The sequence below is a fragment of the Triticum aestivum genome, chromosome 5D (assembly GCF_018294505.1).
Source record: "Triticum aestivum cultivar Chinese Spring chromosome 5D, IWGSC CS RefSeq v2.1, whole genome shotgun sequence".
NCBI lineage: Eukaryota > Viridiplantae > Streptophyta > Magnoliopsida > Poales > Poaceae > Triticum > Triticum aestivum.
Genome location: NC_057808.1, coordinates 515,221,257 through 515,293,345, shown reverse-complemented (window position 1 = coordinate 515,293,345; position 72,089 = coordinate 515,221,257). Strand labels below are relative to the sequence as shown.

The 72,089-nt window shown below is 45.9% G+C and overlaps 3 protein-coding genes and 1 pseudogene across 3 annotated transcripts; 1 reads left to right on the top strand and 3 right to left on the bottom strand.

Moving 5' to 3' along the window:
• Positions 1-32,474: 32,474 nt before the first annotated feature.
• On the bottom strand, positions 32,475-34,513 carry LOC123121074 (GDSL esterase/lipase At5g55050-like; annotated as a pseudogene).
• Positions 34,514-37,056: 2,543 nt separating this feature from the next.
• Positions 37,057-40,367, top strand: LOC123126151 (uncharacterized; the record flags this gene model as incomplete). The annotated part of the gene is made up of 4 exons (XM_044546543.1): positions 37,057-38,134; positions 38,237-38,760; positions 38,875-39,647; positions 39,773-40,367. Coding segments are annotated over exons 1-4 (2,970 nt in total), but the record flags the coding sequence as incomplete, so codon positions are not given.
• Positions 40,368-47,492: 7,125 nt separating this feature from the next.
• Positions 47,493-49,162, bottom strand: LOC123125874 (GDSL esterase/lipase At5g55050-like). Its single transcript, XM_044546319.1, has 2 exons — positions 48,925-49,162; positions 47,493-48,322 (listed from the first exon to the last, which is right to left on the bottom strand). Exons 1-2 carry the CDS (start codon positions 49,160-49,162, stop codon positions 47,493-47,495), a joined length of 1,068 nt encoding a protein of 355 aa, XP_044402254.1.
• Positions 49,163-62,645: 13,483 nt separating this feature from the next.
• Positions 62,646-64,515, bottom strand: LOC123125873 (desmethyl-deoxy-podophyllotoxin synthase). The gene is made up of 2 exons (XM_044546318.1): positions 63,534-64,515; positions 62,646-63,315 (listed from the first exon to the last, which is right to left on the bottom strand). Exons 1-2 carry the CDS (start codon positions 64,413-64,415, stop codon positions 63,055-63,057), a joined length of 1,143 nt encoding a protein of 380 aa, XP_044402253.1. The 5' UTR covers positions 64,416-64,515; the 3' UTR covers positions 62,646-63,054.
• Positions 64,516-72,089: the final 7,574 nt, after the last annotated feature.

Genomic DNA, 72,089 nt, shown 5'->3' with positions numbered 1-72,089 from the left:
GGTACGGTGGTTGAAAGGGTTCTATCCATGAAAAGCAGATTGAATGAAGCCTTCGTGAGCCTGCTAAAAGGCTTCGAGGTTTGTAATGTAATATTTTTGATTGTGCTTGACTCACACACTGCACCTGTGTATAGGTAGTAGCCCCAGAGACTCGGATTGGCTTCCCGAGGGAGGCGATCAGAGGATCAAAAAAGATATGTCCAGGAAATAATATGATAACTGAAACGCAGGCTGTTGCTTCCCTGGTGTCCGCCCGGACTACAGAATTTGCCGATCTAGAGCGGAAGCTTCATATGGTAGGAGATGACTTTATGCTTATCAACAAGCGTCTTGACGAGTCGCAAGGTATGTTTTTGGGGCAGTCTTGACAAGCGCGTGCTTTGTAATGTAAGCATCACGCGAGATATTGTATACTAAGATATGCATTAATGCAGATGGTGCCGCCGCGGTCGAGATCCTTCGGACCGTGCTGGCCCGGGCCAAAGAACAGGCCCGGAGTAGCAATGCGGCTGCCGAGAAGGCATCTGTAGAGTTAAAGGCCGAACAGGCTGCTCGGCGCCAATGCGAGGAGAAAATATCCACAATGACGCGTGAGCTAAAGGATGCCACTAGCTGCTGTGCAATCCTTGAGAAGGATAATAAAGCCAAAACGGCTGATCTTAACAAGGCCTTACGAGAGGCGAAAGAAGCACGGTCCGAATCTAAAGCGGCCCGGGAGGAGATCCGACAAGCTGGGGAGATCGCGACTGGTAAGCCCTTTTTATTGCAAACTAAGTTCGGCGATCGAAATTATGCTCTGCTTAATCAAGTGTGGAGTTCTCCAGACGCGTTATTGGACCTGCCGAAGAGTGCTTCTGATGCGGCGCAGCTTTACCAAGCGCAAGAAGGGTGTGCAACGGAGAAGCTTTTCTGGTCGCAGTTCGGTGTGTCAAAACGCCCACTGTTGCTGAACGAACAGATGACCCAATGGGCCAAGCTCCATAGACTATCCGGTGCTGCCATGAAGGACGCTGAGGCCGGGCTGTGGCCGAACGAGCCAATTCCGGATAGTTATTTTGGTTTGGTGCGGCGACTTGCTGATGCGGTGTCGCGTATCGACGTCGTGAAGCGGTCAGCATGCATTGAATGTGCACGGATGGCCTTTGCCCGTGTCAAGACATACTGGGCGAAGATGAAGGCCACAGATGTTGCCGCGAAGGGTCCACCCAAAGGCAAGGACCATTACGCACCAGAGCATTATTTTGAGGATGTCCTGGAGGGTGCCCGCTTGATAGAGGGTCAATGCTCGAAAAACATGATATTCGAGTGAAATGTATGGGTAGTTATAAAAGACAATATTATGATAAGGCTATATATGTTAGTTTCGCCTAAAATTTTTGTTCCTCCCGTGTGGCCGTTTTTGTATTAATCTGAAAGTTTTCCAGTCGTCGGCTTCAGCCCCCACGTATAAAATACGGGGGTGTTCGGTAAAGCATGTGATCACTCTTAACCCAACGTCCTGGTCCATTAAGGAGGTGTCAATGCGGTGAACTAGGCAATCGGACTATAAGGCGTTAACACTTTCACTTAGCCATAGGAGTTTTATAGGGGGGGACTACGATATAGCCCCTGGTATGTGTACGACTTATTCCAATATGGTGCGTTACATATATGACCTGAAGAAAAAGGTCCTTCATATAATACGGAGGGAATCACGAAAGATTCCGATAAGTCATCGAGTGGTTGACCAGCTCTCGCTGCATCATGACAGTTAGTTTTCGGCTTTCTCTACTGAGGTGCTTGACCAGATGAACTGGAAGCACAATCACAGTAGTTCTCCCTTTACTACCCTAGCCGATAGAGCGGAACGTAAGGTAGCAAGCACAGGAGCCGGGCAACCCAACTATTGACCCAAGACATGATTCGGAGCTGATGCATATAAGGCCAAACTCGCGACGCCGAAGTACACTATAACGCTGTTCGGACTTGTCGGCAACTCATTTGTTCCCATACCGAGCCCCTAGCAAGTTATGCCGAGGTATGCGTGTGAAACAACCATAGGAGCCAAATTCATTTTTTTGGAAAAAAGCGAATGCTGAATGCGGATTATGTTTACTCGGACCTGAGTGATATGCCAATGGTTATTTTATAGATAAAAAAGGCCACAACCCCGGCTATTTGACATGCCCGGGGTTGAAGGCGGAGGAAAAAGGCATATTACAGGCTCGAAATAAAGAGCGCGGTCTACAAAAAGTTATTTTGGACCTCCTATCGCACGTCTGCGCCGCCTGTCCTCGGCGAGGGGATTCCTTGACGGAAATAGCCCCCTAGGTGAGTGTACGGATCCGAACTCCGCTAGAGTCCGTTAGATGTTTAGCCTTTGCGTCACCTGTAGTAAAGGATAACGAAGAAAGAAAGAGTAATTAGAAAAAAAAGTTACGGGAGTGCTTGCAGGTTCATCCATATTGTGCTTCCGCCGATGCCCAGGGTATCTTAAGTGCATAGTTATGTATGCGCGATACAAATTTCGCAGGTATATGAGGTGGGCGGCGGAAGCCGAACTGCTATTTCCGCTCCGGAATTGGTCGATCCTGTTGAATGGAGACCGGTGGCTTAATGGACGACAAGGTATGCGGTTTAATAAGACCGTTTTGTACTGAAGTTGTCATAGTACAATCTTCAGTCCGGAGGGAGTGCTTCTCCTGCTCCCTTGTAGAGTTGTGTGTCGCGTATACCATGTTCACTGTTTTTACTTCGGGGGGAAATTGCTTCTGACCCCCAGTATTTGTTTGGTGAGTCTCTTCGTCATCGCTATCACCGAGCGGCCTCCTCCCCTTGTGTTCGGCGTTGAGCTTGCAGGCCTGCCTGAAGACCCAACAGCTTCTGTTGGTATGATTAGCTGGTTTGTTGGGGTGGCTGTGAATCTGGCAGGGTCGATCCAATATCCTGTCTAAATTGGATGGTCCGTCTCTGTTTGCCTTGAATGGCTTTTTCTGTTGACCGGGTTTGGGACCGCTGAATCCGGCATTGACCGTTGTGTTGCGCGTTCTTTCATTATCATTGCGACGTTTGTATTCGCTGCGTCGTTGCTTGCCATTGCCGTCTCGGACCTCGGAAGTGTTGGGGAACGTAGTAATTTCAAAAAAATTCCTACGCACACGCAAGATCATGGTGATGCATAGCAATGAGAGGGGAGAGTGCCGTCCACGTACCCTCATAGACCGAAAGCAGAAGCGTTATGACAACGCGGTTGATGTAGTCGTACTTCTTCATGATCGACCGATCATCAGTACCAAACGTACGGCACCTCCGTGTTCCGCACACGTTCAGCTCGGTGACATCCCGCGAACTCACGATCCAGTAGAGCTCGAGGGAGATTTTCGTCAGCACGACGGCGTGATGACGATGTCGATGAAGTTACCGACGCAGGGCTTCGCCTAAGCACCGCTATGATATGACCGAGGTGGAATATGGTGGAGGGGCACCGCACACGGCTAAAAGATCAATGATCAATTGTTGTGTCTCCAAGGGGTGCACCCTCCCCCGTATATAAAGGAGTAGAGGAGGGGGATGCGGCCGGCCAGGAGGAAGGCGTGCCAAGGGCAGTCATAATCCCACCGGGAGTAGGATTCCCCCCTTCCAAGTTGGAGTAGGAGAGGGAAAGGAAGAGAAGGATGGAGGAAGGAAAGGGGGGCCGGACCCCTTCCCAATTCGGATTGGGCTTGGGGGGCGTGCCCCCTCCTTTGCTCCTCTCGTCTCTTTTCCACCAAGGCCCAATAAGGCCCATATACCTCCCGGGGGGTTCCGATAACCTCCCGGTGCTCCGGTATATTCCCGATCTCACTCGGAACCATTCCGATGTCCAAATATAGTCGTCCAATATATCGATCTTTATGTCTCAACCATTTCGAGACTCCTTGTCATGTCCGTGATCATATCCGGGACTCCGAACTACCTTCGGTACATCAAAACACATAAACTCATAATAGCGATCGTCAGAAAACTTTAAGCGTGCGGACCCTACGGGTTCGAGAACTATGTAGACATGACCGAGACACGTCTCTGGTCAATAACCAATAGCGGAACCTGGATGCTCATATTGGTTCCTACATATTCTACGAAGATCTTTATCGGTCAAACCGCATAACAACATACGTTGTTCCCTTTGTCATCGGTATGTTACTTGCCCGAGATCCGATCGTCGGTATCTCAATACCTAGCTCAATTTCGTTATCGGCAAGTCTCTTTACTCGTTCCGTAATGCATCATCCCGCAACTAACTCATTAGTCACATTGCTTGCAAGTCTTATAGTGATGTGCATTACCGAGAGGGCCCAGAGATACCTCTCCGACAATCGGAGTGACAAATCCTATTCTTGATCTATGCCAACTCCGGGAACACCATCGGAGACACCTGTAGAGAACCTTTATAATCACCCAGTTATGTTGTGATGTTTGGTAGCACACAAAGTGTTCCTCTGGTATTCGGGAGTTGCATAATCTCATAGTCGTAGGAACATGTATAAGTCATGGAGAAAGCAATAGCAGTAAACTAAACGATCAAGTGCTAAGCTAACAAAATGGGTCAAGTCAATCACATCATTCTCCTAATGATGTGACCCCATTAATCAAATGACAACTCATGTCCATGGCTAGGAAACTCAACCATCTTTGATCAATGAGCTAGTCAAGTAGAGGCATACTAGTGACACTATGTTTGTCTATGTATTCACACATGTATTATGTTTCCGGTTAACACAATTCTAGCATGAATAATAAACATTTATCGTGATATGAGGAAATAAATAATAACTTTATTATTGCCTCTAGGGCATATTTCCTTCAGTCTCCCACTTGCACTAGAGTCAATAATCTTGATTACACAATAATGATTCTAACACCCATGGAGTCTTGGTCTTGGTGTTGATCATGTTTTGCTCGTGGAAGAGGCTTAGTCAACGGATCTGCAACATTCAGATCCGTATGTATCTTGCAAATCTCTATGTCTCCCACCTAGACTTGATCCCGGATGGAATTGAAGCATCTCTTGATGTGCATGGTTCTCTTGTGAAATCTGGATTCCTTTGCCATGGCAATTGCACCAATATTGTCACAAAAGATTTTCATTGGACCCGATGCACTTGGTATGACACCTAGATCGGATATGAACTCCTTCATCCAGACTCCTTCATTTGCTGCTTCCGAAGCAGCTATGTACTCCGCTTCACACGTAGATCCCGCCACGATGCTTTGTTTAGAACTGCACCAACTGACAGCTCCACCGTTCAATATAAACACGTATCCGGTTTGTGATTTAGAATCGTCCGGATCAGTGTCAAAGCTTGCATCGATGTATCCATTTACGACGAGCTCTTTGTCACCTCCATAAACGAGAAACATATCCTTAGTCCTTTTCAGGTATTTCAGGATGTTTTTGACTGCTGTCCAGTGATCCACTCCTGGATTACTTTGGTACCTCCCTGCTAAGCTAATAGCAAGGCACACATCATGTCTGGTACACAGCATTGCATACATGATAGAGCCTATGGCTCAAGCATAGGGAACACTTTTCATTTTCTCTCTATCTTCTGAAGTGGTCGAGCATTGAGTCTGACTCAACTTCACACCTTGTAACACAGGCAAGAACCCTTTCTTTGCTTGATCCATTTTGAACATTTTCAAAACTTTGTCAAGGTATGTGCTTTGTGAAAGTCCAATTAAGCGTCTTGATCTATCTCTATAGATCTTGATGCCCAATATGTAGGCAGCTTCACCGAGGTCTTGCATTGAAAAACTCTTATTCAAGTATCCTTTTATGCTATCCAGAAATTCTATATCATTTACAATCAACAATATGTCATCCACATATAATATTAGAAATGCTATAGAGCTCCCACTCACTTTCTTGTAAATACAGGCTTCTCCGAAAGTCTGTATAAAACCATATGCTTTGATCACACTATCAAAACGTTTATTCCAACTCCGAGAGGCTTGCACCAGTCCATAAATGGATCGCTGGATCTTGCACACTTTGTTAGTTCCCTTTGGATCGGTAAAACCTTCTGGTTGCATCATATACAACTCTTCTTCCAAAAATCCATTCAGGAATGCAGTTTTTACATCCATTTGCCAAATTTCATAATCATAAAATGTGGCAATTGCTAACATGATTCGGACAGACTTAAGCATCGCTACGGGTGAAAAAGTCTCATCGTAGTCAACCCCTTGAACTTGTCGAAAACCTTTCGCAACAAGTCGAGCTTTGTAGACAGTAACATTACCGTCAGCGTCAGTCTTCTTCTTGAAGATCCATTTATTCTCTATGGCTTGCCGATCATCGGGCAAGTCAACCAAAGTCCACACTCTGTTCTCATACATGGATCCCATCTCAGATTTCATGGCCTCAAACCATTTTGCGGAATCTGGGCTCACCATCGCTTCTTCATAGTTCGTAGGTTCGCCTTGGTCAAGTAACATGACCTCCAGAATAGGATTACCATACCACTCTGGTGCGGATCTTACTCTGGTTGACCTACGAGGTTCAGTAGTAACTTGATCTGAAGTTCCATGATCAACATCATTAGCTTCCTCACTGATTGGTGTAGGTGTCACAGGAACCGGTTTCTGTGATGAACTACTTTCCAATAAGGGAGCAGGTACAGTTACATCATCAAGTTCTACTTTCCTCCCACTCACTTCTTTCGAGAGAAACTCCTTCTCTAGAAAGGATCCATTCTTAGCAACAAATGTCTTGCCTTCAGATCTGTGATAGAAGGTGTACCCAACAGTTTCCTTTGAGTATCCTATGAAGACACATTTCTTTGATTTGGGTTCGAGCTTATCAGGTTGAAGCTTTTTCACATAAGCATCGCAACCCCAAACTTTAAGAAACGACAACTTTGGTTTCTTGCCAAACCACAGTTCATAAGGCGCCGTCTCAATGGATTTCGATGGTGCCCTATTTAACGTGTATGCGGCCGTCTCTAAAGCATAACCCCAAAACGATAGCGGTAAATCAGTAAGAGACATCATAGATTGCACTATATCTAGTAAAGTACGATACGACTTTCGGACACACCATTTCGCTGTGGTGTTCCGGGTGGCGTGAGTTGCGAAACTATTCCGCATTCTTTTAAATGAAGACCAAACTCATAACTCAAATATTCTCCTCCATGATCAGATCGTAGAAACTTTATTTTCTTGTTACGATGATTTTCCACTTCACTGTGAAATTCTTTGAACTTTTCAAATGTTTCAGACTTATGTTTCATTAAGTAGATATACCCATATCTGCTTAAATCATCTGTGAAGGTGAGAAAATAACGATACCCGCCGCGAGTCTCAACATTCATCGGACCACATACATCACTATGTATGATCTCCAACAAATCTGTTGCTCGCTCCATTGTTCCGGAGAACGGCGTTTTAGTCATCTTACCCATGAGGCATGGTTCGCAAGTACCAAGTGATTCATAATCAAGTGATTCCAAAAGTCCATCAGTATGGAGTTTCTTCATGCGCTTTACACCAATATGACCTAAACGGCAGTGCCACAAATAAGTTGCACTATCATTATCAACTCTACATCTTTTGGCTTCAATATTATGAATATGTGTATCACTACTATCAAGATTTAATATAAATAGACCACTCTTCAAGGGTGCATGACCATAAAATATATTACTCATATAAATAGAACAACCATTATTCTCTGATTTAAATGAATATCTCGCATCAAACAAGATCCAGATATAATGTTCATGCTTAACACTGGCTCCAAATAACAATTACTTAGGTCTAAAACTAATCCCGAAGGTAGATGTAGAGGTAACGTGCCAATCACGATCACATCGACTTTGGAACCATTTCCCAGGCGCATCGTCACCTCGTCCTTAGCCAATCTTCGCTTAATCCGTAGTCCCTGTTTCGAGTTGCAAATATTAGCAACAGAACCAGTATCGAATACCCAGGTGCTACTGCGAGCATTAGTAAGGTACACATCAGTAACATGTATATCACATATACCGTTGTTCACCTTGCCATCCTTCTTATCCGCCAAATACTTGGGGCAGTTCCGCTTCCAGTGACCAGTCTGTTTGTAGTAGAAGCACTCAGTCTCAGGCTTAGGTCCAGACTTGGGTTTCTTCTCCTGAGCAGCAACTTGTTTGCTGTTCTTCTTGAAGTTCCCCTTCTTCTTCCCTTTACCCTTTTTCTTGAAACTCGTGGTCTTGTTGACCATCAACACTTGATGCTCCTTCTTGATTTCTACCTCCGCAGCCTTTAGCATTGCGAAGAGCTCGGGAATTGTCTTATCCATCCCTTGCATATTATAGTTCATCACAAAGCTCTTGTAGCTTGGTGGCAGTGATTGAAGAATTCTGTCAATGACACTATCATCCGGAAGATTAACTCCCAGTTGAATCAAGTGATTATTATACCCAGACATTTTGAGTATATGTTCATTAACAGAACTATTCTCCTCCATTTTGCAGCTATAGAACTTATTGGAGACTTCATATCTCTCAATACGGGCATTTGCTTGAAATATTAACTTCAACTCCTGGAACATCTCATATGCTCCATGACATTCAAAACATCGTTGAAGTCCCGGTTCTAAGCCATAAAGCATGGCACACTGAACTATCGAGTAGTCATCAGCTTTGCTCTGCCAGACGTTCTTAACGTCATCAGTTGCATCTGCAGCAGGCCTGGCACCCAGCGGTGCTTCCAGGACGTAATTCTTCTGTGCAGCAATGAGCATAATCCTCAAGTTACGGACCCAGTCCGTGTAATTGCTACCATCATCTTTCAACTTTGCTTTCTCAAGGAACGCATTAAAATTCAACGGAACAACCGCACAGGCCATCTATCTACAACAACATAGACAAGCAAAATACTATCAGGTACTAAGTTCATGATAAATTAAAGTTCAATTAATCATATTACTTAAGAACTCCCACTTAGATAGATATCCCTCTAATCATCTAAGTGATCACGTGATCCATATCAACTAAACCATGTCTGATCATCACGTGAGATGGAGTAGTTTTCAATGGTGAACATCACTATGTTGATCATATCTACTATATGATTCACGTTCGACCTTTCGGTCTCAGTGTTCCGAGGCCATATCTGCATATGCTAGGCTCGTCAAGTTTAACCCGAGTATTCTGCGTGTGCAAAACTGGATTACACCCGTTGTATTTGAACGTATAGCTTATCACACCCGATCATCACGTGGTGTCTCGGCATGACGAACTTTCGCAACGGTGCATACTCAGGGAGAACACTTATACCTTGAAATTTAGTGAGAGACGATCTTATAATGCTACCGTCAATCAAAGCAGAATAAGATGCATAAAGGATAAACATCACATGCAATCAATATAAGTGATATGATATGGCCATCATCATCTTGTGCCTTTGATCTCCATCTCCAAAGCACCGTCATTATCACCATCGTCACTGGCGCGACACCTTGATCTCCATCGTAGCTTCGTTGTCGTCTCGCCAACTATTGTTTCTATGACTATCGCTACCGCTTAGTGATAAAGTAAAAACAATTACACGGCGATTGCATTGCATACAATAAAGCGACAACCATATGGCTCCTGCCAGTTGCCGATAACTCCGTTACAAAACATGATCATCTCATACAATAAAATATAGCATCATGCCTTGACCATATCACATCACAACATGCCCTGCAAAAACAAGTTAGACGTTCTCTACTTTGTTGTTGCATGTTTTACGTGGCTGCTACGGGCTGAGCAAGAACCGTTCTTACCTACGCATCAAAACCACAACGATATTTCGTCAAGTTAGTGTTGTTTTAACCTTCACAAGGACCGGGCGTAGCCACACTCGGTTCAACTAAAGTTGGAGAAACCGACACCCGCCAGCCACCTGTGTGCAAAGCACGTCGGTAGAACCAGTCTCGCGTAAGCGTACGCGTAATGTCGGTCTGGGCCGCTTCATCCAACAATACTTGTATCGCCCACAACTCACTTGTGTTCTACTCGTGCATATAACATCTACGCATAAACCTGGCTCGGATGCCACTGTTGGGGAACGTAGTAATTTCAAAAATTTCCTATGCACACGCAAGATCATGGTGATGCATAGCAACGAGAGGGGAGAGTGTCATCCACGTACCCTCGTAGACAGAAAGCGGAAGCGTTATGACAACGCGGTTGATGTAGTCGTACGTCTTCACGATCGACCGATCCTCAGTACCGAACGTACGGCACCTCCGTGTTCAGCACACATTCAGCTCGGTGACGTCCCGCAAACTCACGATCCAGTAGAGCTCGAGGGAGAGTTTCGTCAGCACGACGGCGTGATGATGATGTTGATGAAGTTACCGACGCAGGGCTTCGCCTAAGCACCACTACGATATGACCGAGGGGGAATATGGTGGAGGGGGGCACCGCACACGGCTAAAAGATCAATGATCAATTGTTGTGTCTCCAAGGGGTGCCCCCTCCCCCGTATATAAAGGAGTAGAGGGGGGGGAGGCGGCCGGCCAGGAGGAGGGCGCGCCAAGGGGAGTCCTACTCCCGCCGGGAGTAGGATTCCCCCCTTCCAAGTTGGAGTAGGAGAGGCAATGGAAGGGAAGGAGGGAGGAAGGAAAGGAGGGCCGGCCCCCTTCCCGATTGGGCTTGGGGGGCGCCCCCTCCTTTGCTCCTCTCCTCTCTTTTCCACTAAGGCCCAATAAGGCCCATATACCTCCCAGGGGGTTCCGGTAACCTCCCGGTGCTCCGGTATATTCCCGATCTCACTCGGAACCATTCCGATGTCCAAATATAGTCGTCCAATATATCGATCTTTATGTCTCGACCATTTTGAGACTCCTCGTCATGTCCTTGATCACACCCGGGACTCCGAACTACCTTCGGTACATCAAAACACATAAACTCATAATACCGATCGTCACAGAACTTTAAGCGTGCGGACCCTACGGGTTCGAGAACTATGTAGACATGACCGAGACACGTCTCCGGTCAATAACCAATAGCGGAACCTGGATGATCGTATTGGTTCCTACATATTCTACGAAGATCTTTATCGGCCAAACCGCATAACGACATACGTTGTTCCCTTTGTCATCGGTATGTTACTTGCCCGAGATTCGATCGTCAGTATCTCGATACCTAGCTCAATCTCATTACCGGCAAGTCTCTTTACTCATTCCGTAATGAATCATCCCGCAAATAACTCATTAGTCACATTGCTTGCAAGGCTTATACTGATGTGCATTACCGAGAGGGCCCAGAGATACCTCTCCGACAATCGGAGTGACAAATCCTATTCTTGATCTATCCCAACTCCACGAACACCATCGGAGACACCTGTCGAGCACCTTTATAATCACCCAGTTACGTTGTGACGTTTGGTAGCACACAAAGTGTTCCTCCGGTATTCGGGAGTTGCATAATCTCATAGTCATAGGAACATGTATAAGTCATGGAGAAAGCAATAGCAGTAAACTAAACGATCAAGTGCTAAGCTAACGAAATGGGTCAAGTAAATCACATCATTCTCCTAATGATGTGACCCCGTTAATCAAATGACAACTCATGTCCATGGCTAGGAAACTCAACCATCTTTGATCAACGAGCTAGTCAAGTAGAGGCATACTAGTGACACTATGTTTGTCTATGTATTCACACATGTATTCCGGTTAATACAATTCTAGCATGAATAATAAACATTTATCATGATATGAGGAAATAAATAATAACTTTATTATTGCCTCTAGGGCATATTTCCTTCAGGAAGTGCCCGGATCGCTGGTGTTGTTGCTTCTACGAGCGAGCCAGCTGTCTTCTCCCGCGCAAAAGCGGGTCATCAGAGCGGTAAGGGATTACATGGATTTTGGTTTTTCTTGACCGAGGTGGCGGGCAAGCCACTCGTCCCGGACGCTGTGTTTGAAGGCCGCTACGGCTTCCGTGTCCGGACAGTCGACGATTTGGTTCTTTTTAACTAAGAACCTAGTCCAGAGCTTCCTGGCTGACTCTCCGGGCTGCTGGACAATGTGACTTAAGTCATCGGCATCTGGTGGCCGGACATATGTTCCTTGGAAGTTGTTGCGGAAGGCGTCTTCCAAGTCCTGCCAGCTGCCAATAGAGTTTTCCGGCAGACTGTTTAACCAGTATCGAGCTGGTCCTTTGAGTTTTAGTGGCAGGTATTTGATGGCATGGAGGTCGTCGCCGCGGGCCATGTGGATATGGAGGAGGAAGTCCTCGATCCATACTGCGGGATCAGTTGTTCCGTCGTATGATTCGATATTCATGGGCTTAAACCCATCTGGGAATTCATGCTCAATTACTTCGTCTGTGAAGCAAAGAGGGTGTGCGGCGCCTCTGTATTGGGCCACACTGCGACGTAGCTCTGATGGAGTCCGTCTGCGGTTTTTGGTCTGGGCGTGACTAGGCTTGTCACGTCCGAGTAGATAGTTGTCGCCGTGCGTCGGGGCACGTCCTCGTGATCCGTAGATCGATCTAGTATGTCTTGCTCTGCTGTCCAGGCCCTGCTGAAGGTCATATGTGTAACGCTGAGCTGCTTTATCTCTGCTTTTACGGTGACATGGGGCGGGCTGGTGTTCGGCTTGAGTTGTCGCTCTGTCCTGACCACGTTGTGGTCGATTAGCCGCATTATGGGATGATGGCATGGGCTCCGGCGCCTCATCACCGAACTGAGGTAGCAATTTGCGCTTCGGGTAATTTTTGGCTGGGCCACTAAGGCCGTATTCCTCGGCGGCCAGGACTTTGGTCCATCTATCATTGAGCAGATCTTGGTCAGCTTGAAGCTGCTTCTGCTTCTTTTTCAGGCTCCTTGCAGTGGCTATTAGCCGGCGTTTAAAGCACTCCTGCTCGAGAGGTTCCTCAGGCACGATGAAATCCTTGTTGCCGAGGCTTTCCTCATCCTCGGAGAGCGGAAGATAATTACTATCCTCCGAGTCTTCGTGTATGGCATGTTCATCAGGGCTAGCGTGCCCGTCTTCCCGTTCATCCTGTTCGAAGATTGCCCCAACAGGGTCTTCATTGTCTTCGGCATCGTCTGAAGTATTGTTTTCACCGGTGCCGGTATTGCTGTCTTTTGCACGATGTGACTTAGAGCGGCGCCGTTAATGCCGGCGTCTGAGCTGTGTCTCGGGAGGTTTATCCTCAACTGGATCCTCTTTGTCATCGTTGTTAGTTTCTTTAGGTGTATCCACCATGTATACGTCATACGAAGAAGTGGCCGTCCAGCGTCCGGTAAACGGCGGGTTTTGGCCCTACTCCTCATCGGCATCGTCGTCCATACCGTCGATGTCTTCGGAGCCGTAATCGATCATGTCGGTCAAGTCCTCGACAGTGGCTATGTAGTGGGTGGCGGGTGGGAAGCGAAATTCCCCGTCATCAACCTCCAATTCGAACCGGACATAGTTCGGCTATGAACCCTCCGCTAAGGATAGATTTTTTAATGAGTTTAACACGTCGCCTAAAGGCGAGTGTCGGAAGATGTCCGCGGAACTGAATTCGACGATCGACGACCGGTCTAGCTCGATATGCGCGGACGCACATGGTTCGGAACTTATGGCCGGAAACGAGTCCGGGGTTCCGGAGACACAGGTATAACCCGAGGTTGGGTCTGTGTGCGGCTCCAACACCGTGGAATCTGCGGCCTCCGTGGCGGGGTTGAGCTTCCCGTCCTCGGATGGCGTGATTTGCTCTGGATCTAAGGCCGGAGTAGTTACAGGTGCAATTTCCTGAGCATGGTCCGATGACAGATTTAGGTCATGTTCATCGTAGGGACAGGGAGCGGCTGCCGTGGTCTCAAAGCCGTCGAAGATCAAGTCTCCACGGATATCCGCGATGTAGTTTAAGCTCCCGAATCTGACCTGATGGCCAGGGGCAAAGCTGTCGATCTGCTCCAGATGACCAAGCGAGTTGGCCCGCAGTGCGAAGCCGCTGAACGCGAAGATCTGTCTGGGGAGGAGGGTTTCCCCTTGGACAACATCGTCGTTGATGATTAACGGAGCCATCAATCCTTTTGAGGACGGCACAATGGAACTCTCAATGAAAGCACCAATGTCGGTGTCAAAACCGGCGGATCTCGGGTAGGGGGTCCCGAACTGTGCGTCTAAGGTCGATGGTAACAGGAGACAGGGGACACAATGTTTACCCAGGTTCGGGCCCTCTCTATGGAGGTAATACCCTACTTCCTGCTTGATTGATCTTGATGAATATGAGTATTACAAGAGTTGATCTACCACGAGATCGTAATGACTAAACCCTAAAAGTCTAGCCTGTATGACTATGGCTATGAGTCTTTTTCTCTACGAACCTAGCCCTCCGATTTATATAGACACCGGAGGGGAATAGGGTTGTACCAAGTTGGTTACAGAGAAGGGAATCTTCATATTTGATCGCCAAGCTTACCTTCCACGCCAAGGAGAGTCCTATCCGGACACGGGTGAGAGTCTTCGGTCTTCATATCTTCACAGCCCATCAGTCCGGCCCATGGCTAACAGGCCGAACGCCCAAGGACCCCTTAGTCCAGGACTCCCTCTCCCACACTGCCGATCGACCCTCTGCTCATCCCGCAACGGGGACTACTCACGCTGGCACGGCGCTTGTGCTCGGGTCTGTCCCTGCAACGCTGATAAACCTGAGCGGTCGAGCTCTGGCTCGCGGCACGCCCCGCGCACGTCCCCTCACCAGACCCTCAGTGCCTTCATCTTCTTGCGGAACGACCAGTGGCCGACCGGCAAGCGCGGTTGCAATCTGCATTCCTCCCCCGTGCTAACCTGCAAGAATCTCCGGAGGCTGGCAACGGGCGGCACCGCGGGCTCCTTCTTTTTCACGCAATTCGCTTGCACGTTAAAGGGGGGCTCCTGAGCATCGCAACTCAGGAGCTCCTACTGGCTCTCCAACCCTCACCCCTGGCCTTGACTATGGCATCGCGACCTGGCATACCAGCGGCGGCTGTGCTCGCTCGAGGGCCAGGACCCGAGGACGTAGAGCACATAGAAGGACGTGAAAGGAGGGGGAAGCTCGCGCGAGCCTGACCCAGCTGACGCACGAATCTGGCGCTGCACAAGAGATCGACTCTGGGCCGCTAAGATAAGTCCCGCACTCAAATCAGCCTAGCGCTATGACACAGGATTCCCATCTCTTGCGGCCTTGCTATGGCGATGCCGCCTTCCTTTCCTACCTTCAGGTAGTTGCTTGCACGCTAAAGGGGACCTCTTGAGCATCGCGCCTCGTGAGCTCTCACCGGACCTCGGGCCGCTCACCTCCTGGCCTTGACCACGAAATCGTGACCTGGCATACCAGCGACGGTTGCAGCCTGCCTGGGGACTGAGACCTGTCGGTGTAGAGCATTAAGCTACCGCGAGGTTGGAAAGGGGGGACCGAGCTGAAGCAAGACACGCGATCATAAATCTTCATAATAAGGACGATATTGACACAAAAGGCATTACAGACCCTTTACATGCCCCCATGGGGTTCACCTCGATTCCTCGCCGGGAACAAAAGAAGAAGGTTTCTAGGAGCCGTATCTACAAGCGCCGCCGCCGACGCCGTCATCAATAGTTGGCCGTGGGAGGCCGACGCCAACCCCATCCAGATCAACGGTAGCGACGGGCGAACGCTGCTGCCGCGCTTCGGGCACGGCGAGAGCTCGGGGGCACGTAGCTGTCGTCGCTCGTCTCCGGAGTCTCGTAGGGCTCGGGAGAGTCGTTGGACTCCCAAGCGCCATCGCTGCTACTGGAGGGACTATCGGCAAGGCCAATGGCGGGGCCGGCACCGGGCGTCGCGCCGTCCTGGCGCCCCCCCCCCCCCGGGGGGGCAGCACTCCAAGCGATAGCCTTCCTCATCGAAGACCTTGAAGAACAGCGTGGAGGCGCCGTCGTACTCGAAGTGGATGGCGAGGGCCCCCTCCGCGCGGCAGATGCGGGCGACCTCGCCCCATCCGTGGGTCATGAAGATCTTGTCCGGGGAGACGACCTCGACCTCTGCTCCCGTCGCTGGGGTGTCGCACTCGGCATGCTTCAGCCACAGCTCGAGTGGCCCCCTCGATGGCATCTCTTCAGCGAAGAATTGCGGGAATCGGATCCACTAGCGCGATGGCTTCGCCGCCCAAACAACAAGTTTTCACGAGGAACCCTCGGCGTGAGTTCACGAGGCGGCGGCGCGCATCACCACGGCATGGCCACCGTGGCCACGGCGCGGTCGGCGCCAGTCACTGCGTCCTCCTCCGGAGCCCCCTGCCTGGGCGTACAAGGGCAGCGGATAGCTGGGGGGAGGTCGTTCATGCCAAGGCCTCGTCACCTCCGGCCTCACGATGATGTCGCGAGAGCGAGCCAGCCTTTTCTTCGGCGGCAACGTCCCTGGCTCTTTGATACGTCTCCGTCGTATCTATAATTTTTGATTGTTCCATGCCAGTATTATTCAACTTCCATATACTTTTTGGCAACCTTTTATACTATTTTCTGGACTAACATATTGATCCAGTGCCCAGTGCCAATTCCTGTTTGTTGCATGTTTTATATTTCACAAAATACCCATATCAAACGGAATCCAAACGGGATAAAAACGGACGGAGCTTATTTTTGGAATATTTGGAAAATCTGGGAGAAAGATCAACGCGAAACGGTGTCCGAGGTGGGCACGAGGCAGGAGGCACGCCCCACCCCCCGGGCACGCCCCTGACCCTCGTGGTCCACCCATAAGGCGGTTGATGCCCTTCTTTGGCCGCAAGAAAGCTATTTTTTGGTCAAAAATCATGGCGAAGGTTTCAGTCCAATCGGAGTTACGGATTTCCATTTATATATGAAACGGTGAAAGGGCAGCAGGAGAGAACGCAGAAACAGAGAGAGACAGAGAGACAGATCCAATCTCGGGGGGGGGGATCTCGCCCCTCCCACCCCATGGAGGCCAAGGACCAGAGGGGAAACCCTTCTCCCATCTAGGGAGGAGGTCAAGGAAGAAGAAGACGAAGGGGCCCCCTCTCCCCTTCTCTTCCGATGGCGCCGGAACGCCGCCGTGGCCATCATCATCACCGCAATGTTCACCAAGAACTTCACCGCCATCATCACCAACTCTTCCCCCCTCTATGCAATGGTGTAACCTCTCTCTTACCCGCTGTAATCTCTACTTAAACATGGTGCTGAACGCTATATATTATTTCCCAATGATGTATGGCTATCCTATGATGTTTGAGTAGATCTGTTTTGTCCTATGGGCTATTTGATGACCAAGATTGGTTTGAGTTGCATGTTTTATTATTGGTGTTGTCCTATGGTGCTCTCTGTGTCGCGCAAGCGTGAGGGATCCCCGGTTAGGGTTTGCAATATGTTCATGATTTGCTTATGGTGGGTGGCGTGAGTGACAGAAGCACCGACCCGAGTAAGTAGGTTGTTTGCATATGGGATAAAGAGGACTTGATACTTTAATGCTATGGTTGGGTTTTACCTTAATGATATTTAGTAGTTGCGGATGCTTGCTAGAGTTCCAATCATAAGTGCATATGATCCAAGTAGAGAAAGTATGTTAGCTTATGCCTCTCCATCAAATAAAATTGCAATAATGATTACCCGTCTAGTTATCGATTGCCTAAGGACAAATAACTTTCTCGTGACAACAAGCTCTTTAATAAAACTAACTTAGTTGTGTATTCATCTAAACAGCCCCTAGCTTTTATTTACTCGCTCTTTACTTTCTTGCAAACCTATCCAACAACACCTACAAAGTACTTCTAGTTTCATACTTGTTTCAGGTAAAGCGAACGTCGAGTGTGCGTAGAGTTGTATCGGTGGTCGATAGAACTTGAGGGAATATTTGTTCTACCTTTAGATCCTCGTTGGGTTCGACACTCTTACTTATCGAAAGAGGCTACAATTGATCCCCTATACTTGTGGGTTATCAAGACCATTTTATGGCGCCGTTGCGGGGAGCAATAGCGTGGGGTGAATATTCTCGTGTGTGCTTGTTTGCTTTATCACTAAGTAATTTTGATTTGTTGTTCTTAGTTGTTCTTTATCTTTAGTTATGGATATGGAACACTAAAAACCAAAAAAATTAGGTGTACTTGCTGCTCTGGAGATGCGGAACCTCCTAAAACCCTTGATGCTCAATATGTGAAAAATATTATGTACCACTTTGATAATCCTGAGAAAACGTCATTCAATTTGGTAATGGGAGTAACGTTGGATCAATGTGAATACTTTAGGGATTATCGCTTGACACAAAAAGGGAAACTATTATGGGATCAAATTCATATATTGAAGTGGTATGCTAGGCAACTATGCTTGAGTTATGATTATACTTGTTGCTCTAGGATGAAGGCTCCACACCTTCCCTTTTCATGCAAATTTAACGATAATAAAACCTTAGCTTCTTATGCTAATGGTATATATGATTACTATGATGTGGAGAAAATAGAAGAATTTGTTGCTTTTATGGGTGCTTATGAAATTGAATCTATGTTTAAAGAGTTTGAAGATTTTTATGTTGCTGCTTATAGACCTGAAAATTTAGCTATCCTCAACTATTGCTATGAGAATTATGAACACAATTCCGATATTAATGCCCTCATTGAGAAAGTCTCCGCTGTCCAAGAGAGACTAATATTTTGCAGGAATCTATGGAAGAAGAAATTGATTAAACTGTGAGCTCATTGGATGAAAAAGATGAGGAGGAGAGCGAAGAACAAAAGGAGGAAGAGCAGATTAGCTACCCGTGCCCACCTTCTAATGCGAGTAACTCTTCAACTCATACATTGTTTAATTTCCCTTCGTGCTTACCGAAGGATGATTGCTATGATCCGGTTGACTCTTTTGAAATATCCCTTTTTGATGATGCTTGCTATGCTTGTGGCCAAGATGCCAATATGAATTATGCTTATGGAGATGAACTTGCTATAGTTCCTTATGTTAAACATGAAATTGTTGCTATTGCACCCACACATGATAGTCCTATTATCTTTTTGAATTCTCCAAACTACACTATATCGGAGAAGTTTGCACTTATTAAGCATTACATTGATGGGTTGCCTTTTACCGTTGCACATGATGATTTTGATAGATATAATATGCATGTGCTTGCTGCTCCTACTTGCAATTATTATGAGAGAGGAACTATATCTCCACCTCTCTATGTCTCCCACACGATAAAATTGCAAGAAACTGTTTATACTATGCATTGGCCTTTACTATGTGTGCATGAATTGTTCTTTTATGACATGCCGATGCATAGGAAGAGAGTTAGACTTCGTCATTACATGATATATGTTACTTTGTGCTCACTACTAAATTACAAATCATTTCTAATTAAGATTGGCTTTGATATACCTTGGGATCCGGGTGGATTCACTACTTGAGCACTATATGCCTAGCTTAATGGATTTAAAGAAAGCGCTGCCAGAGAGACAACCCGGAAGTTTTAGAGAGTCATTTATTTATGTTGAGTGCTTTCATATAGTTTAAAAACAACAAAAATAAAGAGGGGAACCCAAAACTTTTCAAAAAGGAAAGTGAAAGTGAGAAAGACAAGCATTGTTGAAGTGGGAGAGCTCCTTGAACTTTGTTCATGCTCACAGAAACTTTGTGAATCTTGATTACAGAAACTTTTCAACAAAAATAATTATCCCCTTGTACAATTCCATTGTATTATAAAAATAATGTGCCAAGGTTTGCCTTTAGGATGTTTACAATACTTGTTGGTTTGTACGGTGCAGGACAAAAACTTTGGCTGTAGTGCGCGATTTCTAATTTTTTTTACTGGAACGTCAAATGGTTCTGATTCTTTTTGCACTGTCTTTCTATACAAATTTTTTATTTTTCCTAATTTTGGCAGAATTTTTCAAGTATCAGAAGTATGGTGAATGTTCAGATTATTACAGACTGTTCTGTTTTAGGCAGATTCTGTTTTTGATGCATAGTTTGCTTGTTTTGATGAAACTATCAATTTATATATGTGGATTAAGCCATGAAAAAGTTATATTACAGTAGACACAATGCAAAAACAAAATATGAATTGGTTTGCAACAGTACTTAGAGTAGTGATTTACTTTATTATACTAACGGATCTTACCGAGTTTTCTGTTGAAGTTTTGTGTGGATGAAGTGTTCGATGATCGAGAAGGTTTCGATGTGAGAAGAAGGAAGAGAGGCAAGAGCTCAAGCTTGGGGATTCCCGAGGCACCCCAAGTAAATATTCAAGGAGACTCAAGCGTCTAAGCTTGGGGATGCCCCGGAAGGCATCCCCTCCTCCTTCAACAAATATCGGTATGTTTTCGGATTCGTTTCATTCATGTGGCATGTGCAAATCTTGGAGCGTCTTTTGCATTTAGTTTTCATTTTTCTTTTATGCACCATGCTGGTATGAGATAGTCCTTGGTTGATTTATAGAATGCTCATTGCACTTCACTTATATCTTTTGAGTATGGCTTTATAGAATGCTTCATGTGCTTCACTTATATCATTTGAAGTTTGGACTGCCTGTTTCTCTTCACTTAGACAACCGCCATTTGTAGAATGCTCTTTTGCTTCGCTTATATTTGTTAGAGCGTGGGCATATCTTTTGTAGAAAGAATTAAACTCTCTTGCTTCACTTATATCTATTTAGAGAGTTGCAAGGAACTGGTCATTCACATGGTTAGTCATAAAATCCTACATAAAACTTGTAGATCACTGAATATGATATGTTTGATTCCTTGCAATAGTTTTGCGATATAAAGATGGTGATATTAGAGTCATGCTAGTGGGTGGTTGTGGATTGTAGAAATACTTGTGTTGAGGTTTGTGATTCCCGTAGCATGCACGTATGGTGAACCGTTATGTAACGAAGTTGGAGCATGAGGTATTTATTGATTGTCTTCCTTATGAGTGGCGGTCGGGGACGAGCGATGGTCTTTTCCTACCAATCTATCCCCCTAGGAGCATGCGCGTAGTACTTTGTTTTGATGACTAATAGATTTTTGCGATAAGTATGTGAGTTCTTTATGACTAATGTTGAGTCCATGGATTATACGCACTCTCACCCTTCCATCATTGCTAGCCTCTTCGGTACCGTGCATTGCCCTTTCTCACCTCGAGAGTTGGTGCAAACTTCGCCGGTGCATCCAAACCCCGTGATACGATACGCTCTATCACACATAAACCTCCTTATATCTTCCTCAAAACAGCCACCATACCTACCTATTATGGCATTTCCATAGCCATGCCGAGTATATTGCCATGCAACTTCCATCATCATCATATACATGACTTGAGCATTTATCGTCATATTGCTTTGCATGATCGTAAGATAGCTACCATGATGTTTTCATGGCTTGTCCATTTTTTGATGTCATTGCTACGCTAGATCGTTGCACATCCCGGTACACCGCCGGAGGCATTCATATAGAGTCATATCTTTGTTCTAGATCGAGTTGTAATATTGAGTTGTAAGTAAATAAAAGTGTGATGATCATCATTATTAGAACATTGTCCCATGTGAGGTTATCAAAATAAAACTGGCCAAAGAAGCCCCCAAAAAAAGAGAGAGAGGCCAAAGAAGCCTACAAAAAAAAGAAAAAAATGAGAGAAAAAGAGAGAAGGGGCAATGTTACTATCCTTTTTCCACACTTGTGCTTCAGAGTAGCACCATGTTCTTCATATAGAGAGTCTCTTGAGTTATCACTTTCATATACTAGTGGGAATTTTCATTATAGAACTTGGCTTGTATATTCCAACGACGGGCTTCCTCAAATGCCCTAGGTCTTCATGAGCAACCAAGTTGGATGCACACCCACTTAGTTTCATTTTGAGCTTTCATATACTTATAGCTCTAGTGCATCCATTGCATGGCAATCCCTACTCCTCACATTGACATCAATCGATGGGCATCTCCATAGCCCGTTGATTAGCCGCGTCGATGTGAGACTTTCTCCTTTTTTTGTCTTCTCCACATAACCCCCATCATCATATTCTATTCCACCTATAGTGCTATGTCCATGGCTCACGCTCATGTATTGCGTGAAAGTTGAAAAGGTTTGAGAAACGTCAAAAGTATGAAACAATTGCTTGGCTTGTCACCGGGGTTGTGCATGATGTGAATATTTTGTGTGGTGAAGATGGAGCATAGCCAGACTATATGATTTTGTAGGGATGAGCTTTCTTTGGCTATGTTATTTCAGTAAGACATAATTGCTTGGTTGGCATGCTTGAAGTATTATTGTTTTTATGTCAAAGGATAGACTATTGCTTTGAATCACTCGTGTCTTAATATTCATGCCATGATTAGACATATGATCAAGGTTATGCTAGGTAGCATTCCACATCAAAAATTATCTTTTTTATCATTTACCTACTCGAGGACGAGCAGGAATTAAGCTTGGGGATGCTGATACGTCTCCGTCGTATCTATAATTTTTTATTGTTCCATGCCAATATTATTCAACTTTCATATACTTTTTGGCAACTTTTTATACTATTTTTGGGACTAACATATTGATCCAGTGCCCAGTGCCAGTTCTTGTTTGTTGTCTGTTTTATGTTTCGCAGAATATCCATATCAAACGGAATCCAAACGGGATAAAAACGGATGGAGCTTATTTTTTGAATATTTGGAAAATCTGGGAGAAAGATCAACGCGAAATGGTGTCCGAGGTGGGCACGAGGCAGGGGGCGCGCCCCACCCCCTGGGCGCGCCCCTGACCCTCGTGGTCCACCCGTAAGGCGGTTGATGCCCTTCTTTGGCTGCAAGAAAGCTATTTTTTGGTAAAAAATCACGGCGAAGGTTTCAGTCCAATCGGAGTTACGGATCTCCAAATATATACGAAACGGTGAAAGGGCAGCAGGAGAGAACGCAGAAACAGAGAGAGACAGAGAGAGAGATCCAATCTCGGAGGGGGGGCTCTCGCCCCTCCCACGCCATGGAGGCCAAGGACCAGAGGGGAAAACCTTCTCCCATCTAGGGAGGAGGTCAAGGAAGAAGAAGACGAAGGGGCCCCCTCTCCCCTTCTCTTCCGGTGGCGCCGGAACGCCGCCGTGGCCATCATCATCACCGCAATCTTCACCAACAACTTCACCGCCATCATCACCAACTCTTCCCCCCTCTATGCAGCGGTGTAACCTCTCTCTTACCCGCTGTAATATCTACTTAAACATGGTGATCAACGCTATATATTATTTCCCAATGATGTATGGCTATCCTATGATGTTTGAGTAGATCTGTTTTGTCCTATGGGCTATTTGATGATCAAGATTGGTTTGAGTTGCATGTTTTATTATTGGTGATGTCCTATGGTGCTCTCTGTGTCGCGCAAGCGTGAGGGATCCCCACTGTAGGGTTTGCAATATGTTCATGATTTGCTTATGGTGGGTGGCGTGAGTGACAGAAGCACGGACCCGAGTAAGTAGGTTGTTTGCGTATGGGATAAAGAGGACTTGATACTTTAATGCTATGGTTGGGTTTTACCTTAATGATCTTTAGTAGTTGCGGATGCTTGCTAGAGTTCCAATCATAAGTGCATATGATCCAAGTAGAGAAAGTATGTTAGCTTATGCCTCTCCATCAAATAAAATTGCAATAATGATTACCCGTCTAGTTATCGATTGCCTAAGGACAAATAACTTTCTCGTGACAACGAGCTCTTTACTAAAACTAACTTAGTTGTGTCTTCATCTAAACAGCCCCTAGCTTTTATTTACTCGCTCTTTACTTTCTTGCAAACCTATCCAACAACACCTACAAAGTACTTCTAGTTTCATACTTGTTTCAGGTAAAACGAACGTCGATTGTGCGTAGAGTTGTATCGGTGGTCGATAGAACTTGAGGGAATATTTGTTCTACCTTTAGCTCCTCGTTGGGTTCGACACTCTTACTTATCGAAAGAGGCTACAATTGATCCCCTATACTTGTGGGTTATCACTCTTCGAGGGGGGCTTTCCCTTCTCAGCAGCAGAGAACCTCCGTCTCGACGCCATGAGTGTCGCTGCAAGGAGGAAGAAGAAGAAACGGGCGGAATGGAGGAAGAGATGAGCGACGGGGGCTCCGCTCACCCCTCATTTATAGCCAGAAGGAGGTCAACCAACAACCTCCACGATCGCAGGTAATGATGGTTTTTCTGCATGCACCAGGGACTTGTCAAGTCGGGCAGTTGCCGAGGCAGCATGGGCAAGCGGCGACGCCCACGTTCCATCAATCGCCACGCGTCAATCAAGGCCGCAGGCGGTTGGGGCCCGCGGTGCTCCACACTTGCCCCTTGGCTTCGCCTCGAAACCAACTGCGAGCGTGCCTTAGGCCCGGGGGCTACTGTCAGCATCCTGGGAACGGGGGTACCCAGACTTGCCTGCCTGCGGCCCAGGGCGTGGCTCAGCCAGCGGCCTGGTACGGCCCGTCTTTGACAGCAACCACTCAACACTCTTGCGATGGGCCAAGCCTCGCAAGGCGGACGATGCCAAGACCTCCTCAGGGGCAGCCTCACTAGGCTGGCTCCCGAGGAGCGGAGATATCTATGCAAGGGGCACCTCGCGAGGAGCGCATGACGTGAGCCATGACGATCAAGGCCAGGCGGGCGCCAGCGGGCGCAGGGTACCAGTTGCCTCTTTGGTGCTAAAGGGGCAAGCGAAGGCGAGGAGTCCTGAGGCATCAGGCAAAGGTTTCCATATTGGTGCAACGAGACCAAGACCAGCAGGACGGCGGGACGGAGGTCACCATGGAGCCCACAGCAGCGTCACCACCAGATCCCATGGCAGGCGAGGACCACCTTTTGTCAGGATAGCTTGTACTAGCTGTCCCCCTTCAAACTTGGCCGTTGTGGGATCCCTTCCGCCTAACATTTGGGAAGAGGACTAGGGCCTCTATAAATAGGACTAGCCAATACCATAGGAGGCAACTCATCTTGGATCGGACTCACTCCACCAAGGCCAACTCACCAGCTCACTGAGCTCAAGAACACCTCTCCTCAGGAGGCTGTTCATCCCTTGTACTTGTTCATCCTCAGCCTGCAAGGCAATCCACCACACCACACTGGAGTAGGGTATTACACCACAACAGTGGCCCGAACCAGTATAAACCCTCGTGTCTCTTGTTCTTTGGGTTCGTCGAGCTAGGCCTTGAGATCGTTGCGGGAGCGAGCTAGGGAGAGAGAGAGATCTTCATGCGCACCCCAGTGTTCGAACCTCAAGGGTTTTCCGGAACCCAGAATCCGACAACAAGCACTTCCACCTCCACGGCGGGGCTGGAGGAACCGTTGAGGCGGCGTGGACGGAGCCAAAGAAAAAGGTCCAACAAGATCTCCACCACCGCCTTGGCGACCGCTCCTAGACACACATCCACAATTCCTTAACACTAAAACCATTATTTGCGGTGGTGACGGCGACATCGACAGGGCGTTGACACCCAACAAACTAACTGAAAGATTGTGGATGTCGCCTAGAGGAGGTGAATAGGCGCTTTAAAATAATTACGGTTTAGACTTGAACAAATGCGGACTAAAATTAGTGTTTAATTTGTGAAGCACAAAACTCAAAACAACTAGACTCACCTATGTACACCAACAACTTATACTAAGCAAGATAAACAACTAAGTGATAGCAAAGATATATAACATGAAACACTATGGCTATCACAAAGTAAAGTGCATAAGTAAAGGGCTCGAGTAAGAGATAACCGAGGCACGCGGAGACGATGATGTATCCCGAAGTTCACACCCTTGCAGATGCTAATCTCCGTCTGAAGCAACATGGAGGCACAATGCTTCCCAAAAAGACAATAGGGCCACCGTAATCTCCTCACGCCCTCGCACAATCTAAGATGCCGTGATTCCACTAAAGAGCCCTTGAGGGCGGTCACCGAACCCGTACAAATGGCAACCCTTGGGGCGGTAACCAACACGTACACTTCGGCAACCCTTGAGGGCAGTCACCGGAACCCGTACAAATTGCTCGGGGCAATCTCCACAACTTAATTGGAGACCCCGATGTTTGTCCCGGAGCTTTCCACCACAATGATTGAGCTCCGCGACACCAACTGTCTGGGGCACCAAAGCACCTAAGAGGAATAAGCTCTAGGGAGTCCAAACACCCAAGAGTAATAAGCTTCTCACCTTCACTATCATGTATCACCGTGGAGAACTCAAACATACGCACCAAATGCAATGGTAAGGGCACACGGAGTGCCCAAGTCCTTCTCTCTCAAATCCCACCAAACCAACTAATGTTAGGGAGGAATATGAGAGGAAGAACGAAGAAGAGAACACAAAGAAGTCCAAGATCTAGATCCAAGGGGTTCCCTTCACATAGAGGAGAATGTAATTGGTGGAAACGTAGATCTAGATCTCCTCTAAAAACTAGCAAGAATCATTGGAGGGAATGAGAGATAGCAAGCTCTAAGAAGGTCAACAATGGGGGAGAACACGAGCTCAAAGGATAAGGTCCATTGGGGAAGAAGACCCCCCCCCTTTTATAGGTGGGGACAAATCCAACCATTATGTGCTCAGACCGCACTCAAGTGGTACTACCGCTTAGGCGGTTGTTCCATATTCAAAACACAACAGATCACATAACAGAAGCCGGTAGTGCCGCCGGAGTGTTACTACCGCCCAATATCCGTTCCACCACCACTTAGCCAAAATGGGCAACCAGAAACAAGCACAGAAGAAAATTCCTAAGTGGAACTAGGAGCGGTAGTAGACATCGGAAGTACCGCTGATGTCGCTTGAAGCTATGTCGGTATTTCCCCAAAGAGGAAGGGATGATGCAGCACAGCGGCGGTAGGTATTTCCCTCAGAAATGAAACCAAGGTTATCGAACCAGTAGGAGAACCAAGCAACACAACGTAAACAGCCCCTGCACACAAATAACAACACCTCGCAACCCGACGTGTTAAAGGGGTTGTCAATCCCTTTTGGGCAACGGCGCCAGAAAGTTCCTCTCAATGGGAGAAAGTTGTAATAGATTGAAATAATAGATCGCAAATAAAATAAAGTACAGAAAATTATTATTGGTTTAATATATCTGAATAAAAAGAGCAAATAAAATAGATTGCAAAGCAAATATATGAGGAAGAAGACCCGGGGGCCATAGATTTCACTAGTGGCTTCTCTCGAAAAAGATAGCAAACGGTGGGTAAACAAATTACTGTTGGGAAATTGATAGAACTTCCAATAATTATGACGATATCCAGGCAATGATCATTACATAGGCATCACGTCCAAGATTAGTAGACCGACTCCTGCCTGCATCTACTACTATTACTCCACACATCGACCGCTATCCAGCATGCATCTAGTGTATTAAGTTCATGGAAAAACGGAGTAATGCAATAAGAACGATGACATGATGTAGACAATATACGTTTATCTATATGGCAGTAGATATAGATCTCGTCTTTTTACCCTTAGTAGCAACGATACATACGTGTCGGTTCCCTTTCTGTCACTGGGATCAAGCACCGTAAGATCGAACCCACTACCGGGCACCTCTTCTCATTGCATGATAAATAGATCAAGTTGGACAAACAAAACCCAAATATCGGAGAAGAAATACGAGGCTATAAGAGATCATGCATATAAGAGATCAAAGAAGCTCAAATAACTTTCATGGATATAGAAAGATAAAACTGATTATAAACTCGAAGTTCATCAGATCCCAACAAACACATCGCAAAAAAGAGTTACATCATATGGATCTCCAAGAGACCATTGTATTGAGAATCTAGCGAGAGAGAGAAAGCCATCTAGCTACTAACTACGGACCCGAAGGTCTACAAAGAACTACTCACGCATCATCGGAGTGGCACCAATGGAAGTGGTGAACCCCTCCGTGATGGTGTCTAGATTGGATCTGGTGGTTCTGGACTCTGCGGCAGCTAGAAGAATATTTCGTCGATGCTTCTAGGGTTCTGGTATTTTTGGGGTATTTATAGAGCAAAGAGGCGGTCCGGGGGCACCCGAGATGGGCACAACCCACCAGGGTGCGCCTGGGCCTCCTGGCGCGCCCTGGTGGGTTGTGCCCCCCTCGGGGCACCCCCTAGGTGCAACCAGGGCCCATTGCCTTCCTTCTGGCCCATAATAAATCATCATGGAGTTTCGTGGCATTTGGACTTCATCTGATATTGATTTCCTGCGATGTAAAAAACATGAAAAAAACAGCAACTGGCACTTGGCACTATGTTAATAAGTTAGTACCAAAAAATGATATAAAATGACTATAAAATCATTATAAAACATCCAAGATTGATAATAAAACAGCATGGAACAATCAAAAATTATAGATACGTTGGAGACGTATCAACCGCTTAAGCGGTACTACCGGGCTACTACCGTCCTACTGCTGCCAAAAGAAATTAAGCAATAGAAACTTTAACATAAAGGGTTTCCCAAGTGGTAATAGCAAGGGTAGTCCGTAACGAAAGTACCGCCTAAGCGGTGCTATACCGAGTGGTACTACCACCCGAGCACAAAAAAGCAGTCCTGAGACTAAAACAGCCATAAGTTCTGCATGCAGGCTCCGAAATGAGCAAACTCAAGCTTGTTGGTTATAATAAGAAGAGGCAGTAGAAAAATGCCAATGATATAGAGATGTGAAACCTCTATGAATGAAGAACCAACAGAAACTCCAACATCGAAAACATCATAGAAGAAGCATATGAACTCCGTTTTCGATGAACTCGAGCTTGTCATGAAGATGACCATAAGCTTTAAAACTCACAGAGAGAAACACCAAAACAAGAACCAATAAAGATGATGCAAGGATGCAATGGTTTGAGTTCTCTACGAACGATACGATCAAGGTACTCACTTGAGAGCCCCCCTTGATAGTACGACAATCGATCCTATAACCCAATCTCCCAACTACCACCATGAGACCGGTAAAATAGAAAACCTATCAAGGGAAAACCTTTGCCTTGGACATAGTCCACTTGAGCTAGATGATGACGATCCTGACTTCCTCAAGTTGGACCACCTTTCTTGATTGCGTTGGCTCGATGAAGACTAGTTGATTGCTCCCCCATACTCCACTATGGGTGAGCCACTCTTCGGCACATCTTCACAAGTTCACTGTCACCACAATGGATGGCAAGCTTCAAGCATGTGATCTCTTCGTGATGCTCCACTTGAACTTGCACACCGCAATCCTTGATGATGGTCACCATTTGATGTCATCCTTCATGGGTTGTATGAGATCTTTCTCTTGACGCAAGCCCATGAAAACATACCTAACCCGACATAGAACTCTCACGTAGACCATGGGTTAGTACACAAAAGCGTAATGGACAATGCTTACCATACCATGGGATCACTCGATCCCTCTCGGCACATCTTGTACGCTTTGTGTGTTGATCAACTTGATTCATTCTTTGACTTAGTCGTGATCAACCTTGTATCATGTCTTCTTTATGACCAATTGAATAGCACCTTGGTCATCACATAAACTCCTTGAAACCAACAAATGGACTTCAAGAGATGCATATGGACAAATCCTACGAATATACCTCAAGGCAATCATTAGTCCATAGAGAATGTCATCAATTACCAAAACCACACATGGGGCACCATACTCTTTCACTAACCCTAAACAACCCCGGATCGGAAGAACCGCCCCACCATATCACCATCATTGAATCAACGAAAGGAGAGCCAATAGTTTCAGTGTCATTGAAAGAGGGTACCGCTTCGCGTCCCTCGTTGCCTGTATAGCGGGAGACATGGGAACAAATTTTTCATGTCAAAAACTAGGCTCCTAACATGCTTTGCCGACCTCTTGTCCAATCTTGATGAACCAAAGGCTCGGTGGACCTTCGCCTCGTCCTCCTCGTGGCCACCGATGTTTGTGGACTTGCTTGGTAGTCTAAGGAATAATTTTTGACAAGCGACGAAGTGCTGGAGTTGGAACATGGAACATTTTTTTTAACAAAAACCTAAATATATTTCACCTCTGATAATTCTCAGTTGTTTAAGCAACGTTGATATATAGGGCAGAGCTGCCTTACGTTGATAGGGAAGATGAAGGGCGTAGACCCGTCGAAGGCAATGACGGTAAGAGCATCTCCAGCCGCGCCCCCAATAGGCCCTCCACAGGCGTTTTTGTCGCGCCGGCGCCCAAAAATCGGCCCAGTCGCGCCCCGAGGAGCCCGTTTTTCGCTGGCTAGGGCCGAAACTGGCGCCGGCGGACCCAAGCCGAACCCGGCGCTGGGGGCGCCTGGGGGCGCCGGCACAAGCGAAAAGGGGCGTGGGGCCGCTCTGTCGGCGAGTCGAGAGCCTCTTCCCGCCGTTTCTTCCCGCTTTTCCCCCCACTTCCCTCTCATTCTTTCCATTCCTCCCGCCAATCTCCCTCCCGCTCGCCTCCCAGCCAGCCGCCATGCCGCCAAAGAAGTACGTGATTCCCCGCGCCCCGACAACTGCGACCGCCGCCGTCGCCTAGCCGAAGCAGAGGAAGCCGAGGGCGCCGCCGTCCAAGCCACCGGGCCTGACCAACGCCGACTGGAGGGCAGAAGTTCAGCGGCGGGAGGCTGTCACCGCCGACCGGCGGAACAGGGCCAACGCTAAAAAGGCCCGGGACAGCGTGGTGCGTGCGGCTGCGGCTGCAGCGGACCAAGCTGCGGCGGATGAAGCCGAGGCGTCTCGCGTGGGGATGATGAATCCACCCGGCGGCCACGCCCAGCATGCGCCCTGGAGCCAGCAAAGCGTCGGCTCTCCGGCCGGCTTCTCGTCGTCGCCGCAACCATGGGGATGCACGCCGTCGCCGGGCTACGCCGACGGGGACGCGCACGGTGGGTTCAATTCCAACGTCACCTTCCCCCATGGACACCCGGCCCAGCGCACGCCCTCGCCCGCCTTCGCCGGCGTGCAGTACCCTCCATACAACTACTCGCCTCAGGCCTGCGCGTCCTCCCCGACACCCTCTCTCCGCCGTGTCGCGCTGCCCTTCTCACAAGCTTCCACGTCGCACCTCGGCGACACCGACGCCGACATGGACGACATCATCGCGGCAGGCTCGGCCACGGCCGCCGCGTCCCCCTGGTTCGCTACCCTAGACGACACGGTGGACCTCAGCGGTGGCATGGACGGCGAGCTCGAGTACGGCGACGAGGAGCCGGACGAGCAGGAGGAGGACGACGAGGAGGAGGAGGAGGAGGAACCGGCGACTGTTCCGGCGAGGAGGCGCATGAAGAAGAAGCGGGCGGCCAGGACCGGCAAGCCGCGCATCAAGTGGGCGTCCAAGGAGCAAGAATGTCTCGCCGAAGCGTGGAAAGTCGTGTGCCTTGACCCGACCACCGGCACGGACCAGAGCATCGAGACGTACTGGGAGCGCATCAAGGCCGAGTTCGACGAGCGCAAGCTCGTCGACCCCTACTTCAAAGGCGTCTACATGCAGCGCAGGTCGAAGGGAATGGCGAACCATTGGGGGCTCATCCAGGCGGCGTGCAACAAATGGCATGGGATCGTCGAGGAGGTCGTGGCTCGCCCGGAGAGTGGCGCCAACATTGAGGATCAGGTATGGCACGCCGGTCTCCTGCTTCTCTTCGCCGTGTGCGTTCGCCAACTGTTTGTTCCTCGGCGCAGCTGGTGCGCATGTTCGCCATGTATCGCCAGGACAACAGCGACCAAGAATTCAAGTACCTCCACGTCTTCAAGCGGATCGACAAGTGCGAGAAGTGGGCGGAAGTCCGGCGCACCCTCGCCAAGGCCAAGGAGACCTACAAACCGGACACGCCGACGCCGGGCGCGTCAGAAGGGCGGCCGGACGGCAACAAAGGGGCCAAGAAGGGGAAACACGCCGACGCGGCTATCGCGCGAGTGCAGGAGTCCATCGAGCATTGCCTCGCCGACGCACAGGCCCGGGCGGCCCTGCGTGAAGAGAAGACCGAGGCGCGGTGGTCGGCGTTGATGACGAACAGCGCCGTCAAGCTCGACCTGCTCCGGACCAACGTCGCCGCGAAGAAGAGGAACACCGACCTGGCTTTTCTGATGGGCGGGGTGGACATGCTCCAGAGCAACGACGAGAAGCTCAAGGCGTGGTACATGGCGGAGCGCGGCCTCATCCTGAACCAGCTGCCGGCGAGGGTGCCGCCAACTCCCGCGCCCACGCCGACGCCGCTGCCAAGCCCGAGTGATGATGCCTCCACGACGCCCAGCAGCACCGAAGCCGCGCCGACGCCGCCCAGCACAGAAGCAGCTCCGACACCGCCAAGCCCGTGTACGCCGACTCCGCCGACACCGGAGGCCGACCCCGCCGAGTGATGCACGCGTCCAGACCTATGGCGTTCTTTTTTTTTGTACGCCGGACTATTTGTTATCCGATCGCTGAACTGTGGCCTACGATCGCCGGACTGTGGTGGCCTACGATCGCCGGACTTGTGGCATCTTTTGTGATGAGCGGGAACGACCAAGTTTGCAATTACCGCGTCCTGAGGGCGTGACTGGGAGCTAGGTCGCCGCCAAGAGCCAATCTAGCGCCGGTTCGCCTTCAGGCCGCTTTTTTTAGGCGCCCTGGGGGGCGAATGGCTGGAGATGCTCTAAGCTTGTGCGTGGTGGCCTTCGTGGGGTGGTAGGAAGTCCCAGAACACGTGGTCAGAGCGGTTGGCACAGTAGCTGCTGAGCGGGGTGCAGGCGCTCTTGGTGTTCAAGTCTACCAGGCCGGAGCACGCCACCCTTCGCCTCAGTGAACCCGTACTCCGCCGGCTGATCGATGTACCGGAGCAGCGCGGCGGACGAGTTGAATAGCGCGTACAACCCACGCACGCACGCACACACACACGCACGCACCCTCTCAGACACGCGCACACACGCACGCCCGAGCCCGCCACGGTCAGACCCAGCGCGGCCACCGCACGCACGCGCGCACACACACGCACGCACCCTCCCAGACACGCGCACACACGCACGCCCGAGCCCGCCACGGTCAGACCCAGCGCGGCCACCGCACGCACGCACCCTCTCAGACACGCGCACACACGCACGCCCGAGCCCGCCACGGTCAGACCCAGCGCGGCCACCGCACGCACATATGCGCACCGCGCCTGTCCGGGCCGTGGCTTATTGCCCGACAGTGCAGGTCTGGGAGCTGGACAGTCATGGCGCTCGGCAGGCCCTTGGCCGCATTGTGGTACTGCACGGCCATGGCGTTCGCCACGACGCTGCAGACCTTAGTGGGGCTGATCTCCCGGAGCGACGGGGTGCATCCCACCTGCCCCGTGTCTAGGAACAACACCTTGCGCGCGCCGAGGTTGTTGAGGATGTCGAGCTGGTCCGAGAGGGTTTGCATGAGCGCGTTGACGTACCGCTGTTGCTGGGAGGGTGTGGCGGCGGGGTTGGCCTTGGCGTAGTGGATGATGTCATTGCTGCCGATGGTGATGGCAAAGATGGGCCTGGCCAGGTGGCTCGCGGCCTGGGCCTGCCCGAGGCTGCGCGCGAGAGATGAGTACACGCCTGAGTCACCGGAAGCGCCACCGGAAGCGCCATCTGCTTGTCGAAGGTGATGCACTTGTTCTTGTTTGTGGCGTTGGAGACTCCTGCGCCACCGGAAGCGAAGTTGACGCCGTTCACGTAGTTGGCATTGCTGCTCGAGGACAAGGTCGCTAGCCCAAGCTTGTCGGCTGCATGCATATATGTCAGGGAAGAATTCCAGATTCATATACAGAACTCTAGATCCAGAATGGAAATCACCAAAGTTGGGCCTGTAATGAAAGTTACAGCGTGGAGTATCATACACTGCTATTCATATGCTATCATAATACCACCAAACTCAAGTTTGGTACTTTTAGATGATTCCGTTTATTATTTTAAATGACTCGTGGTAGTACTTCATTTGTTACGATACTGTCTATCACGATATGATACAAGTATTATCTTTTTTTTCTAAACTAATATTATATCATACTTCAATGTCTAGTTCTACATCATAACTAGATTATGATACACCACCATGAGACAAATTGGGAGTTTTCAAGTCAAATTGGGAGTGAGCAATAGGGACCGCGTAATAAAATTGGCAAAAAACTTGCCCGCGCGCGAATGCAACATAGCTGTGTCGATTTCAATTATTCATTTCTCTCGTTTGCTTCGCAGAATATCATGAATAATTATTTCTCAAAAAGATCATGAGTACTCGTTGATTGAGAGATTGAGCCTCACTGTAATTGCGAGATGAGAATGCACGCAGCAGGCAAGGGAAGAATGGTATTCGATTGTTCAAGTGAAGAATGAGTAGGTAACGCACCGAGGAAGTCGGCGGAGTTCTTGCCGTTGCTGAAGCGGCCGGTGGCCTTCCTCCCCGGGTAGTCCATGCCGTTGTGCGTGAAGTCCGCCTTGATCGGCGTCAGCAGATGGTTGTTGTTCCCCACATCCACCAGCGAGTCGCCGAACACGTACAATGCCGGCACGGAACCTGCGATTGCTGCAGCCGCCATCAAAGCCATGATGAACAAGGAGCAACAAGCAAATACACTGGCACCCGCCATTGCTAGCTAGGTCAAACAAACAAGTGTTTGAGCAGCGCGCGCGGTACTATACCGGTGTGTGTTTCACTTTGCAAGTACTTAATGTGTTAACAGAGTTCAGTTCAAGAGGTTTGGCTGATGACAGATTATACGCTGCACAAAGGAGTTCCTTCATTGTTTAAGTGTGTGTCCAAGTGCATTGGGTTGTGGAGAAGATGGCATGGCTCTGATATCTCCATCTCTATCTTTATATCTCTATCTCTATCTATACATATATCTCCGTCGTATGTGTTCACATGCAAATCATATCTCTATATCTCTATATTTATATTTTATATCAATATGTATCTATCTATCTACATCTACACTAAAGAACGCCTAGCATTCACCCTCCATTTCCCGGGTTTTTCCGTCTTTGCCCGTCCCTCACTCCCTTGGTTTGCTGGAAAAATATTCAGTGGACACTTTCGGCTCGAGTGAGATGTGCCACGACGCAGATAGAATCACAGGATAATCGGATGAAGAAGAAGACTAGTATGATTTCAATATAGTTTTTTTTACTGATCGTTCTGCGTCCAGCTGTCTGTCCATTATACTGATTTTTGTTTTCCGGGATATTAGTAATATCTAAGATACCCTTTGAATGTCTTTATTTAAAATAATATTTTTGTTTGAATATGTCCTCTAAAAAGTATTGTTTGAATTTTCTGAATCTCGAAATTGTATTCAGAACCATGAACATCTATTAAAAATCCATGAATATTGTATAATAATAACGAAACGATGAAAATAGAAAGTGAACACTTTTGTGAGTGTGTTTTATATTTTGTGAGTGTGTTTTATATTTTATGATTTTTAAAATTTTGTGAACACTTTTTGAAACTTGTGAAAAGGGAGAAAATGATAAAATAAAAAGGGAAAAAAATAAGAAAACCGAAAGCAAACCAGAAACTGGAAAAAAGGGAAATCCCCAAAAAACAGCAAAAGAAGAAAGAGTAAAAACCGGCTTCAAAATGGCCTGACCGAGTGACTGTGTCCCCAGGGCATTTGATCGACAATTTGTAGAAGTGAGCACGTTGTGGAGCTCCAAGCGTACAAATGCGCACTTCTACAAGTTGAAAGTTGGAACGTCGAACCATTTTTATAAAGTACTCCCTCCGTAAACTAATATAAAAGCGTTTATAGAATATTAAAATAGTGATCTAAACACTCTTATATTAGTTTACAGATGGAGTATAAAGTATATTTGGCATTTTCTAAATTTCAGTTGTATAATCTGTTTAAAAATCCCAGTCAACTAGAATTGCACACTGCTTAGTGAAATCCCAGTGAATTTTCTTTTTTTTGTAAATTATGCACACTAGTAGAAAAAGGGTCAAATGTGAAGCACATTAGTGCCGGTTTGAATTTGAGCCGGCACTAATGTGTCCATTAGTGCCGGTTCCAACGGCTAGCCGGGCCGCTCTCATTAGTATCGGTTCTTGGCGAACCTTTAGCACTGGTTCGTGTCACGAACCGGTACTAATGAGAATGGTGGCAGGATGTTGTCAGTCTGGGGCCCTTCCAGCACCTTTAGTACCGGTTCGTGACACGAACCGGTACTAAAGGTCGTCCTACATAAACCCTTCGTCCACCCGAGCTCGCTCTGTTCTTCTCCTTTCCCCTCTCCTCTCTGTTCTTCCCCTCTTCCTCTCGAGCTCATCACACATTTTGCCCAAAATTTGTCAAGATTTGAAGGCCCCCATCCATTCAAATGATCACAAAGGTTAGCAACTTTGTCCTTTCATCCCTCATTGCTAGATTAGCTCTTGCAATGCTTTATATAGTGATTAATTTGTGAGTTTAGTAATTTGGGAGGAATTATATGTGCTAGTATTTGATTTATATGCAATTTGAGGTCAAAAATAACACTTAGTTTGCATATGTAGGTGTGGTTTACTTACTGCCTTCTAAATCTCCGTCGTAACCACCGTCGATCGCCCGCACCGTCCCGTCGCCGGCACCACCTTGTGGTGAGCCTCTTGTTCATGAATGTTTTATATAAAAAATTGATGTTTGTGTGATTTGGATATATAGTTACTCGTATAATTATCTTACCCGTACGTTGTTTGTTATACATAGTGCCATGGTTTTGATATCCGTCCCCGTCGGCCCTCGTCCTTGTTATGATTCGGATGTGGTATATTCTCTTTTAAAACTATTTGTTGCATTTCGTGTTTATGACAAATTATGCCCATCAAGTTGACATAGATATTTTTATCTAGGAGGTATGTGAACCGGAAATTCCAACCGACCCTATTGTCGAGAGGTTAAATTTAGTTGAAAGAGAAAACGAGTATTTGAAAGAAAAATTGAAAAGAATTGAGGGGGAGAAGATGGAATTGGAGTTGCATGTTGCCGATGTCGTCGATGATCACAAGATCAAGATGGAGAAAATGCGCTTGAAGATTAGAAAGATTAGAAAATATGCCATTGATAGTGAGGCTTGGTATCATTATGCTGTTGGATCAATTGTTACCTTAGTTGCGATCTTGATCGCATTTGTTGTTGCATTTAAATGCTTTAGCTAGAGAGTTATTTGTTTGTTGCATTTAAGTGTTGTATGAACTTTATGTATGAACTTGTATTAATTTGGTCTTTTCGGTGTTGTGTAATGAAGATGAGCCGACAATGGATGTACGATGACCGATGCTCTCCCGAGTTCATTAATGGCGTGCAAACTTTTCTGCTTGCGGCTGAGGCAAACAAGCGGGCGGATGGTTTTATGCCTTGTCCATGTGCTGGCTGTAAGAATGATCACAATTACTCTAAGTCAAGAACCATTCACGTCCACCTGTTTGAGTCCGGTTTCATGCCCCACTATAATGTTTGGACCAAGCACGGAGAAAGAGGGGTTATGATGGAAGACAATGAAGAAGAAGAGGACGACGACAGCTATCCTGGCCATGGGTTCCCTGAATACGATGATACAACAATGGGGGAAGAAGCTGAGCCGGCAATGCGGGAAGAAGCTGAAGAAGAGGCATCAGATGAGCCCGCTGATGATCTAGGTCGGGCCATTGCCGATGCAAAGAGAAACTGCGCAAGTGATTTGGAGAAGAAGAAGTTGCAGCGCATGTTAGAGGATCACAAGAAATTGTTGTACCCGAATTGCGAAGCTGACAAGAAAAAGTTGGGCACCACACTGGAATTGCTGCAATGGAAGGCAGAGAATGGTGTATCTGACAAGGGATTTGGAAAGTTGCTGGTAATGATAAAGAATATGCTTCCAAAGGACAACGAATTGCCCGAGAGTACGTACGAAGCAAAGAAGGTTGTCTGCCCTCTAGGGTTAGAGGTGCAGAAGATACATGCATGCCCTAATGACTGCATCCTCTACCGCGGTGAGTACGAGGATTTGAACGCTTGCCCGGTATGCGGTGCATTGCGCTATAAGATCAGCCGCGATGACCCTGGTGATGTCGAGGGCGAGCGCCCCAGGAAGAAGATTCCTGCCAAGGTGATGTGGTATGCTCCTATAATACCACGGTTGAAACGTTTGTTCCAAAACAAAGAGCATGCCAAGGCGATGCGATGGCACAGAGAAGACCGTAAGAAAGACGGAAAGTTGAGAGTACCCGCTGACGGGTCGCAGTGGAGAAAAATCGAGAGAAAGTACAGGAAGGAGTTTGCAGGTGACGCAAGGAACGCATGGTTTGGTCTAAGCGCAGATGGCATTAATCCTTTTGGGGAGCAGAGCAACGACCATAGCACCTGGCCTGTGACTCTATGTTTGTATAACCTTCCTCCTTGGTTGTGCATGAAGCGGAAGTTCATTATGATGCCAGTGCTCATCCAAGGCCCTAAGCAACCCGGCAACGACATTGATGTGTACCTAAGGCCATTAGTTGAAGAACTCTTACATCTGTGGAATGGAACATGTGTACGTGCGTGGGATGAGCACGGACAGGAAGAATTTGACCTAAATGCATTGCTGTTCGTGACCATCAATGATTGGCCTGCTCTCAGTAACCTTTCAGGACAGACAAACAAGGGATACCGCGCATGCACGCACTGTTTGGATGATACCGACAGTATATATTTGGATAATTGTAGGAAGAATGTGTACCTGGGACATCGTCGATTTCTTCCGAGCAGGCATCCCGTAAGAAAGAAAGGCAAGCATTTCAAAGGTGAGGCGGATCACCGGACGAAGCCTCGCCACCGTACTGGTGCTGATGTACATGATATGGTCAAGGATTTGAAGGTAGTCTTTGGAAAGGGTCCTGGCGGACAACCTGTTCCGAATGACGCTGACGGACGCGCACCCATGTGGAAGAAGAAATCTATATTTTGGGACCTGCCCTATTGGAAAGACCTAGAGGTCCGCTCCGCAATCGACGTGATGCACGTGACGAAGAATCTTTGCGTGACCCTGCTTGGCTTCTTGGGCGTGTATGGGAAGACAAAAGATACACCTGAGGCACGGGAGGACCAGCAACGTATGCACGGAAAAGACGGCATACATCAGGGTCATGCCAGCTACGCTCTTACCAAAGAAGAGAAGGAAATCTTCTTTGAATGCCTGCTCAGTATTAAGGTACCGTCTGGCTTCTCGTCGAATATAAAGGGAATAATAAATATGGCAGAGAAAAAGTTCCAGAACCTAAAGTCTCATGACTGCCACGTGATTATGACGCAACTGCTTCCGGTTGCATTGAGGGGGCTTCTACCGGAAAACGTTCGATTAGCCATTGTGAAGCTATGTGCATTCCTCAATGCAATCTCTCAGAAGGTAATCGATCCAGAAATCATACCAAGGTTAGAGAATGATTTGGTGCAATGTCTTGTCAGTTTCGAGTTGGTGTTCCCACCATCCTTCTTCAACATCATGACGCACGTCCTAGTTCACCTATGCGAAGAGATTAACGTTTTGGGTCCTGTATTTCTACACAATATGTTCCCCTTTGAGAGGTTCATGGGAGTCTTAAAGAAATATGTTCATAACCGTGCTAGGCCAGAAGGAAGCATCTCCAAGGGCCATGAAAATGAGGAGGTCATTGAGTTTTGTATTGACTTTATTCCTGACCTTAAGCCGATTGGTGTTCCTGAATCGCGGCATAAGGGCAGACTGGATGGAAAAGGCACGCTAGGAGGGGATCAAATAATATGTATGGACGGACATTCTCTCACTGAAGCACACTACACAGTTCTACAGAATTCCGCCTTGGTGGCTCCGTATATGGACGAACACAAGAATTTTCTACGCTCCAAACACCCGGAGCGGTCTGATGACTGGATTACACGTGAACAAACAGGACTTTCGCCGGCTGGTTGCAGACACGTACCATGCATGACGCCTCTATTGAAGATGACCTGTACTCGCTGTCCCAGTTACCATCTTCGAATATAATGACTTTCAAAGGGTACGAGATAAATGGGAATACATTTTACACGATCGCCCAAGATAAGAAGAGCACCAACCAAAACAGTGGTGTCCGCTTTGATGCAGCAACCAAGACGGGTAAGGAAACATATTATGGTTACATAGAGGACATATGGGAACTTGACTATGGACGTGGTTTGAAGGTCCCTTTGTTTCGGTGCAAATGGGTCAATATGACACGAGGCGGGGTAACGGAAGACCCGCAGTACGGAATGACAACAGTGGATCTCAACAATCTTGCGTATGCAGACGAACCATTCGTCCTAGCCAATGATGTGGCACAGGTTTTCTATGTGAAGGACATGTCTACCAAGCCGAGAAAAAGAAAAGATAAGGAAGCGAATGCATCATACGATGAGCCAAAGCGCCACATAGTTCTTTCTGGGAAGAGAAACATCGTGGGAGTGGATGACAAGACAGACATGTCAGAAGATTATGAAAAGTTTGATGCAATTGCTCCATTCACAGTGAATATTGACCCGAGCATCCAGTTAAATGATGAAGATTTTCCATGGTTACGGCGCAAAGGGACACACGCGGAGAAAAAGTTTCACACCCAAAGATCTGGGATGTGATTGGCTTCACTATCATCACTTTCTTCTGTGTTTCACACCCAGGAGGGAATCTCTGTAATAGTTAGGGTAGTTATGTGTTTTGGCATTTGAAACGCGAAGAAATTTTATGTGCAAACAAATTCTTTCATGCATTTACTGATTTTTTGAGCTAAATGACCCTGAAATTGAAAAGCACTTCAAATGAACTTAGAAAAGGTTGAAAGTTGGCATGGTATCATAATTTCACCCACATAGCATGTGCAAAAAGTACAGAGGGTTACGGCAAAAACTGGATGCACTTCGTGTACAAAATGGACAATCTCTTTCGAAGTATCAGGGTTTCGGACGAAAACTCATCTGTTACAAAGGCATTTCATTTTTTAAATAACCTAAGCATTACCAAATTGAATATAATGATAAAACACACTAATATTAAACATAAGAAAAAAGAATCACTGAGAAATCTATTTTCAAAGTTAAGTTATTCACAAACTAGTGATTCACACAAATTTCAAATAATTCAAAATTTAAACTATTCAAATTTGAAAACTACCGGCACTAACAGAAAGTTTGTAATTTTTGTACCTAAAGCAAAAATATTCACAAAGAAACTCTAAATACAGCAAAAAACAACTCAAAATAAATAAAAAAATAAATAAGCAAAAAAATAAGAAAATAAAAAAGCCCGCCTACTGCGCCACAGCGGCCTGCATACGACTAGAAACCCAACCAGTTGTTGGGCCAGGATGCAGGCCCAGTAGGCCCATAGGGCAGCACAGAACATTTAGGCCCAGTAGGCCTGCTTTGTAGAGGAGCTCGAGAGAGCTACCACACTGAGGCTTATAAACCAGTGCGGACGCCCCTCGGCTAGCGAGGTGGGACTAAACATGTCGCACAGCACCTACGCCCGCGCACCCCCTTTAGTATCGGGTGATGGCTCCAACCGGTACTAAAGGTGGGGTCTTTAGTACCGGTTGGAGCCACCACCCGGTACTAAAGGTGGGCGCTTCCCGCCGCTTGGCCTGGCCAAAATTGACCTTTAGTACCGGTTGGTGGCTCCAACCGGTACTAAAGGCCCATCCTATATAAGAAAACACTTCAAAAAATTCAGTTTGTCATGTGCTTCTTCTCCTCTGCCCCGTCGCCCGCCGCCCCCCGTCGCCACCCCTCGTCGACGCCCCCGTCCCCGCCCCGTCCCCGTCCCCGTTGTCCCCGTCCCCGTCGTCGCCGCCCGGCCCGGCCGTCCCCATCCACGTCGTCCCCATCGCCGCCCCATCCCCGTCGCCGCGCCCCGCCCCTTCGCGTCGTCCCCACCCGGCCCGTCCCCGTCCCCGTCGTCGCCCGCCCCGTCCCCATCCCCGTCGTCGCCGCCCGTCGCCGTCCCCGTCGCCGCCCCCCGTCGCCTCGCCTCGCCGGTGAGCTCCTGCCCCGGCCGCCATGTCCACACACACACACATTGTTTTTTAGTTTTTTAGTTATAAATTTTAGTTATAGAAATTTTTCTGTTTTTTAGTTATAGAAATATTAGAAATGTTATAGAAATGTTAGTTATATAGAAATGTTATAAATTTTTCTGTTTTTTAGTTATAGAAATGTTAGCAATTTTAGAATTAGTTTTAGCTAGATGAATTAGATTAATGTCAAATTGTTAGAAAAATTTAGAATTTGCATATAGAATTTTAGTTATCACAATCCAATCATTTAAAAAATGTTACTTTTTGCGGGCATATAGTATTTGTTCTCGACGATGCCCGGCCCGCATCCTCGCCGTCGACCCGTTCGCGACGACGTCCGGCTGACCCATGTCCGGGACTGGGCTCCGCCGGACTGGCACTGGGAGGTGCTACCTACAGGGGCGTGCCGCTTGGTGAGGAACCCAGCCTCGGGTCCCGTCGTCGACCCTGGTCTCCTTTGCTGGCGTTCGCGTGGGCCACATTCGGTGCAGAGGGAGCCGGCCCCGCCGGAGGTGGTGCGTCGTCGTGTCAGGAGGAGGACGAGCACGTCCATCGCTACATGGCTGCTATGGACGTCGGGTTCTCCAATACCTGGCAGGTTCTTTGGGCAGATGACCGGAGATATGATCCTGTGATGGTTCCTTCTCTTTGGTTGTCCACCGCCCGCGCCCCAGGAACCTCGAGTGGCCTAGATTCTTCTGTAGTATTCGATCTTTATTAGCATCCATGTATTCGAGATTATATATTATTCGAGACGATGTATTCGAGATTATATATTATTCAAGACGATGCATATTATGTACTATATGATTCAGTTTTTCCTTATTGATTGCATCCATGCATTGTAATTTGAATACTAAATTGTTTTATATTTCTTCTGGATTAGTTAAATAAAAGCTATGGCGGACAATACCGGCGGAGAGGGAGAAGAGGCCCTGTTCGAGATCATACGCAGCCCTCGCGGGCCAGATGATCTGAATGAAGCAGATGACGGCTCCCAATATCTGAACAATACCGGGGAGGGTGATGATAAGATATTCGATCTCGACAACCGAGCTGATGAAGTCATGAACTATGATTATGATTATGATGACGCAAACAATGTTGATCTTGAAATAACAAAGACTACCGGCCAGGTATATTTATATAAGCAGGCATCTGGTGATCATCACATGTTTTTTTTATTTGAAGATATATTAACGAATCGATCTTTCTTCTTTCAGCCCTCCGGATCGAGCAAATCTGCTTCTACAGACAGCAGGACAAAGCGAAGCCCGGGCAAAAAGTTGAAGGAGGGTGTAAAGTACAACATCGACTCCATCAAAGCTAATGGCGAACCCCTCATGCCTAAGAACATTGCGAACAAGTTCGTTCGTCAGTGCAGAGTTCTTGTGAAGGACCAACTCTCGATCTCCATTCAAGAATGGAAAGAGCCAAAAAATAAACGTCCAGATGTTACTTGGGTCGATGACAAAGCAAAAAAAACGCTTTGGGAATCTCTGATGGAACATTTCACCCTACCAGATCATTTCACTGATGCAGATGTGCAGAAAGTCAAGGATGCTACTCTTAGGAAGATGGCAGTTGTATTCAACACCCACAAGAAAACTGTATGGGCCAACTACGTCGCTGCAGAAAGGAAGACTCCAGAATTCAAGGGAACACTGGAGAAGCAAAGAGAACACTGGCCCGCTTTCGTGAAATTCAAGGAATCAGAATTATCTAAGAAACGGTCGAGAAAAAACAAGGCCAATGCCGCAAAAAAGACGCAGTTCCATAGGCTGGGGCCAGGTGGCTACGCGGTGGCAATGCCTAAGTGGGATAAGTCTGAGCAAGAGATGGTGGATGCAGGGGTCACTCCAGTTACTAGGAGTTGGCCCCCCAGGTGCAGAACTTGGTTCTATGCGCATGGGGGGCGTTGGACCCGAAGACAGGCCTAGTTTTGAAGAAGGCAAGTCTAAAAGGAGCCGAACAAAAGTTACTTGACGCAATAGAAGATGCTCGAAAGGGGGTGTTCACGCCCAACAGAGAGAACGATGAGCTTACGCGCGCCCTGGGAAATCCTAAACACCCGGGAAGAGCACGAGGCAAGGGCGTTATTCCCTGGTATGAGGGCTTTTCAGAATGGAACGATGACTACAAGTGTCGGGCAAGAAAGAAGATGGAGGAGGAGAAGAAGAGGAAGCTGGAGGAGGAGCAGAGGAAGCACGAAGCAGAACGCCTTCAAGGCCTAGAAGCATTGCACGCGGACTTGGCACTCAAATTCCAGCGGCAGCAGCAGCAGATCGACTCACTTAGCCAGGAAAGGGGGTCTCAGCAGCGGCAACAGCTAGCGGATGATCCAACATTGGATAGCACCGTCCCATCCATGCCGAGAAGCAGCGTTGGTTCCACCCCGGGCGACACACTGCTGGATAGATACCCTGTGGATGACATCATAGAGAACACTAACTGTGAGCTACACTTCAAAATGAAGAACATATCCATGAAGGTGGCGGACGCCGTTGCGTTTACAAATCCCCCCGAAGCAACCTTCCATTGCAACCCAATTCCAGCGGGCTATGCTCGTGTCTTGGTTGATGAGGTGGTGGACCAATATTCGGGGCTAGAGCTTGACATTCCTGGAGGTGACGACGAGCACACACTGGGAGAGGCCATACATCGTATCATCCTATGGAGAAAGGATTGCATCATCTTTCGAAGGCCACCGACACCGCGTCAGCCGACTCCTCCTCGAAGTCCGCCACCGAGTCAGCAGACTCCCACTCCTCCAAGTCCACGAACGTGTGAGCCGACTCCTCCTCGAAGTCCGCCACCATGTCAGCAGACCCTCGCTCCTCCAAGTCCACGAACGCGTGAGCCGACTCCTCCTCGAAGTCCGCCACCGTGTCAGCAGACTCCCGCTCCTCCAAGTCCACCATTGCGTGAGCATACTCCTGCTCCAACTCAGCCACATCAGCCGTCTCCGCCGCCTCAGCAATCGCAGAAGAAAGCCGCCGCAGCTATGGTGCATAGCGGTACGAGTCGAGGTAGTACAGGAGGTACAGGCGGAGGCAAGCGATATAAATATGGTCCAAGCCTCACTCCTCTTCCTCAGAGGCCTTACGACATGACCGTGGAGCAAAACGCAGCCATAGTGCAGGCCCAACTGGACGCCCATTTTGGACCAAAACCAGCACCGCCGCCAAGGGAGAAAGTGCCTGAGGAAAAGATTGACCACTTCATTCGTATGGCTAGACCACCAGTTCCCAAGCCTGTTGACTCAGACTATGAGCGCCAAATCAGGAAGGCACATCGAGCACAACTACAGAAGGAAGCGAGCTCGAGCTCGAGCCAACAAGCAGCTGGCAAAAAATGCGGGAAAACTGTTCCCCAGCTGGGAGAACAGGCTGCGCAATCGATCCCCCCGCTTGTTGTGCCAACAACACATGAGAGTACGCGCGCCCTATATTATTGTGGGCAAACCGTTCCCCAGCTGAACAATCTGGTAATAACTGAGGAGCATATAAACCAGGCTAAAATGCTCAATATCAGTGTTGGACAACTCCTCGAGATCGAGCCCATGTCTCCGCTTAGAGAGGAGGAAATAAAACGGAAATATGTCCGGGGCCAACCTTTGGTCGAGCCCGAGGAGGTCAAGAACCTCCCAACAAGAATGTATGAATTGCATCAGTGGTAGATGAACATTACCAAGAATTCCAATCGAGAGTCCCTCATGGTGAAAGTCAAGGAAGAGCATTACTTCCATGAGCTAGCTCTGTCCGTTGAGTATTCAGAACTATTTCGGTTATTCAATCAAGATGCACTCAACAAATCTATCGTCAATTGCTATTGTCTGTAAGTGATTTCTTTTTGTAATTTAAGTCTCAAACTAGCTTTAGTGCTCATTGATCGATCATTACCTGTAATTATCCTCACTATATTCTTTTCTGTGGTATTATGCAGGATGAAGATCTATGAAATGAAAAAAGTTGGACGCTATGGCATTGGGTTCATTGACCCAAATACCGTTAATGAATACACATGGAAATTGGAATGGTATAGACAAGATGTAGAGAATAAAATGCTAGAGTTCTTGAAGCGCCTCAATACCAATGAAGATATACTGCTTCCTTACAACTTCCTGTGAGTCACACTGTCTTGTACTACAAATTCTGTTTTTGCTTACTAGCTAGCTAGATGTTAATAATTAAGTTTTAGGGTTTAGGGTAGTTGATTAGTGTTATGCACATGCCCGCTTAATTAAGACATGCAAACGTGTGCGCATGCAGTTTCCACTGGATCTTATTAGACATTTAAGTTGAAGAAGGAAAAGTTGAAGTACTGCACTCACTACTTAAAAAAGAAAGTGACTACACCATCTTGAAGGGGATAGTCAACAGGTAATTTCAATCATTATTAACTCTATCTCGGCCTATTTAGTTCGTCATTTCCTGATATGAACTACTTAATAACCCATTTATTAATTTTCTTTGCCGGCGGGCAGGGTTTGGGCAAAGTTCATCAAGGTGACTCCAGGAAAATGGGCAGAAAAGCTGTTTTGGTATCGATCCAAGGTAAGTAATTAAGTAATACTAGCTAGCTAGCTACCATCTCTTTAATTCTTGTTTCAATACCATTAATTAATTAATTATCATGCTTGATTAATTATTACCTGATTAAATTCAATTCTCGTAATGGCCCTGAAGCAGGCGTCGGGGACTAATGTGTGTGCATTCTACGTTTGCGAGAACATTCGCATGATGGCGTCCGAAAGGAGCAGATCTGATAGACAGCAATGGGTACGTTTCACATAACACTATTCACAATTTTTACATGATTATCGATATCTAGTCACACAACTAATACACATGCATGCATATTGATCTCCTTCTTAACAGTTCCATGACGTGCGGGAGAAGCTCCTACTAACGGAGCGCATACGAGCACTTCAAGAGGAAATAGCGGGATTTTTGCTCGACCAGGTCATAGATCCCAAAGGAGAATACTATTACCCGCTACCGCCCCATGAACCACTTGTCATCATGCTCCGAAGGCACCAAGGCAACATGTAGGAGAAATTGTATATATACCTAATTGTATAAATATATACATGCATGTGTATGTGTGAATAATAATGGTGGTTGTGAGACATTCGATGATATATATATATATATATATATATATATATATATATATATATATATATATATATGCATAACGTGTACAATATGTAGTATCGTAAAATACCAGCAAACAAAAAATATTAAATGAAAAAAACAAAATTAAAGGAAAAATAAAATAAAACCAAAACCCCCTCAAATATTGTGGTACCGGTTGGTGTTACCAACCGGTACTAAAGGGCTCCCCGCCCCCGGCGCTGGCTCGTGCCACGTGGGTGCACTTTAGTGCCGGTTCGTGCCGAACCGGTACTAAAGGGGGAGACCTTTAGTCCCCACTCTTTAGTGCCGATTGCGGAACCGACATTAAAGGCCCTTACGAACCGGTGATACATCCCGGTTTTGCACTAGTGGCATGGAGTGACTTAGAGATGGTGATGGTTAGACGTTGACCAAAGGCTTCAAAATACGACTTGGACTTTGGAGAAAAATTTAGGCAGGCGATGAATATATAGCTCCAATATATATTTGATGATGAATCTAGTGCTAGTCTACATACAATTCTATATGGCACTGAGCTGCTTTACATTGATAGGGAAGATGAAGGGCGCGGATCCGTCGAAGGCGGTGGCGGTGAGCATCCGCGCGGTGGCCTCCGTGGGATGGTAGAAGTCCCAGAACACGTGGTCGGAGCGGTTGGCGCAGTAGCTGCTGAGCGGGGTGCAGGCGATTTTGGCGTTCATGTCCCCGAGGCCGCAGCACGCCGCCTTGGCCTCGACAAACCCGTACTCCGCCGGCTGGTCGATGTACCGGAGCAGCGCGGCAGAGGAGTCGAAGAGCGCGTAGTGCAGGTCCGGGTGTTGCGCCGCCATGCCGCTGAGGACGCCCTCGGCCGCCTTGTTGTACTGCACAGCCATGGCGTTGGCCACGGCGCTGCAGACCTTGGTGGAGCTCATCTCCCGCAGTGACGGGGTGCAGCCCACGGGCCCCGTGCCGAGGAACAGCACCTTGCGCGCGCCGAGGTTGTAGAGGCTCTGCAGCTGGCCCGAGAGGGACTGGATGAGCGCGTCGACGTACTGCTGCTGCTGGGAGGGTGTGGCGGCGGCGTTGGCCTTGGCGTAATGGATGATGTCGTTGCTGCCGATGGTGATGGCGAAGATGGACTTGGTCAGGTGGATTGTGGCTTGGGTCTGGCCAAGGCTGCGCGCCAGGGAAGCGTACACGCCCGAGTAATACTCGATCTGCTTGTCGAAGGTGATGCACAGTTCCGTATTTGTGTCGTTGGAGACTCCTGCGCCACCGGAAGCGAAGCTGACGCCGTTGACGTAGTTGGCGTTGCTGCTCGAGGACAAGGCCAGGTACGGTGGCGAGGTCGCCAGCCCGAGCTTCTCGGCTGCATGAATACATGCACACGAGTGAGTATATATCAATCACAAACTCAAAATCTGCAAAGTGTACGTTTTGAAAGTTATATATATCCTTCAACGTCATGGTCGGAGAACACCGGTCGTTTTTCTCCCGATTAGAATCGTGAGAACGTACATTACACGTCGATCATTATGCATGGCAACGAATTTGACTCAATGTGGCTGAACTCACCAATTGCTAGCTTGGGGTGAAAGACATGGCCAAGACAACTACGTCTACAAAAATATATGCAAAACTGAAAATATATACTTTCTTATGGCCGCCAAATCTGCACGTAGCTGGCCAAGTCATAGTTGCTACAACTTGGATATAGTAGTGAAAAGTCGTACACTTTGTCAAGTTAAATTAAAAAAATTGGGGCTGAAGAATAGGAACATAGCTGGGATAGGTGTTGATTACACTTTCTCTGCAGCAGAGGATATATCTGATTGACACTGTGAACGTGTCATCTAACTTATTTAACTAAGTAACTAACCTAGCTCGGGCCGTACAAACTAGTAGCAACAGGCAAGAAAAGAGTAGATTATTGATTGGTATTCGATGGAGTGAAATGAGCAGGCAACTCACCTAGGAAGTCGGCGGAGTTCTTGCCGTTGCTGAAACGGCCGGTGGCCACCCCGCCCGGGTAGTCCATGCCGTTGTGGGAGAAGTCCGCCTTGAGCACCGTCAGCAGGTGGTTGTTGTTTCCAACGTCGGCCAGCGAGTCGCCGAACACGTACACTGCCGGCACGGTCGCTGCCGTTGCCACGGCCATGAAAGCCATGATGACAAGGCTACAAGAAGCGACTACCCTGGAACCAGCCATTCCTAGCTAGCTGAGATCGACAAACAACTGTTGCTTCGAGCAGCTAGAGCGGTGTGTGTTCTGCACTCGCACTACCTCTCACACTAGACAATGAGTTGAGTTCAGGAGGTTTGGCTGACGGCAATTTATAGGCCGCACAGGATCGAGTGGAAGCGAGCGTGCAAGCACGGGACAGATAAAACATTCTCTGTTCTAAAATGGAGGATAAAACATTCTACTTCCATATGTGTGTACTAAAAAAGAGCGCGGCATAGGAGTACGTACGTTGTTGATGTGCGTGTGTATGTGCTCTGTGGTGTGGAGAAGACGGCATGGCGATCACATAAATAAACGACCATTTCCTAAATAAAATAATAAACGACCAGAATAACAGTCGACCGTATAGGACGGGTCGCCGTCCGGTTCCCCTACATGATCTGGCGTGCCCTCACGGCTCTCTATCTCTCCCGGCCGCAAGTGTTCACATATATTTTCGAGGTATGAGATTGCTATAACCGGACTTGCTTCACATATATGATACTATTTTTTTTGAAACATTTGTGCTTTTTTCTTATATATTATCAGAGTATGCGGCGTGTTTTTCTCTCGGGTGTAAGTGTTCACATGAACAAAGTGGATATGGGTACCATATTTTTTTGGCGTCACCAAGTTGTGTCAACTCACCGAGTGACACCACTTCCGCGCATTTTTATAGGGGCTGGGGGCATCGTCATTCGTTAGTGTTTATTGTGTTCATCATGTTGTCTGGTTTGCCATGTCGTGGTCTTCTATTGCGGGTAGAATCCTGATGGTTGGGTTTTTGCTGCCGTCATGGTTTTCTATTCCATGTGGTAGTCGTCTCTAAGGTTTATGATGTTCGTTATGACTTTCTATTCTGAGTGGTTGCCGTCGTCAGGGTTGATGATATCCACAGTGGTTTTTATTCTGGGTGGTTGCCTTCCCTGGGGTTTTTACCATCTAGTGGTTCTTATCCCCTTGAGGTGTGTCGATTGCTCTTGTCATGGTTCTTTATTGTTGGTAGTTTCAACGTTCGTGGGGTTTTCATCATCCGACGTGGTGGTGACGAGTTTGTGCAAGGGTGGGTTGATATGTGTGGTATCATTCTTTTGAGTACAAAGAAAACAGCCAAGTACTAAGCTTCTCTGGAACGGCGCCTGGAAAGTATCTTGATGACGCAATCACACATATCATCGTAGTACCTTTCTAGGAAGTATTTCCAACTTTTTTTTGTTGAACTTGGATAGCTAAGATTAGGTGTTCCCTATTTACTACAATTTGAGTTGTCACGGTCATTAGTCGCATACACACCCAAAAAGTATCTGAATTTGGTTGTTGGCACTTTATATTTTCTTAAAAATAATGGTACAAAAGTTAGCCATGCTATCTTTATCAAGGCACATAACGGAAAGGTAAAGCTAAAGGAAGAACAAATAATGTACAAATAAGAATTTAAAGACTAAAATAAATTAAACAATTCTCAAGGTAATAAACAACATCTAGGCACAAGGTACACTGATATACTAACAACGGTTAGACAACGAAATAACAATGAGGATGAAAACATGTCCAGGACACAGTGGCGTAGCTAGGGGGTGGCCAGGGTGGTCCATGGACCACCCTGGAATTTCCCCATAGCTTGTATATAATGTAGTAAAATAAATATTTTTTTAAAAAATAAATAACTTATGTTAATATTTTTATTAATGGACCACCCTGGTGTATTGGGCTGGCTACGCCACTGCCAGGACATGCCATGATGTCTCATGCTCATAGCCCTCACACCACGACTAACTTTCCTAAATCACTTCAGCATGCAACACTAAATTTAAGTTTACACAAGCACGGTGTTGTCTTTTGATGGAAAAAAACTAAAATATTCTAGAACTTTTTAGAAGACAATAAATCTCTAGCTCCAATTTTTGTTGTTGTTTTGGCACCGTGTATTAGGGCAACTCCAACCATGCATCACCAAATCGCCCTTAAATGTCAAGACTGGATGGTGCAGACACTTTTTTGCCACCCAATGGGAGCCACCAAATGTCTGCCGACATGGACAAATGTCCGAAATCCCACAAACTGGAACGAAATGTAGAGGTTTGTGAGTAGTACGGACACGCCAACTCAACCTTGGACCCTACCACAAACCCATTTTTTTCTCTCCCTCCCCTTCTCTCTCCTCTCTCCATTGGCCAAGGGGCAGACATTTGGTGCATATGGTTGGATGGCCGCCACCCACTCGGCTATCTGCTCACACGTTCAGACGTGTCCGTGTATAATTGGTGATGTCCATTTTGATGAACAACGTAAGATTTGCTTCTAGCCCTTTTATTAATCCTTATATGTCATATTCCATTGATGCGACCTGCAATGGAAAAAACGCAGCATGAGGAGGATTTGACCTTTTTTGGTTTGAATCGAAGCACGTATGGATGCACAAATCTATATCTTGCTTATTGCAACATATAACGCCCAATGCCTATTTGGCGCCTTAAGCGCCCGTTACATACTATCCTGCAAACGGGCGCAAACCCCACTGCGGCCTGGGCTCAGCCCATTTACTTTTTTTAAGCTTCAAAAAATTCTGTAGGAAGTGATATTAGAGCTCCATACCTCATTGTTTCGTTCCAACATGCAGTAACCATCTGGGACAGCTCTCTTGTTGTGCTTACTACTACTTCTCCTCCTTTGTTAGGTTATATTCCTATTTTGTATTTCCTTCTTTGCTGTTTCTTTTTTGGTTTTTTTTCTTTCCCTTTCTATTTTCTTTTTATTTCCTTTTTTCCTTTTTTTCATTTTTATACGTGCAAATCTTTCCAAACTCAAAACAATCTTCAAATCTTTGAATTTTTTATAAAATTCATGAACCATTTTAAAAAAACAAATGAACTTTTTTCAAATTCATGAAATCCTTTTCAAAATCAGTGAAAATGCTCCACATTTTTTAAATCCACAAACTATTTTCGAACCATGTACTTTTTTAATTGATGGAATTTTTTCCAAATTCATGAATATTTTTTCAAAAAAATTATGGATATTTTTCAAATCGGTGAACTTTTCAAATTAATGATTTTTTGCATATTGGCGAACTTTTTTCAAAATCAATGAACTTTTTTCAAATCGATGAACTTTTTAAAAAATGTGAACTTTTTTATTAAACACAAACTTTCTTTGAATTATTTGCACCTTTTTGAATTTGTGAACTTTTTTAATAAATGAACCTTTTGATTTCCTAAGATTTTTTTCAACTCACAATTTTTTTGTTCGTGAACACTTCTTGACGAGCGAACGACAGTTTTTTTTATGAACAAGCAACCAAGCGACGGGTGAGGTAATTGCTCGCTGGTCCGGCCCACCCGAGGGGAAGCACGGGCGCTGCTTTTGCTACCTGGCGCTGAGAGCACTGATTAGGAGTTCCCTATATAACGAACGCTCTCCTATAGGGTGCCCCGATCATGGCTCTCCTATAGGAGTTCCCTAATGGTTTATTTTAGTGAAGCCCGATCGCTCCCAACATGGACAAGATGTTTGTTGGTTTTTCTGTGTTCTTTTTTGTTTCCTTTTTTTCTTATTGTTCTTTTCTTTTTCTTTTTTTGTATTATCATTTTTTGGTTTTTTATTTTACTTTTTTTCTGTTTGTATTTTTATTTCCTTTTTAGTTTTATGGTTCGAAATATTCTAATATGTGGTGAGTATTTTTTGATTGCCTTAAAAATATTTCTAAATTAGACCATAATCATTTTTATAAGACACGGTAGATAATTTTTCATACACAATGGACATTCTTCACATACCAAAATATTTTTAATACATGATGATAATATCCTTTGAATACAAGATGAGTATTTTTAAGACATAATAAATGTTTTTAAACATGATGAATATATATAAGTGAATATTTTAAAATAGGCGATGAACATTTCATAATCACTATGAAATTGTTTTGATAGATGGTTAAAAAAATAAGCAATGAGCTTTTTAAATACACGATGAACATGTTGTAAAACTTTTTTTAATATATAATTTCTAAAGAAATTCAAAATGTGTTGTGTGTGTGTGTGTGTGTGTGTGTGTGTGTGTGTGTGTGCGTGTGTGTGTGTGTGTGTCAAGAGAAAAAACACTATTATTAAAGTGGTGGCTACATACCTACTGTGCTGCTAGATTGTCGGCCCACTTCTTTCACCTTAAGCGAGAGCGTTTATACCTTGCTCAATGTGAGCCATATGGGATGCTCGCTACAGTGCACCTTTTACATTTTATTTAAGTATCTTCTGTGTTCGTAAAAAATGTTGTATTATTGGCAAAATATGATAATTTTTATGTAAGTTCAAAACATTATTCATGATGTTCAAAAATGTGTTCGTATGCTTAAAACATGTTCTTTAACTTTTGAAAATGTTTCGCGCATCTGGAAAGCAACGTTCATGAAAATTTAAATTGTTTGTAAAGTTTTAAAAAAATTCAGTATATTCTACAAATGTTCAAGAGATATTTAATAAAATACAAAAATTCCTTGTGTCATTTCGAAAACTTGTTCACAACACATAATAAAATGTTCATGAAAATATTAAAATTTGAGTGGGCAAATTTAAAAAAAAATCCATAACATATATAAATATATTTGTGACATGTAAGAAAATTGTTCACAACGCTTAATTCATGAAATGTAAAAAACAATTTGTGCATTATACCGAGCTAATTAAAAAGGTTAATATATCTGAAAAAATAGAAATAAAAGTTAGAACAAAAAGAAAAAAAGGAAATTGGAAACCAAATAAAAGAAAAAAATAAACAAAAATAAATAATGAAAGGAAAAGAAAAATAGAGAAACCACTAAAGAAATTGGAAAAAGGAAATAAAATTGACCAGAAGCTTCATCAAGCAGAAGGCTTCTAAATCCGGAGCTAATGGGCCACTCTAGATAGAACATCCATGTAGGCAAAGAGCTCCATTCATCTTGTAGTAAGCCAGATATCTCTCTCGTGAAGTGAAGAAATAGACGCACCCGTCCGAATGCGCGATACACACATCCATCGTCACCCCTTGCCCTAGTACTCACCCACAGGCAGGTCGACCCATCATAAAATACCCAGTACTAGCGCACCTTATAACGTATTCCCTCTGTCCCGTAATATAAGAGCATTTTTTATACTACACTAATGTCAAAAACGCTCTTATATTATGGGACGGAAAGAGTAGACGGCATATGTATCTAGAGAGCTCCTAATTCGTGCTTATAGGGTCTGCTCAGAAGCGGGCGCTCACATGCGTGTTATTATAGGCCATGGCCCATGAGACCATTTAACCACAGATTTTTAGACGCAACCATTGATGGTTGACCATTGGCTTTTTGAAAATTTGTAAACTTAAAAAGAGTTCACAATTTAAAAAAACATGAATTGGGAAAAGTTCACAAATTTATAAAATATTCATAATTTTGAGAAAAGTTTGCAAAAATGAAAAAGTTCTCAAATTTGAGAAAAGTTCACAAAAATTCAAAAATATTGCGAATTTAAGAAAATTTCATGAATTTCAAAAAAGTTTCAGAATTAAAACAAGTTTACGAGTGTGAAAAAGTTCATGCATCTGTGAAAAGTTCATGCATTTGAAAAATAAATAAACTGACAAAAACGGGCCAAAAAACCAGAAAAAATAACGGGAAGCTCTTCATAGAAACGTGTATGGGCCGGCCCATGAAAACTAGCAAAGGGGGCAGTATGGAAGAGGATTTGTAGCACCTGGGTGCTCCACACCCCTATATGAACATTAAGTTCAAAATAATACCAGGAAATTTCAAAAGAAATCTGGGGTTTTGGGTTATGACACCTGGGTGTCCAATTTACTTCCTTGTGAAATTTTGTGAAAAAATACCAAAAAACGTATCCGTGGCAAAAAAGACAAAAAGTTCCTATGTATAGAAAAAACTGTTTGGATGGATTTTGGTCCGAACTGTATTTTCTTCGCCACGGATACATTTCCTGGTATTTTCCTACGATACTTCATACACGCGTAGATTGGGCACCCAAGTTTGAGATCCCAAGATTTCAGATTTTTTTTGAATTTTTCTAGTATTTTTTCAATTTAATATTTTATAGGGGGTTGGAGCACACCTAGGTGCTCTTGTGTATTTCCCACAGGGGTATGCGATGTGTATCCTTTTGCCTATTTATAACCAGTGTTATAGGCGCCAAATAGAACTTGGCATGTATGTATGTATGTATTTATGTATGTATGTAGCGCATTTTGTTAAGAGCATCTATAACCGAATTCTCTAAATTGACTAGGCGGACGCAAGATCACTAACCAGACAGAAGAGAAAAAAAAGTTAACCCAACTGGACCTCTCAAAGCCTCTCTAAACTCCCGGCCTGTTCGAGACTCCTCATACTCTGCCCATGGAGGCAATACGAACAGTGCCCGAGCATGTCCGATCAGTTGCCACATATATTCCCCTAAAATAAATTGCCATATATATAGGATACATAAAAAAAGTTGCCAAATAACATCTGGCCCATCGCGAACCATTTTTTTTCTTTATTCTTTATTTTTCTTTCTCTCTCTTCATCCACATCAATCACATGCATGTGGCCAAGTATATATGAAAAAAAGGAGGCACATGACTGCGTGAATGGACAAATAGGTATTTAAAACGGTCACGCCCGAACATTGACCGGATGTGTTCACGGATGTTTGAGAGACCAAATTTGTTAAGTCTGGTTGTAGATGCCCTAACCATCCAAAAAAGATGTGGATGTAGAAAAAAGAATACAACAACCGTGGATGCGTATTCTAGTAGTAGTGTACTAGAGTATGCTGCAACGGTGAGAGTGCTCAATGTTTACAAATAGTTAGGATTGCTCACTACATAACTCATGCGATCATTCAAGAGAGTACACCTTTCATCCCATAATATAAAACGTTATTACATCTAATATGTAAATATGCTAGCGGTAAAAGACAAAAAAAAAGGGAGGGGGATACTGTGCATGACCCGTGCGGCTTATACGTGCCCGATGCTTCAGCACGTACGTGGCTCCATCACCGTCACGGCTCGTCGCCAAACGCAGGCATGGCATGGGAGGCAGGACAGATAGACGGATAGCCGTCAACGTCTACCGATATGTTCATACGCTTCCACCCTGGACAGGGACCCTATAGCACAATACCGGGACCTTTCTCTCGGTGTCACGTAGTAGTACGCTATGCCTATAAACAGGCCCTCGTTGGCTGGTCATTTTTGTCTCCATAGACCAATCGGAGATGGTCCGGGCCTGTCACGGAGGGAGAAAGCCGTAGAACTGTCCCACCGTGCCGAGGAAGCACGCCGTGGCACTCAACTACCCATGTCGCTTTTGTGTGCAAATCCGGATTACGATGCGCTAAATCGGCTCCTGGTCGGTGTCGTCATGGACTCGATGGAGCGCGCGTACGTGTTCTCCCCTCTCCCTCGTGAAGGCCGGTGAGGTGACAGCGAGAGAATTCATTAACTAGATCGTTTTCTCCATTGAATCCCGTCTCATCCCGGCAACAGGGCGCAGCTGCCCGGTCCGTGACGTGCGCACAGGGACCCGATCCTTTTCCCAGATCATGGATATCTTGCGTGGGCTCATCGCGGTTTTAATTCAGTTTTAGTCACCACCTGGCTTGCTGGTCCATGCACGGAAGCTGTTGGATCGTTGAACCTTCTTCTTCTTCTTCTTCTTCTTCTTCTTCCTTTGGGTTGTGGCAGGGGATAGGAGAAGAGAGAGAGAGACACAGAGAGGCAGGCGCGCCATGTCAATGCCGTGGGCGATGACCGTGTCCGTCTTGGACATGGTGTGGGAGGTCCTGGCGGTGTGGGTGTCGTCCTGCCTCGCCGGCGCCACCGCCGTCGCGCGCGCCTTCCGGACAGGGGACCTCGTCGGATCCTTCCGGCCCGGCATCTGACGCTCCTCGCTGTCTCCCTTCCTGCAGGTTGGTGACCATCCATCGCTGAACTTATCCTTGCTCCTCTTTCTCTTTTGGTAGTGGATTCCCTCTTCAACTTCTTGCAAACGAAAAAACTTCTTGCAAACGAAAAATTGATCATGCATGGACACTCACTGCTGTAATTTATTCAAGTTCTCCCCTGAAATGGACCGATTTCCACAAAGCTCTTGTTCACTTTGTTTGTCTAGAGATAGTACCCCAGCCTTAATTTTGCTGTACTTATTATGTTGGGTTTTTGTTAGGGGTATTTTGTTGGTTTGTTTCTTCCTTCCTAGCTAGTATTTCACACGATTCGACTTGGTCATGATCTACTCGCTTTGCCTGTCTTGTTCAGATCGATCGATCCCGTCGCTGCGGCGCTGCTTCCATCGTCGATCAAGCGCGGAGCTCTTGATCCATCAAGTCGCTGCAACAGCATCATTGTTTTTGTTTAGTATAGTTTTGTGTGTGTCTATTATCACGCGGTGGCAGTGTAACATTGGACGACATTATTCTTCTTCTATTTCTATTCTTTCATTGATGTACATAACAATTAATAATACTGGTGGTGATCTTGAAAATGAGTGGAATGGTTCAATGATTAATTTATGTTATAACAAAAATGGACATCTCGCAAGCATTTGTCAAAGCTTCCTGGTGATCGATGAAAACCGAAAACGCCTGGTCAGGGGACATGATGTTATCTTGATCAATTTTAAGTATATTTTTATATATAAACGCCCGGTCAGGGGACATGATGTTATCTTGATCAATTTTAACTAGCCTAAATTGTACACAAGAGAACAAACAAATTTTTGGCCGGAACATAAGAGAACAATTTAACTGTATCAGCACTAGGAAATAGTAGATGGGTACACAAATGCTAGGACGATTTCTTAGCACTGAAGATAAACATAGGAGATATGCTATGCTCCCCTTTAGCCAATTTACTATCCATTTTGCTAACATTTCCTACAGAAATTGAAGATCTGAAGTCATGGCTCAGATGCTTTAAAAAAATCTACATCAACCAGTGAGAGTAATACCAACAGAAGATAAAAGGAAGCAAGAATGAACAAAAACACTTAATATTATGAGTAATCGTAATCTTAAGAAATATGTAACTTACCATAGTTCATACATGCCAAATGAGCATATAGTATTTTTTATGCAATCATTGTCTTCGAAACATGTATAAAATAAAAGTTGGTCAAAAAATATAAAATAAAAATGGAAATTCTGATGCCACATAAACATTTTTGGGATCCTTAGAAAAAGCCCACATTAACCACAACAATTGCAAGAAATACCAATAAAAACATAGAATAAAAGGACAAACAAAACTATGCCGATAAATCTTAAGAATATGCAATATATCCAACAAAATAGACACTTGGAAAGGAAAGGGGGGTTTATCAGAAATCAAAAATATGAGTTGCAAATTTGTTACTATTGAAGTTGCACACGAGTGTGGAATGTGCAACTAACATATTATTGAAGCTGCAACAAACATATTGCAGACGAGTGTTGGTGAAGTGGAAGGCACAAGCCTGGTGTTGGTGGTTGATGGTGATGTGGATACCACTGAGGCATTCGTGTGTAGCGCCTGACTGCTGGGATCGGTGTAGGATGGTGCCATTTTCGAGGTTGTGTGCATGGTGACGGTCATGGTGTCTATATTGGTGGTTGTTGTAGGTGGCGGTGTGGGCTCTAGTGCAGGTGGCATCGGCAACGCGAAAAGTGAAGCAGAGGAGATTGTGAGGCAACGGGTTGTCTCAATGGCCATGGAAGAATAAAAGTTGCAGTTACGATGGAGGGCGGCGCTCGGGTGCATCTGGTGCTAGCGTTAGAGCTAGGAGAGGAGTCTGGAAGAGAGGAAGGTGGGAGTAGTGGAACGAGATCAAATCTTGGTAGAAAAATCGAAGGTAGGAGGCTCATCGGTATGGGAATAAAAACATACATGGGAGGGAGGTGGAACCTAAAAGAGTGCAGACAAAGAGGCACTAGTAGAAAACAGGGCTTTCGTTCGGGCCAGATAAGCCCATTAGTCCCGGTTCAGTCACGAACCAGGACTAATTTTAGCATTGGTCCCGGTTCGTGCGGCTAAAGGCATTAGTCCCGGTTCAAATGAGCCCTTTAATCCCGGTTTGAGACACGAACCAGGACTAAAGGGTGCGATGCCCTTTAGTCCCGGTTCGTATCTCAAACCGGGACTAAAGATTAGACCTTTAGTCCCGGTTTGAGACACGAACCGGGACTAAACGTATAATATATCAAAATGTATAATATACTATGGCCTGTTTGCAAATTTTTAGAATCCTTAAATTCTAAAAGGAAAAAAAGTTATGCTCAAATTTCAGGGTTTTTTTTGAATTTTCGTTAAATCTGGTCAAACTATGGTCAAACTACTTATTCAAGAAGTATTAGTGTTACTAAATAATTATTCAAGAATATTAGTGTTACTAAATAATTATTTCAGTTTTTTTGAATTTTGGTCAAATCTGGTCAAACTGTGATCAAACTGTGGTCAAACAATGGTCAAACTACTTATTCAAGAAATATTAGTGTTCCTAAATAATTATTTCTGTTTTTTTAATTTTGGACAAATCTGGTCAAACTGTGGTCAAACAATAGTTTCAAACTCAAACAGTGAAATGTGTAACTTCATGCTCAAGCTAAACTCCTGAGGGTTAATAGGATTGACATCTTACTATTGTCAGGAAAACAACAAGTGCAGACTTGGAAACGAGGGAGAATAGAACCCGGAAGTTAAGCGTGCTCAGGCTGGGGTAGTGACAGGATGGGTGACCGTCCGAGAAGTTTGATGAGGGGTGATTAGAGATTAGATTTTAAATTGAGCAGTGATGAGGGGTGATTAGAGATTAGAGGTTAAAATAATTCAGAAATTCGAAAATCGAAAAAAAAAATAATTTTTTTTTAGAAAAAATTTGATTTTTTTTCATAAAATTTTCTTTAGTCCCGGTTGGTGTTACCAACTGGGACTAAAGGTGGACTTCCAGGCAGCGGCCACGTGGAGGGCCTTTAGTCCCGGTTGGTGTAAGAACCGGGACTAGGGGGGGGGGGGGCTTTAGTACCGACCCTTTAGTCCCGGTTCCAGAACCGGGACTAAAGGCCCTTATGAACCGGGACAAAAGACCCTTTTTCTACTAGTGAGGTAGGAAGAAACATTTGACGTAAGATGGAAATTTGGTACAAAAATTGAGGTAGTAGAGATTTGAGAGGTTCCTTGCTTGCGTGTTTGAAACTAGATTTGTTAACCTTGTCTAGCCGGGGTGGTCTGAGTCGGAAAATCCTATATGGCGCACCTGAACCGCTCCATCGATGGGTCAGGAAGTAGGCGTGACTTGTTTTTTTTCTCCTTTTCTTCCCTGTGTCCTTTTGTTTTTTCTGTGTGTCTATTTACCTTTTTATTTGGCAATTTTTTGTTTCCATTTATATTAGTTTGTATAAATGCTTTTTAAAATTGCACAAACATATATTCTAACACACTTGAAAAACTATTCTCAAAGGGATGAACTTGTTTGACATATATAAATTTTTCTGTATGTAGTGAATGTTTTGTAAATACTAGAGGGTTAGATTTGCTTCCAAATATAATCAATTTTTTTTCAGATACATAACTTTTACATCTTGTATATAAATTATATCCATGATTTAAACTGATACTCAAAGCTTTTAAATGTTTTTCAGGTTGCCTCTTTTATTGAACACAAAAATATACACACTGATGGGCTATACTGTGATCAGCCCCTTATCATGTTCCTCGAGCAACCGCAGGTGTGTTTGTAGAAGGGGAAATCTCTATAAGGCGCTCGATGCGTCGTCCCATCGACCAAATGCATAAGGTCAAGCGCACTGGGCTGGCCCATTTAGCTTTTCTCATTCGTTTTGGTTTTGGGAACCTTCTAACAGGTTCCTTCCGGCTTTTCCGGTTTGTGGAACCAAAAGGTTTTGTGAACCGGGTTTTTACCCTGTTTTTCTATTTATATTATATTATACGTTTTTATGCTTTTTATAATTTTTTAGTTTACCTTTTACTTTTCCCCTATTTTTTATTTTCCATAGTTTTAACTTCTAATAAATATAAATTAAAAAATTGTTAACATTTTTTCAAAATAAGCTTGTCTTTTCCAAAAAAACAAATCAAAACTTTGTGCATATTTCCAAATTAACTCCTCTTTGAAAAATGTTCATAATTTTGAAGAATTGTCATAATTTAAAAAAAAACTTCAAAAACTCTAAACATTTCAAAAAAAATTTCCTTTTTCAGAAAGTCGCTTTTTTAAAATGACTTCAAGTTTTGAAAAGAATGTTCTTTATTTCAAAATAACGATCTTTCAGAAAAATTCCATATTTTTGTAAAAATATTCGGAATTTCAGAAATTTTTAAATTTCTGAAAAAATGTTTTATTTTTCCAACAATCAACACTCTGTTTGTTTTTGTGGTTTTGAGTTTGAGAACATTTTATGGAAGTCGAGAACATTTGTTGAATTCAAGATTTCCATGTTGAAATTTAGAATTTTTTAATTTGAGAACAATTTTTATTTCATAGTTTTGTGAATATTGTTTTTGTAAAGGTTTTTGGAATTTTGTTTTTTTTGTATTTTAATGAACAATTTAAAAATTAAAGAACAATTTTTTGTTTTGTGAACAATTTTAAAGTTCTGGATCATTATTTCATTTTTCGAACAATTTTTCACGTTGAATATGTTTTTCATTTTCAAAATAATTTTGGAAGCGGATTTTTTAAGACAACCAAATTTGTTTTTTGCATCAGGCTGTGTATTGTTTATTTGCAACCGAAGGAAGCCTTGCCTACAACCTCTTCCTTACTGGTCGGCCAACCGGTATGGACCGAATTTAGGAACCTTCCACCGAGTTTGTAAAGGTTCCGCCCGATTTTCTATCTGTATTGTTTTTCAATGGTTTTCTTTTTGGTTCTCTAATTACTTTTTCCTTTTTTTGTTAATTTTTGCTTTTTTATTTTTTGAAATGCACGTTAATTCTTTTTCAAATACACGTCAAACAATATTCAGATACATGTAAAACATTTTTTAGATACATGTCCATTTAAAAAAAATCGTGTTGAACATTTTCGGAACACAAGTTGAACATTTTCTAAACACATGTTGAATATTTTTCAAAAATATCACGACCATGCGAATATTTTTAAAATATCATGAACATATTTGTCAAATACACACTGAACATCTTTTATACACACGTTGAACATTTTCAAAAACATCATGAGCATGAGAATATTTTTCTAAATGTCATGAACTTATTTTTCAAATACATGTTCAACATTGTGAAACCATAATGTTTTGTTAAGCTTATATGTATACAACAGGTGATGTCGGTGTATGTTAAAAGGGAAGTGTAGATATGTTGACACACTTAACACAATCCCAATCTACGCAGCTTTTGAGCATATGTGAAGAAGAGTACTCTATGAGCAATGATAGAAAAAACCATAATTTTCGTTAAGCTTATTTGTATACAGAAGATCATGTCGGTATAAAAGGGAGGTGTACATATGTTGACATACTTAACAAGGTCCAAATCTATGCAGCTTTGGAGCATGCACGCGGAATAGCCCTAAGCAGGAGGTCAGACCTCCTAGATACAGTGAGTCCAAACTTTTCGGACATGTCCACCGGCTTTGTCATCACCGCATCAGGGAGCATCCAGTCAAAGTGGTAGAGAAGGTTCGCCAGTGCTAGCTCCAGGGTTGACATACCAAACAGAATTCCTGGGCACTGCCGTCTCCCAGCCCCAAAGGGGATGAAATCAAAGTGTATGCCCTTATAATCTTTGTCGCTGTTCTCAAACCTCTCTGGTTGAAAAACTTCAGGGTCTTCCCAATATCGAGAATCCCTCGATATTGCGAAGACGTTAATGTGCACCTTGGTGCCTTTAGGAATGTCTTAACCTAATATTTCACAATCCTCTCTGGCCCCTCGGAGGATGATAACACCCGCAGGATGCAGCCTCAGGGTCTCCATGATCACCATCCGAAGGTAGTGGAGTCCACCGAGGTCGGAGTTTGTGATGGCTGCTCGTTCTGGACCTAGCACTTCCTGCACCTCTAGTTGTGCCTTTGCCATGACTTTGGGATTGTTCATGAGCTCCGACATTGCCCACTCCAACGTCGTTCCTGTGGTCTCACTAGCAGCTGCAAACATGTCCTACATATGGAATACAAAAAGAAACAATAGTAAGTATTATTTTCTCTGTTTCATAATATAAGAGCGTTTTTAACATGAGCGTATTGTTAAAAAGGTGTTTATATCATGGGACGGAGGGAGTAGTTAGGTAATAACCACGCCTAGTATTCCTGGTTTCATGGCATAAGAGTATAGGACAGAATAAATTAAGAGACGAGGAATGGAATAACAGTACTCACAAAGATGACCGCGCCAATTATTTCGGCGGTTAAAGGGAATGTCAACGAGTCCTCTTCCTGCAACCTGAGCAGCACGTCTAGCAGGTCCTCGTCATCGGTGCTGCGGGGACCGTCGGCTGCACGCCTCGCCCTGCGGTCGTCGATGATGCGCTGGATCCGGCCACAGCTCCTCCTAAGGCGGCGCTCGCCGGTGCCCAGCCACCGCACCAGCTTTGACGTCGGGAAGAGGTCAGCGAGGATGAAGCCCCCCAGCAGCGTCATCACGTCGTCGAGCTCACGGAGATACTCGCCCTGCTGCGCGCACTTCCCGCCGAACGCGGCCCTCGCGACGATGTCGTTCGCCAGCACCGGCAACTTCTCGCTGAGGTTGACGGTGCTACCAGCGGGCGAGGCGGCCAGGGAGCGGACGAGGCCGGCCACCTCCTCCACCCTGATGGACGCCATGCGCCTCACCTGGGCGGCGCTGAGAAGCTCCACGATGCAGACCTTCCGCATCTGCCGCCAACGGTCGCTGTAGGGAGCCAGCATGATCCCCTTCCCGCCGCAGCCGGCGATGTCCAGCGCGACGCCGCTTCCCCGGTCCGCGAAGGTAGGGTCGTTGGTCTTCATGACCAGCGCCGCCGCCTCGGCGCTGGAGACCACCACGGTGGGGACCTCGCCGAACTTGAGGTACATGAGCGGGCCGTGCCGGCGAGACAGCTCCGCCAGGGCTCGGTGCGGGAGCTGGCCGACGAGGTGGTGGAGGCTGCCGATGATCGGAAGGGTCCATGGTCCAGGAGGCAACCTCTTCTTGGTCTTGGTTTTGTCGTTGGAAGAACTAAGAAACCAAAGGACTAGCACCGTGGCTACGGTAACTAAGCACAAACTTAAGAAAATCTCCATGGCGCACAGCTTAATTAGCAAGTGGTCGGTGTTTTAGATGCTGGCCTTTGAGCCTAACAACTAACTTTATAGCATACTGCATACATCCAACCCAACAAGTAGTAGACTAGATAATTGCAAGTAATTCGGCGTCAACGGATGCTTGGGCTTGGACCTTACCTTGCAGCTGCGGATCACCTTGTTGATCGTGAAAACAAATATACTGAAAAAGAAACATAACGTGTTAATACTAACTTCCATTCAACAGGTATATACCCTCTTCGTTACTAAGTCGAGACATCGATGTCCCGATATTTTATTTTGACCCTCTCCATCAATCTCAATGTCAATGATACATGAATGGGTCGCAACAAGTCCTTCACTTATTGGTGCAAGTGCAAACAAAGAAGCTATGTTCAGCAATGGACAAATAATGATTTCACTAAACTTAGTACTCCAGCTGCTTAAGCAAATGGAAGGGGGTTGTTTAAGTTGATATTTCAACTGGCAAAGTGGCCTGCGCATGTCATCTTATTTTTATATTAATAACTAGTACATTTCATCCAGCTTACATCAACATAGATTATTATTTTTTTGCTTTTTTGTTTTCCTTCTTTTTCACTTTCCCTCTAATTATTGTTGTTTCCTCACCTTTTACTGTTTTTGTTTTTCTACAAAACACGTAAATCTAGTTGTGAGCGGTTGGTAGATATACAGCGCACAGGGTGCATGGACATGCAACTGTAGTTGTGCACGACAAGTAAACATGTAGTTGGGCACATCCGGCAAGCGTACAACATCAATTACACACCAGCCGGTGAGCTGACGTGCAAATGTGGTTGCACGTGGTCGGTGGACATGCGCGCAGTTGCACACAGCCGGTGGGCGTGCAACTACACTTACGCGCGACCAATTAACATGTGTTGCAAACAAGCGTGCAGCCACAGTTGCACACATGTAAGTGGGCGTGCAACTGCAATTACGCCTCTGGCCGAATGGGCGTGCAAGTGTAGTTACAGGCGGCATGAAGAATGACAGACCAATCGTCATATGGAGATAGCACGCTCGAAGCTTCTCCTTCTTATCTCCTAAATAAAGGAGAGGTGTGCAACCAGTTGGCACTCATGTTCTCAACCCTAGCCGCGGCCACCAAAGTCTCCTTCATGTCGTTTCCTCGCCCCCTGCCCCCCTCCTCTTCCACGTTCGACGGCCTCGTCAGTGACAAGACGAGCGGGGACTTGTCCGTTTTATTTTTTCTTAGATTTTATTTTTTTGACGGTATCGAGCAAGGTGGTGGCGATCCTACCTGGGCGACGTCCGATCCGCCACCGCCAAAAGGGCGTGTGAGAGTTTGTGTACCAGATATGTTGGCTCTCATTGAATCTTGGCAGTTGCAATTGGCTGGATATTGAAGCTACGACTTCGATAGTTGCTGTGTCTAACAGGGATGGCCAACTAAAGATTATGCAAAGCACACGGCCACACCTATTTATGATGCGTATAGAAACCCTTAGATGTTTAGGTTTGGCTGCGAAGTCTATTTGGTATTAGGCCCAGACTATCAGCGCCCCTTCATCAATTGGATAGGAGTAGCGACAGTTGTTGTATAGACGGTGGCTTTAGTCTTACTGTTGTATCACTTTGTAAGGTCTTATGAGAATAATTAATAAAATGGCCGTATATATGCATCGCCTAGATGCAGAGGCCGGGGTCCTCCTCCTTTTCTAAAAAAAAATAGAAACCCTTGAATAAACCCGGTGATGAGTCACTACGACGAGAGTTAAAAATCGAAAGTGCTGTACACACGACATGCTCCTGCACGATTTGCGGCCGATGCGATTAGAAGCCATCCAGATTTAAAAAATGAGGTAATCTAACGGTGTACTTAGCCTGTCGTCTGTGCATCATGCATGGATTCATCGTGTTCGTTAAAAATAGGGATGTTCGTCAAAAATGCTAGACGTACAAAAGAATATAGGATTTTACAGTTTTTTTCATCTAGCAACCAATCACAAACTTGCCCCCTGATTTTCAAGGGGTGGGCCGTGTTCCTCACCTATTGATCAATCAAGTTAACCCTCTTTGTAAAATCTTGTAACTCATTTGTACGTGTAGCGTTACTCGCCTGTCGTCTCTGCATCGTGCATGGATTCATCGTGTGCATAGGAGTGTTCGTTAAAAATAGGGATGCTCATGCAATAAACCACGGTGCGCAAGTACAGATGTATCACATGTCTTCGAACACATCTAACAGAACTATAACTATCTCAAAAATTATGGCCGCTTTTTACACAGGCATGCACCAAGAAAACAAGACATGGATCAATTGCATCTGGCCGATCGGACGTAGAGGTTGTTGCGCCGGTAGTTGGCGTAGACGAAGGAGACGTTCCCGTTCTGCGGGATGGAGTGGCCGTTGTTGAGGAGGCAGACGCCGGAGCCGATGCGCCGGAGCAGCTTGGGGTCGACGGGGACGAGGGAGCGGAAGTTGCCGCACTGCAGGTGGATCTTCGACATGGAGCAGGGCCTGCCGGTGCGCCCGTCGCCGCTGCACTGGTTCACCACCTCCACCCTGTACCTCGCCGAGAGGTCCCTCTGTGGCTCGCCGAGGCTCTGCCATATGACGAGATCCTTCCGGACATTACACCGGCCGGCGGCAGCGGAGAGGGTCGCGGCCGCCACCAGGATGACGGTGGCCATGAGCACGGCGATGGAGCAGGCCGTCGACGTCGTCATGCCGATGAGCTGTTCGTTAGAGCGCCGGCAGATCTAGAGTTCAGGAGGAGAAAGACCAGAGGTAGCAAACCATGCACGTACGATTGCTGGACTACGCGGTCCGGCTGGAATTATATATGCACGCATGGCAGACGTATATCTGGAGAGTTTGAAAATAATAACTTGAAAAGAAAATTAATTTGGAATTGTGATCAACATTGTGGGATGCATCTTTGGATATATGGCGCTTAAGGGCATCTCCAACGCGGACCCTTAAACCTCCCACATACGTCCAGACCAGGTGGTGCGCCCGTGTTGTGCCATCCAAGGTGGGCTTGTATCGGTCCGATCAGCGTTTCGGACACATTTTTTCCGTAAACCGAAGACAAACTAGTGGGCCTTTGCGGGTGTCCGGACCACTTCCACAGCCGCGTCTGACTTCCCTGACCCACCAAAAACTAGGGGGCGAGGTTCTCGAGAAAGTTCAACCAGGCGGCGGATGAGGTATGGGGCAAGAGCGACAACGAGGAGGACATCGCCAGCTCCGCCCCGGCCGTGCCCTGCCAGCACGACCACGAAGCCGGCACACGTCCGCGGGAGCCGCCGGCAGCGAGGAAGAGTACTACATGGTAGTTTGCCGCCGCTCGGGGTCCCAAGAAGGCCACCGCTCTTCCCCTCCCATTGAAGCCAAGCTTGATGGGTTGAACATCGTTGGCTGATTAGCCGCTTGGCGGCGACGTGGGGGCAGACAGCTTCACTTCCCGGGGCTCCGGAGGCAGAGGTTACGGAAGGAGAGCCGGAGAGCGCCGAGGCGAAACCGAAGAAAGCAAAGGCAATAGTCGGAGCTTCAGTTCTCGGGGCTCATGGCCGAACATGGGGACGGGCGCTGGTGGTCATTTAGATTATGTTTAGAGTAGGGTTTAGTCCGGTTTATATGAAAAATGTAATGATTTTCCTCCGGTTTATATGAAAAATGTCTGAAATGTAATGAATTTCTTTTAGTTTATATGAAATCCGTCGTGTTTGCGTGAATTTCATCCGGTTAGTTCAAACAGTGGTTAAGGTAGTATAAAGAACACCAGAAGTAAAAACACATCTAGGCGTGCCGCCGTCTTCGCCCCTCATCGGAGCCGGGCAAACCTTGTTGTAGTAGACAGTTAGGAAGTCGTCGTGCTAAAGCCACATACGATCAGTGCACCGAAACAACTTCTATATATAAATAATTAGCCCCCACTAACCTATTTCTCTCAACATGCAAGCATGCCACCTCATCAAACAACATGCACGACAAAAGGCCCATCACAACATGCAATCAGGCATAAAAAAATGTTCATCTCAACATGCAAACATGCATGAGATATCTAATACATATTCTAAGACTATAATTAATCTAACACAATAAACATATCTATTTGCGTTTTAAGTTTCATATTATTTCTCTGAATGTTTATCTTGCATACAATCAAATATCAATGAAATATATTGCAAAATATTCCTGCAATAATGTGCGAGGTATCATTTAGTTAGTTATTAATTATTAGTTATATCTAAATAGCTAGCCCGCATTAACCTATTTCTCTCAACATGCAAGCATGCCACCTCATCAAGCAACATGCATGACAAAAGGCACAACATGCAATCATGCATATAAAAATGTTCATCTCAACATGCAAACATGCATGAGATATCTAATACCTGTTTTAAGACTATAATTAATCTAACACAATAAAACATATGTATTTGCAGTTTTAATTTTCATATTATTACTCTGAATGTTTATCTTCCATATAATCAAATATCAATGAAATATATGGCAAAATATCCGCGCAACAACGTGCGGGTATTATCTGTAGTTAGTAAAATGGGCATACCGTGATAAGTCATTCTATCCTATGTCGCCTACGTACATCTAGGATTGACACAAGCCGAGGTGAGCCGGACTTGGTCCGAGCTTGCCGTTCCTAGAGCCGAGCTGCGGTGAGCCGGAGAACAAGGCTCAACCCCAGCTTACCTTCGGCTTGAGCCGGCTGGGCCGGCGCGTCATAAACTACGATGATTTATTTCTTCTTTTCTTTTTTGGCGAATTTGCAAGTTCTGAAAAATGCTACAAGAACTAGCCATTCTGAAAATTTTAAAACAAGAATCTTTTAGAAACTGCTTTGCCTGTTAGCACTTAGCACGATGCGTAACCACCAGCACAGATATGTATTATTATCATGCAACTTGTGTGTGAGACGATCACGACGTGGCCAAAGACTTCGTCTCGTTTTTCTCCCATAACCTTAGGCGTCTAAGCCAAACTCTCTCCTCTAGGTTTCACCGATGAGCCCACGGATTCGCCTCCTCTCTGCCCGCTGTTCCGGCGGTCGGTGGAGGGAGGGGAATTCGGGTGCCTTCGTTCTGATTAGTAGTTTAGGTTAGCATTTTTAGTCCTTGTAGATGCGGGCTCGAGCGCATGGCGGCGTTTCTTCTTCGAGTTTGTCTTCCAAACTTTGATCCTCCTCAAATTCGTCCGTCTAGACGTAGTCAACAGACCTCGGCGTAGTGAAAGAATTAATGAAGCGTCTCAACTCCCGTAACATGGGAGCCCACGGTTATATATTGATTGGGCGAGAAGGATCTCGCGGTCATGTACATGGTGCGGTTGAGGGAGATCTCCAACCGTGGAGATAGATTACAATGAGAGAAGTAGAGATAGAAAGATAAAGATGAAAGATTACAAACGTGTAGCACAAGGCTATCTCTATCTATTCTGTTACAATATTTCTAACACTCCCCCTTAATCACAACTGCACCAAGTTGAGATTACAACAAAACTCTTCAAAACCTTTTGTGGGTAAGGCCTTTGTAAACCCATCTGCAAGCTGATCCTTTGAAGGAATGAACCGAACATCCAATTGCTTGTTTGCAACTTGTTCTCTGACAAAGTGAAAATCTATCTCAATATGCTTGGCCTGGCATGAAAAACTGGGTTAGCAGTGAGATAAGTTGCACCAAGATTATCACACCATAAGCAAGGAGGGTGCGCTTCTGGAATATTGAGTTCTTTTAACATAGACTGAATCCAAATAACTTCAGCCGTTGCATTTGCCAAAGCTTTATATTCTGCCTCTGTACTTGACCTCGAGACTGTTGCCTATTTCTTTGCACACCACGAAATTAAATTTGGACCATGGAATATAGCAAAACTGTAAGTGCATCTAGTGCCACCCCTAGTTGGTTTTGGAGTATTGACGACAAACCTGGTTGAGGGACTAATGTGTTTGTGAGAATTGCAGGATAACACAGGTAGTAGTCCCTCATTGATTCGGTTTACCTACCGGAGATGACCCCTAAAAATGTGTAAAGACATTGAAGACAATGGTGGTATGTGAAGATATTCACAACGAAGATTATGACTCGAGAAGACATTCACGTGAAGACTATGGAGTGCGAAGACATAGTTGTTTTGTAGTTTCCTTTTCTTTTTTGTTGAGTCAAAGGAACCACCGTACTGTTAAGTGGGGTCCAAGTGAACAAAGTCAGAGTGACTGAAGTGATGCTCAACCAAATCCTATGTCTTTGAGCGAAGACAATGAGAGCGAATCTTATCCAGAGCTGGATGAGTCAGCTTTACTTGTAGCCCAAGTCAAGCTGCCGCGTGTGTTTGAACTCTAACCGTTGGACACGTGTCAGTTCTGTTGGGGAACGCAGTAATTTCAAAAATTTCCTACGCACATGCAAGATCATGGTGATGCATAGCAACGAGCGGGAGAGTGTTGTCCATGTACCCTCGTAGACCGTAAGCGGAAGCGTTATGACAACGCGGTTGATGTAGTCGTACGTCTTCACGATTCAACCGATCCAAGTACCGAATGCACGGCACCTCCGAGTTCAGCACACGTTCAACTCGATGACGTCCCTCGTACTCTTGATCCAGTTGAGGCCGAGGGAGAGTTTCGTCAGCACGATGGCGTGGTGATGGTGATGATGAAGTTACCGACGCAAGGCTTCGCCTAAGCACTACGACGATATGACCAAGGTGTGTAACTGTGGAGGGGGGCACCACACACGGCTAAGAAAACAACTTGTGTGTCTATGGGATGCCCCCTGGCCACGTATATAAAGGATGGAGGGAGGAGGAGGCCGGCCCTCATAGGGCGCGCCCAAGTGTGGAGTCCTACTAGGACTCCCTAGTCCTAGTAGGATTCCACCTCCCACATGGAATAGGAAAAGGGGAAGGGAGAAGGAGAAGGAAGGAAGGGGGCGCCCCCTTTCCCTAGTCCAATTCGGACCAGTCCATGGGGAAGGGGCGCGACCACCCTTGAGGCCTTTCCCTCCTTTCCCGTATGGCCCATTAAGGCCCAATACGAATTCTCGTAACTCTCCGGTACTCCGAAAAATACCCGAATCACTCGGAACCTTTCCGATGTCCGAATATAGCCTTCCAATATATCGATCTTTACGTCTCGACCATTTCGAGACTCCTCGTCATGTCCATGATCTCATCTGGGACTCCGAACTATCTTCGATCATCAAATCACATAACTCTTCAATATAAATCGTCATCAAACGTTAAGCGTGCGGACCCTACGGGTTCGAGAACTATGTAGACATGACCGAGACACATCTCGACTAAATAACCAATAGCGGAACCTGGATGCTCATATTGGCTCCCACATATTCTACGAAGATCTTTATCGTTCAAACCGCATGACAACATACGTTGTTTCCTTTGTCATTGGTATGTTATTTGCCCGAGATTCGATCGTCGGTATCTCAATACCTAGTTCAATCTCGTTACCAGCAAGTCTCTTTACTCGTTCTGTAATGCATCATCCCGCAACTAACTCATTAGTCACAATGCTTGCAAGGCTTATAGTGATGTGCATTACCGAGAGGGCCCAGAGATACCTTTCCGATACAAGGAGTGACAAATCCTAATCTCGATCTATGCCAACTCAACAAACACCATCGGAAATACCTGCAGAGCATCTTTAT

Excerpts from the sequence above, each read along its gene's own strand:
- LOC123125874 (XM_044546319.1), bottom strand. The coding sequence starts at position 49,162 with ATGGCTGGTTCCAGGGTAGTCGCTTCTTGTAGCCTTGTCATCATGGCT. Across the intron at positions 48,323-48,924 it reads GAACTCCGCCGACTTCCTAG|CCGAGAAGCTCGGGCTGGCG; the intron begins GTGAGTTGCCTG and ends GTATTCATGCAG.
- LOC123125873 (XM_044546318.1), bottom strand. The coding sequence starts at position 64,415 with ATGGAGATTTTCTTAAGTTTGTGCTTAGTTACCGTAGCCACGGTGCTA. Across the intron at positions 63,316-63,533 it reads TAATTGGCGCGGTCATCTTT|GACATGTTTGCAGCTGCTAG; the intron begins GTGAGTACTGTT and ends TTCCATATGTAG.